Below are 72,089 nucleotides of genomic sequence, written 5' to 3' on the forward strand. Positions count from 1 at the left end.
ATCTACCGCAAGGGGTGTACTATAAAGACGCGTCCTAGGATGCCTCTGGCCCTATGTTACACTTGCTTGGAGCAGCTTAAATGTGTCTTAAATAATAGGATATGAGACGCGCCTTGATGGGAGGACACGTCAGTTATGGTTACAACGTAATGGAATCTTAATCGATTACAATCGATTTTGGGCAAAATTCTCTAAAAAAAACTAGAAACATGTGACTACAAGATTGAAGAAGCAAAGTATGATACAATTATAGATATATACGCATATACATACAAGGAGAATTAAGAACAGTGCATGGAAACTCGAAGCATATGAACAGGTTTTTGTTCATTAAACTCGATTTACTCAATCAAATAAGGAAGTAAAAGAAGATTTGTGTACCTTGTGAGTTGGCGGTTGGATTGAGCTAAAGAAATAGGGAAATGGTTGGATAGATCGCCGGATTTTGGACCTCGAAACTCCTGCTTAAAAGGGCGGCAATGGCAGTTGTGTGAGAGAGAAAGAAGGATGGTGATGGTGATATGGTGTGATTGGGCTATTTATAGAATGTTGATTACGTGGATGATAGCTGTGTGCCACGGGAATAAGGTAAAAGCAAGACGCGTCCTGCGGCCATGACGCGTCCAATTGTTTTGGATCTAATTTTGTTACTCGGATTCAAGGATAAAAATTCCAATTTTGTTGTTAACTGCAAATGGAATTTGGGGGGTAGTTGTTATACCCAAAATTTGGCATTGGAGTGACTCGGGTCAGAGGCGACTTGATTAGAGTCAAACTCGGCGCTACAAAAGAAGCGACGCGCCTAGTTACCTAGGACGCGTCCATTTTAGTGGAAGCGTTTACCAAAGTGGTCCTTTAAAAAGGGAGATAGAAGGCGCGCCCATGATTGTAGGACGCACCCACATTGTGGAATGTTTATTTGCGATAATTTTTTTATAAGAAGATTTGTAAGCACCTATCTAGTGTAGGACGCGTCCAGTAATGGTAGGCGCGTCCATTGTGATGGAAGTATCTAGCAATGATGGTTGGGGTACGCGTCCAGAGGTTTAGGACGCGTCTTGTCTCTATGGAATGTTGCGAGGAGTAGTTGAAAGAAATAATGCAGGCTTTATAAAGGTCAAGACGCGCCCAATAGCTTAGGACGCGTCCTTTATGTGGCAGATGCATTCTCAAGGATGAACTCAGGATAAAGCATGCGTGGAAGGAGCAATGGAGGATTATTTTCATCAACGTATTTGTTTGCAGGTACTCTTTGAAGAATTCCCTCCTCGAGACGGTCAAGGAGGGGGATATCCGTGAAAAGCTTGAAGGCCTCCAGGGGTATGCCTGATGATTGAAGGCCTCCTCCTGTATTCAACGGGTGTCCTCGTTGAGGATGCGGGGTTTAACTTTGGTGTGTGCTTTGGGAACTCTGTTCTTGTATTCAACGGGTGTCCTCGTTGGAGAACTTTGGAGTCATCCTGCACTTTGCACCCAAGAGCTTGGGATCACCTGTCCTGCTATCTGGTGGGTTATCCTCATTCGGGGGACAGGGATGCGTCTGGCACTTGGGGTGAACCGTGGCTATACATGCGTTTGTAAATCAAGGGAGATAGCTGTAGCGGAGTGTTATCCTTGCGCAGGGAGATGCACTATCCGTGAAGTCCTGTGATTACGGACGAGCCTTGGGCCTTCGCGGTTGGGCCTCATAGTTGGACATTCCTAAAGCTAGCGGAAGACGGATATTGGATGGGCTTCTACTGGACTTAGGAATAAGAAGTCAAAACCCATCAGACTTCTTGTTCTGTGAGAACTACGTCAGGCTTGATCCCTATATAAAGGGTACGTAGGCACATTGAGAGGGTAAGAAGTTGAGAGCTGATAAGAGAGCCACCACTTACTCTGATCAATCTCAGCCTAAAATAACCACAATCAACCACACACCGCTTAAGTTTCCAGCAAAGAACCACCGTCACAGATCTTAGTTCCGCCGAGAAACCTCAATCTTTGTTGTTACCAGATTCCTCCGTCAACACACCGAATGGCCACGGTTACCAAATTCTGCAACTTTGTTATTGATTTGAGATAATTTAGTGTTCTAGTTTTGCATTTGATTGTATTTTAGTATGTAGTTATATCTTACTGTGATTAGGTATATCCTGTGGCAATTATTTTTCAGGGGCTTTTTTGGCAATTTTAATAGTTAAGGGATTTTTATAAATAGAACAAATCATCCCACTTTCTTAAATTTTTTCATTTAAACAACTTGGATCAAGTGTAATATAAATATATATGAGATCATGTGTCATTTAAAGTAAAATGCATCCAAGGGCTGCTTTGACACTTTTTCTAAGGATTTGTTTACTAACAAATCAATATGTACCAAAATTTGTAAATCAAATCAGAGAATATATAATAAATCCAAAACATAACAACACACAATAGCAATTCCTTATAGAATACGTTTTGATGACTAATAAGAGTACTCTAAATTACTGAAAAATAGAAAGTAGCCTTGATAATCCAACATAACCTGAAATACTTGAATGAGGACTAAGATGCAGTTGAAGTTCCTTTTAAAGCTTGAAAATCCATCTAATTTCTGAATCTGATTGACTTTTTTCTGCCCTTTTTTTCTACAGATCCTTGTCATGAACAACCTTGGGAAAATCGATTTGTGATGGCCAACGATATGAACCTTTGGAAGGGATTGGTTCAAATTTACCAGCATATAACTTTGTTGTATTTTCTAACCCATACCTTTTTCCAACAAATGTTTCATGTCATAGGTTTTGGTGTGCACAACAAGCTAATAAATGAGAACATGGGATTCTATAAGCTTGTCATTTCCCACATGTACATGTAAACTCATTAATTCGAACTATATGATTGTTTCCTCTTTTCTGCCCAACCTTCTTAGTAACCACCTCGAATAATAATGTGTCACGATCAAAAACTATCAAATGATGTCCACTAGCACGAGTTATAGCTCGATTTAACATTTTTTTAGCGTATTTAGTGAACATTTCACCCCTGGCAGCTTGCGACTCTATCTCCACTCGTCTTTGATCAAAGTATGTAACCACCTTGTGAAACAATGCTTTCACCAAAGCAAAGATAGAAGGCCTTTGAGCATCTAATATAGCTTTATTCTAGCTTTCAGCGTGATTCATTGTCATAATCCCGAAACACTTTTATTCATCATAAGCCAAAGACCATTTCATTACAGGCTTATCGTCAAACCATACAGCCGCCTTTGGCTCCATTATCATTAGCTGATTCTATAACAATTCGAACTTCTTAGGTTGGACTTGAGATGCCAACTTAGCCACTCTATCTTTCATGCCTGACTTTTTATGTTTAGAAGAAAAATTAGCGGCAAAGTGCCTCATACAGAATCAGTGGTGGTTTTGTGGTTCACATCACCCTGGCTTCTGCATTTATAGATTAACAAGCTAAATTTAATGCAAGAACAATGGATACTTGTAAAATTAAAGAAATGAACATAATGAGTATGGTTATAATCGTAATACCTCTCATATCTCGTCCTCTTTAAATAGCTAATCGACTTTGGTACCAATATTGAAACATTGTAGTGCTTCCATCAAATATGGTAGATCACCGTATGATCCCTCCCAAGTTCCGTAAATATCATCTATGGCATGCTTCTTGGAAGCTCTTAATTTCTTTCTTTATGGCTCATAACCAAAAAATGATCTTTTACAGTAGCTAATAAAACCTTTTCTCTCACACTAGGATCTATAGAAATATGTGTTTTGAGTACTTGTGCAATATCTTAACAAGTCAAATTTGTATGGTCTTGTGAGGTTTTTGGATTCATACACGTGTGTGGTCCTGCAATCTCCATAATTTCAAAATAATCATGTCATTTTCTCTTCCTAGCCCTAAGCTTCCATTGGCATCCACTATCGTTCCATATATACCTCATATGCCAGTTTAACTTCTTCGATCTCGTGACTACAATTTCTTGATGGTTGCTAGTATACTATATGTGACAACTCCTTCTTTGAAGCAAACACACTATATTTTCTCAACTCCATGGGATTCAACACATCCTCCTATGTAATCAAAACAGGTTCATCAAGTGATACTATCATCTTAGAGCCATCTATAGAAGTGTAAAAGGGAATACAATCAACATTAACTTCTTTATTCTCAACTGAACTTCCATGTCTATCAATACGCACCATATAAGGATTTCTCACTTGATTCCCTGCTTTACGCAATCTCAGTAACCCCCAATCTGCTAACATCCCTTCTACTAACTCTTGTTTCCTCCGCTCTTGAACTTTCAACAATTTCAAAAAATTCAACAAAAAATGGGCTTCCTTTCGCAACTACAACTCTGAACATCAATTCAACATCATCATCGTCATCTATCAGCACAATTCCATATTTCAAATCATGAGGATTTTAACATCTATATTTCATATTTAAACAATATACTCTCTTATCAATCTTCAGTTTCGAAAGTAAAAGTTCACATAATTCATGATATTTCATACTCAAATTGACTTTAACTTACTTTGTAACATGCTTATCATAACTATAACCATCTAATTCAGTTTCTCGAATTTTACCATCAATATAGATCCATCCCCAAATGAAACCCGGTTGTGATCATGATGTCATACGATTCAATTCAGATGAATGTCATCAATCAATAATTGACAAAATCTAGGAACTCTGACTGTAATAAAATATTTTGAGATGACATAAATTTTTAATTTGAGATTTTGGTTTTTAAGCTAACTGCAAAGAGTAACGTAATTAAAAACATCGTTTAGGACAAACGTAAAGTTTTTATACATTTTAGGCAAAAACGCAATAAAGCTTTATGTTTCTTGTATAAGCCCAAAATCCTCAAACTGCACAAACGCTAATAAATATTGCTTTTAGGATAAAAATGAAATTAAAAATGCGTTTAGGATGTCCACGTAATATATAGATACATTTCTTATATAATAAAACTGACTTGACCAGCGACTTAAGCGTTAACGGATTTTGCGTTATCAGACAAGACGGGCATAAACTATGCATTTACAGCTCCAACGCAAGAGGTAAATTCATTTTTTGTTGAACTGCATCATCAGAGTTTAAAGCCCAAACAAAAGTTTAAAATGTGTTTAGGTCTCACACGCAATAGATACATATGTTTACAACCCCTGCTGGGAAAAATGTCCAAAACAAGGATGGGACATGCGTTTGAAAGGACAACGCTGGATGAAAGCTCGTTTTGAGGATATAAATCAGTCCAACGTGATTATACATTGTGTTTTGGCTGTAAACAACTTTTAAACATGCATTTTGGCTCCTCATGTATTACATACATGCGTTCTCTGTGTAAACCCAGCTGGACCAACAGGAACGCGGAGAAAACTTGCGTTTTGAAAGTAGAACGCAAGATGAAAGCTCATTTTGAGAATATAAATCAACCCAGCGTGATTATACATTGCGTTTTGGCTGTAAATAACTTTTAAACATGCGTTTTGGCTCCTGACGTAATACATACATACGTTTTCTATCCAAACCCAGTTGGACCAACAGGAACGCGAAGTAAACTTGCATTTTAAAAGGAGAAAGCAAGATGAAAGCTTGTTTTGAGGATATAAATCAGTCCAACATGATTATACATTGCATTTTGGATGTAAACAACTTTTAAACATGCGTTTTGGCTCCACACGTATTACATACATACGTTCTCTGTGTAAACCCAGCTGGACCGACATGTGATTTTAGTCCCCACACAATCTATTCATGCGATTCCGGTAGAAATATATATACATTTTAGCTTAGACGTATTATAGATTGCGTTTATAACGATTGTACAAAAAGAAAATGAGGTGACAACATGGAGGTGTTCGCGCTGCTAGACGTCATGTTGATGGTGGTGTTCCAGAGCTGGTTGTTCTGTTTCAAGGAGATGATTATTACATTGCAGAAAATCCTGCAAATTTTGGTAACACAATATTTATATGCATTAGCAGTGAAATACAAAGTATATAAAAGTTATGTATGTGCCATTGACGGGTCAGGTTTTTGTGCTGTGCTCTTATGGGTATTCCTTCTTTAAAATATGCTATTTTGGCCCATCACCCATACATGGACTTAAATAAAATGATATTTGAGCTAAATATTATAAATTTTCTAAATTATGGGGATTGCGATAAATGGAGAATGGGATGTGAATGCTCTTAGTAAGAAAAATATCAAATGTCAGTCACATATGAAGTCACCAGTTTCAAATAATGACAAACACAACACACTGTGAGATGTTCCAACATAGAGATGCACAAAAAGCCCGGGCCCGAAAATCTGGCCCGGCCCGATCCGGTCAAAACCCAGTCAAGCCCGGCCCGGTCCCGGCCCGGGTTTCGGGCATCGACGGGCCCTATATTTTTAGGCAAAGCCCGGTCCGGCCCGGTTAAAAGCCCGGGCTTCGGCCCGGCCCGGCCCGGTTAAAAGCCCGAAAAAGCCCAAAAAAGCCCGGTTATAATCTGATTATTCTAATATATTTTCTTATATATTTATAAATTCACATTTACCAATAAATATAAATAATACTTTAAACACATATATATACATATTTGTGATTAATAATATTATTTATATACTTCGTTGCATAAATAATGAAAGAAGATATAATAAGTACACTATATATATTTGGATATCATTTTTATCATAACAATGATAAAACATATTATTCTATAAACATGTTTATTTTTTGCCGAATTTAAATGTTTTCAACGAAGTAATGTTTTCATAAAATATTCCATGTAAACTAATATATTTTTACGATGATCTAGTTGCTAACATATGTATTCTTCGGAATCTCTAATAATACTCGATCCGATTTAAATTAGAAAAAAGCCCGGCCGATCCAATCCGGCCCGAAAAAAGCCCGATTAGGCCCACCTCGAGGGCCCAAACGGGCTCTGACATTTTCGGAAAGCCCGGCCCGGCCCGGTCAAAGTCAAAGCCCGAAAAGCCCGGCCCGGTCAAAGCCCGGGCTTTTTAAGGCCCGGTCAAAACCAGGCCCGGTGGGCCTTTTGTGCATCTCTATTCCAACATAGCAGACCTCTATCTCAAACATAGTTCCATTAAACCCGTACAACTAAAAATTAGAAATTGTCGAGACTAGAAATTATAGCAAAAGTAACACATAATGTACTAGGCAGCAGTCACTATGAAATATTTTGGAGTTAAAGAAGATGTAACCACATATTAACCAAACTTATCTCATGTTTTGTAGTACAAAACATCAATGATTTATCTTCCCCACCAGTTGAATTTTGAGCGGGCAATTGATCAAATGATGTACCAGTTGTTCTTTTAATAGCAGTGGCCCGTCTATTTACATGAGTTTTGCTTATACAATATTCCCCACCCCTATCACAACCAATTCTAACATAGCGGTCATGCTTTGATTTCTTACTATTGTAGACGATATTATACTAATAATGAGGAGTTAATGTCTGCTTATTGTTAGAAGTTGTTCTACACCATTTGTAAGAGTAGGTTAAACCTAGAGTTGATAATATCATACTGATGTGGAGTTATAGCTCGCTCGCGGTACAACAAGTGTTATCAGAGTTTAAGGTTATAATGGTCCATAACAATCTGAGTTGGGCTCTTAGAATGGACATAGGAAGCGGAAGAGGGGTTGTCCCGGGATGAGATTAAATGGGAGGTATATGGACTTTTCAGTATGGGCTTAGGGGAGTTAGAATATGAGATGAACTTTCAGTATGGGTCAAGGGGGAGCCAGATCAGACTGAAGGAGGCAGATTCGACATGTGTCGGGCCTAATATGTGAAGGGGGAGATTTTTAGGAGTTGTGCCCCATCGTTTGTGGGAGGGGCAGATTGCTAGTATATAAGAAACCAGTTAACTCCATTAATATTAGGCCTTTGGGAGTGACCCGGAAACAAATCCGTGCGGGCTCGACTCAGAGCTGACAATATCATATTAATGTGGAGTTAAGGTCTGCCTAGGAAAGCCCAACATAAATATGGGGAAGTCAAGCAATACATGACTCATCTTATTAGTATAAACAAGACTTGATCATCTATAAGCTATTCACGTGCTCAGTAATGCAAAACTCATAAGTCACAATAAAATGTATAAATTTGATAAGAAAATTGCCTCCATAAATATAATTACAAGATTCGAATGATTGTAAATATTCAGAAATTTCTTCAATATTAGATTGATAATTTTGTTCAATTCGTATAAATTCATGTATGTATTATTTTCTTGCAAGTTTTTGTCAATATTCTCTTTCATTTATAGAAGTTTTGTATAAACAAAAGTTAAGATTTATCTATGTAAGTTAACTTTGTATATAGCAGCACAAAAAAAACATAAAATACATTTGAGGGCATTTTGGATCATTTGACAAAGTTGGATGTGCATGTATAAATGTAGGATGTGTATAGATCAGCTCCATAATTTTTATACATGTATCATCTAAAATTATTTACTTTACTAATAAAATTTTACTACCCTTGGTTTTGATCAATGACTGGTTGTCTTTTTTTTCTAAAATTTATTTTAAGAGTTAGAATTTTTTTATGTTATCTACATTATCTATTTGATCCCGTATACCAAATTATTCGCTTGATTTATGAAATAGAAAATTTTGATTCATATTTAGCATCCTTTTTGTAGGTAGTATTGTAGCAACAATTAACCAAAAACACTATTTATATATATATACACACACCTTCTCACATAATAAATTTTGTAATTTTAAAAGTAGAAATTTTTAGTTACTTTTTTTTCTAAACCACTTATAATTTCACGTTAAAAAATCAATAACAAATAAGCATCAATCATCATAAGATTTAGAAAAAAGTGAATAATTATAAAAGACAAGTATCTAAAAAATATGTTAAATATATTTAACATATTCAAATCTAAATCCAAATTCTTACGGGTTTGAAAAATAATTTTAAACCCAAATTTAAAATTTGAAATTGGTAAAATTCAATCAGATCGAACAAGTTGGATACACGAATAAGATTATTTAATGTCTTTAATATATTATTATAGGGAGAATCGGTACAACATTATCTTGGAGGTTGATGGCCGGAATAAAGATCTAGGATGGTGTTTGGTGGCGGAGGAAGGTTGTTTGTGGTGGTGGCTGAACTTGTATGATGACTTCTCAAGAAAGAATATGGTTTTGTTTACTCTTTGTCGAGTGTCAACTTATGCCTCATACAAATGCCTACATACCCTATTAATAGGGATCAAAGCTCATGTAATTCTCGGGGAAAAGTTACATGGTTAGGTTAGAGTTTATCGGCTCATGCAGCCCAAGCCCATCTCCAAACCACGCCTTCAGCCAATTAGTCACGCAAATCCTGACCGACCCCACACGGCTCTTATAATCTCTTGGCATCTCCGTATTTCTTCTCGTGATTATATAAATATCCCATGTCGGTCCCAAGATTTACGAATAACCCATTCATCTATGGGTCATATCCATATCATAGTCAAAATTTGGTAATGCGAGCCGGTCTGGCCTCCTCGGCTCGAACCAACCCTCCTGGTAGGACCATTCTCACCTCTCAAAGAAATTCAAGAAGTGAGCCACCCTGGCATCGCCTCGTACGTTAAATCATCCTAATAAAAGTTATCCAGCACCCATCTTTGTTGATAATAAAAGTTAGGAGATTCCAAGTATGGTGGGCTCTCGATCCATCTTCAAATTCCTGCCCGTGATGAGAGTCGGAGCTCCTGCTAGCAAAATGAGGCCTGATATCCTCCTAACGTAATGGGGTCAGGCTCCAGCTAGAGAAGTGAACTCGAATATCGACTAAAGATGAGAGTCCAAATTTGTGCTAAAGAGGAGAGCTCAAATCTCAGCTAAAATCTCATCTAGAAAGGATAACCCGAATCTCGGCTAGAGATGACACGATAGTACGGACTCATGAGTAAGATGTGAGCCCGTATCTCTGAGAGGGAGGAGAGCCGAAACTCATGAGTGAGAGGTGAGCCCGAATCTCTGATAGAGAGGAGAGACTGAGTCCTTCAAAGAGCGGTGAGCCCGAATATCTGGTAGCGAAGATAGAGGAGAGCCTTTTTTCTAGCATAGAGAGCCCGATTCTTTGAGAGAGAGGAGAGCCCGAACTCATGAGTGATAGGTGAGCCCGAATCTCAGAGAAAGAGGAGAGCCCAAGTCCTTCAGAGTGAGGTAAGTCCGAATCTATATTAGCGAAGAGAGGATAGAGCCTCTCTGCTAGCGTATAGACCCGATCTCTGCTAACAAAAAGAGATGAGAGTGTTTCTGCTAGTGTCGAGAGCCCGAATTCTTTAAAGTGGTGGGAGCCCAAATCTATGCTAGCGGGGAGAGCCCGAACCCATGAGTGAGGGGAGATCCCGGACCCATGAGTGAGAGGTGATCCCGAATCTCTAAGAGAGAGGTGACCTCGAGTCCTTTAGAGTGGTGGTTGAAAATCCTTCTAGAATAATGGGTCGGAGTTCCTGCATCACTTGCCTTGATTTGATGATGTTGTTATGGTTCTCTTCCATCTTCAATGTATTCATTAGGCTAAACCTCAACATTTTATATTAAGTGAGGTGGGCCGGAGCCCCAGCTCTTTTCAACTCGACCGAATTGACCCAATGTTGACAAAATCTAATATAGCCGTGTTTAGAGCTCATGTCCAAATTTGGGCATAACATATATCTTCATGTAAAGAACAATGTGTGATTTTTTTAAGAACTTATAGTTTATTATTATGAAAGATTTTTTTTATTCACACATCTCGTATTTATAAAAAATTTATGAAAGTTTAATTTAAACTTTATATAAAATAAAACATAAGCCTAGACACCATATCATATACTTAATCATAAACTTTGGTTTATATGCTCTCATCTTACTATTAGCTGAATATATTTCATGATTGCTTACTGTTTTCTAAATTATACCATTTTAGAATATTAAAGTATTTTTTACAGATGACCAAAGTTTTAGGGCGTGTTTAGTATTTTTTTATTTTTCATAAGTTAGTATATATTTAATCCATTTATAATTACATATATATAAGGCTTAAGAATTCTAAAGTTAATTTTAGAGAATTATTTAAAGATAAGTCACTTTACAATACAAAATTAAGGTTATTTTTGTAAATTCAGTATGACGCCCTCCAAATCCGGGGTCTAGATTTTGGAGTCACTAACTGATACACAATACTATAATATGCATAATGGATAGACACACAGATTAGACAATTATATTGTCGGTGGAGTAAAATAGTATTTTTTTATTATAGACGCGCATAGTTCGAGGCATTCAAGACCAGACTGAAAGAGTAATAGTAAAGCTTGTTCATATGGGATACGGAGACGAGTAGACTTAGAGATGAGATGGTCTCAACAAAATATAGTGAATTGACGAGTAAAGGTCAGATGGTGTATGTTTAAAATATAGATGGACCAGAGCTGATCCGAGAAGGATTTATGTGGCAGATGGTTAAAGATCAACTGTACGATCAACTGAGGCAAGTATTTCTCCCATATTCTAAATTCAGAATAGTTAAATGTTTTATATTATGCTGCAATAAATTTGATTATGCAAGTATTGTTGAGCAAGATTGAAGCTATATATATAATTCAACAATACTGGTTTGGATAACTCAACATAGAACAAAGGACTTTGAAATAATCTATATTCCACTAGAATCAATACAGATTATTTATTGGACATATACATGATAGTTTTGATAGCTACAGTGAAGAAGACATCAACAGTGATCCGTATGAAGTTCATTAACATGTTCAGGCAACGGAGGATTAAATTTGGAGTCATTCGAAGCAGTTATCAAGACCAGTTTGAAGACCTCAAGGATTCTATGTGAATTTGGTTATATTTGGTAGAAGACTTAACAGTGGTTTGTACGGGTATAATATGCCACATGGTGATGGTGGAGCCCACAAGTGAATAAATCCTAAGTCAAGTGTACTACTAGTATGCATAGTCGCAACTTAGAAATAATTTGGAAATGAAAGGAGTACCCATGTGCTTGTAGGTCCCTTAAGAGTTTATTTAGCATTATATGGATTTTTCTAAGGCAAATAATCTCCGCAGCTACACTAGATGCTCTTGGTCGCAAGTTATATTGAGGAAGAGAGAGAAAAATCAGTCCATGTGCTACCATGGCCCACAAGTGACTCTACTAGGCTACATGGGATTACTAGGTCGTAAGATTAGTGCTTCAAGGGGAGTTTCAGTCGCCAGTTAGCTATCCTAGCTATCAAAACTCGCAACTAACTTCTTCCTTTCTAGTAGAAGTCAAAAGTAAGCTCCCAAGGAGAAAAAGCCATCGCAGGTTAGATAAAAACTAAGGCAAAATGTTCTTATCTCTTCCCAGTCGCAAGCTAAAGGTAAATTGCACAAAAACTAGGTCAAATAACATCTAGGAGTCGCCACTAAAGTTCTAACATGGAGATTAGGTCACAACTTAATTTCATGTAGCAAGAAAAATGCCAAGGAAAGCTTCACCTAGTTCTCTAGTCGCAAGTTGACAAGAAAGAAGCCTTTGGGACGCAAGTTGGCATTTATGCAAGATGTTTAATTCAACAGGCTTGGTTATAATGCAGCCACGTGTCCTTCTTCTCTCTCCATCCTACCAGTCTATATAAACAATTCAGATGCAATTGGAATTATATCTCTCCATTCATTAAATATAGCGAAGCTCTTGCAAACTGTATTCAGAATATTCAAAAGCTTGATTTGACAAGGAGAGGTCATGCCCATTTTAAATCCCTCCATATTAAGACTTACACAACAACACTCATCATTTATAGCTTCTTTGATTGTATTGTTCATCATTTGATAAGAGCTATGAGTTTTTAGAGTGATAGATACAAGCCATAGTTTGATAGCTTATATTTTGTATTGGTTTTATCTATTTGTAACTTTGAATATTTGTTTAAAGGTGTAAGCAACCCATTACAGTTTAATTTCTTAATACAAGAAATATTATGTGAATCTCCTTGTGTTTGTTTATTTTGTTTTGAATTTTTTATTTCGCTGCATTATTTATCAAAAAATGAAAAACATACATTCACCCCCCTCTGTATTTACCTTTTGGACCTAACAATTGGTATCAGAGCTTGTTAATCGATATACAGATCATGTCCGCAAGATTAGCAAGTTTTGTTGATTTTGATTGTACAGAGTCTGGGAGTTATTCTGGTGTGTAGATCTGGTTTTGGGATTGTTAGTTTTGACATGACGGTTTGGTATTGTTGATTGACTGGGTGTTTGTGTTTTGAGACGGTATATTGCTAATTTTTCTTAGATCTGAAAAGATGAGTACTCAGAAAGTTAGTAGCATTAAGGTTCCTCAGTTTGATAAATCGAGATACAATCTATGGAAGAAGAAAATGTTTTTATATATTGGGCGTCAAATCCAGATTATATGAAGGTATTAAGAGAAGGAAAACATGCGCCTATGAAGGAGCATCCATAGATCACTAACTCAAGAATGACATGTCCTAAATCAGATTGGACAGTTGTTGATAAGGAATTGATTGCTTTGGATAAAGGCCTACAGGTGATTTTGGTGGATTCAATGGATGATGATATGTGTAATATCCCATATTTTCAAATATTATTATTATTATTTGGAATTATTTATGTGATTTTATGTGAATTTTGGTGAATTATCTGATAAGTGGAATTGATGTTTGGGTGTTTAGATGTGATATTATTTGAGTATTTTAATTTTTATATATCCAGAATAAAATATAGATAATTGTGATATTTTTCTGGTAATTTTTGGACTGTCATATGATTTTATATTGATTTACGAATTATTAATTATTTTCTGAGTAATTACCAAAATTATTTTATAAAGTCGGGAATCGTCCAACCTCAACCGTTTTTGCATTTTTATAACCCGAAACTCTTCCGAAAAATCCTTCCTAACTTAATCTGGTAATTCTGGACATTTTCCGTGTTTTGACTTTTTCGATCCGGATTACGGTTTGAACCGTGCGTGGCCCGGCGTAATATTTTTGATACGATAATCATTTCGGTAATCGACAAAAACCAGTATTCTCGAGAGACGGGATATTTTTACGTTATTCTCGTATATAGTGTTTTATAAAAAGCCCGGTTTTGATAATTATCCAATTCTGGTATTGAATTGTATCGTTTTTATAGTTACTTAGCGGCTAAGCAACTAATTTAACGATCCAAAATGATCCAGAATGATCCAATATTCCATAAATATAAATAGTCTATTTCTTATTTCGTTTATTCCGTTTATTCATTTGCAACCAGTTAAAATATCGTAAATACAGAGAAAAATCCGAGAAACCGAAACGTTTTCGAGAATCAAACACACGAATGAAGGCGTTATTGAACTCCGATTCGGGCGTGCAGCATATCAAAACGAAGCTCTCGAAATCTTCTTTCTGAATCAATCATCAGTTTCTTTCCAGAAATCATGGTAATTTTCTTATTTAATTATTTATATTCGAATTATTTGATAATTAAATTATGAAAATTTGTTCTTGATGTTGTTGATGTGATTTGATGCTTCCATGTTGTAGAGCATGTTTTTCTGGTCGATTTGGTATATTATACTTCAAAAATAGAGTTCAATATCATATAGAAATTAAGGTTTGATTTTCCAGAAAATTTCTTGAATATGTGTTCTTGGTGTTCTTGGAGAATTCTGAAAATCAAAGTTAATTTTGAAGGTGTTATTGAACACCAAATCACAAGTATGAATATCCGTTGTGAAGCTCTCAATCTGTTCTATCTGATTTGAGCATCAAAATCAATTGAAGTTTGGTAATTTTCAAATTCGTAATTTTAGGGTTTATACCCGAATTTGGGGTTTTTATTTCTGCTAAACCTGGGTTGGATTGAATGATTTCAGTAGATTACTCGTGACCTGAGCTTTTTTTTGAGATATATTTCATTAAATTTGGTGTTGGTTTGTGTAAAATCGGTGTTTGGCCGGAAAATCGGGCTTCAACGGCGGCGAGTTTTCCGTTGGCTTTTCCAGTCGATTCGTCAATGGATTGAATGATTAGTTGTAGCAGATGAATTCCTGCATGGTTGTAGAAGATTTTCTCGTGTTTTTGACTGGGTTTTGGTTCACTGTTAGGCTTGCCGGAAAGCTTGGTGGCCGCCGTTAATGGCGGCCGGCCACCGGAGCAGAACTGGGGAAGACGATGGCAAACTTCAGTTTAGCCATCGTTCTTTCATCCTTTTTACAAACCAGCCCCTGGCTTTTTCAGAAGATTTAAAAATTGGATTTCTGTTTTTATTATTTACAAAAATTGTATTATCTTTTTATAATTACTTTCAGAAAATGTTTATATTTATTTTAAATTCCAAAAATCAATATTTTTAATTCTGAAAATCATTTTTTTTAAAATAAATCTTAATTATTTAGTTAATTAATTTTAGTTGATAATTAATTATTTAATTAGTCAATTAATTTAAATATTAATTGATTAATTAATTTAATTAGTTATGAATTAATTTTAATTGATTATTTAATTAGATTTAATTATTTAAAATTGATTTAAAAATTCCGAAAAATAGTTTGAGCTTTAAAATATTATTTTGAATTATTTTCCAGGCTCAATAATTCTTATAAAATTATTTTCGGGTGTTCGAGCCCTATTATTTAATTATTAAATGATTTGGAGATTGTTTTTATTCCGAAAAATGTTCAAAAATTCATAATAAATCAACCGTTCGTCCGTTTAATACGAAACGAACGCGTATAGACTCAGAAAAATATTCTGCTTTCAATAAAAATACTTTCGAGACCCAAATCATTTTGTTTCGAAAGGTTACTTGTTTTACAAGTTATTCTAAGTCGATTATTGATCAATAAATCATATTTTTGGACCCGATTTCAGTTTTAAACATACCGAGTCGACCCTTTTGACGAACTGAGTCATATGTGATATGAATTATGTGATACGTGGATTATGTGCTTACGTGCTATGTGAATTATGTGCATATGTGGGTCAAGATTCCTGTGTTTGGCTGATATATTTATATGTGGGCTATCGTATGGGTAGTCGATAGGCTTTTGACGCGCAGTTCGTCGAGTGATTATCGATTAGACAATTAAAGTTCTATATTTTAATTATAGATGCGGAACTCTTGAGTTAATCGGGACAAGTTGTTGGATAAAGAGTGAAATGGAATGGTATTGGGTGTCTGGCTTCTAGCAATCGCAGGAGCAGCATATCAGTCAAGTGTTGAAAAGAAGGACGGTGATGTCTTGAGGCAGAATGTCAGAATAGATGCGTGTTTGCGAGTGTGACTAACTGCTAAAAACTCAAAGGCAAGTATCCCTATCATCACTTTTTGTTCAAGTGATATTTATTTTGAATCCTGTTATGCAAGTATTGATTTCCCTATTCTCAGCTCAAAATAGATAAATATTTTATATATCGCTGAATTAAATAATTCTGTTTATGCAAATACTCATCTGCTATTCTACATTCAGAATAATTAGTGATTTTACTTATCCAATTATCGGATTTATAAATGTTTTGGATTTTTAGAAAGATGATTTGGTTGCGAGAATTTCTACCAAAGAATTGGGGGAAGTAAAATTATTTCGGGTGTCGATTATTATGACCCCATTTCAATAAAAGGTTTTAAGATTAGATCATAATTGCGTAAGTGACCGGGACGGACGGTCCAGCGGAGGGCTATTTTTAAGTGCCATATGGAATATTATGACACCATTTTGCCACAGGCTAGTTATGCCTTTTTGTTTGAGAACTACTGTATTTGGGGTCACGTTTCTACGAATCATGAACTTGTGCTATCACACGGGTTGATCAGCATGTGATAGTACGTCCGTCGGAGAATGATCCTAATCTAAATTATCATATCATTTTTGATATTCTTAGAATAAATGATTTATCAACTGATTCTGTTTTAGATTAAAAGTACTGATTCTGTTTTGGATTAAAAGTGAATTGTGGCTTTGATTCAGTTTCTGATTTTATGGATACTTAGGTTGTTGTTAAATATCAAAGGTGGTATTAGTATAGATGATTGATGTTGACTTCAGTATGGGATGTTGTGAGCATCAAAGTTCGTACTGATATCTAATTTAATATAATAACAAAATAAGTATTAATTTGAAGAATTCGGTTTTGAGTAAAGTTTATGATTCAATCCATAATCATTGTTTCTTGTTGTTGTTTACGATATTTCCGTAAACACTATTTTACGAGTTTTATTCTCATCAAGATTCAAAGTATTGCTGAAGCATTTTGCTCAAAAATATCAAAATGGTTTTGAATATAATTAAGGAATTAAATATGGGATTCCTCAACTAAAATTTTATAATTCAGCAACTATGATTTTAAAAATGTTCTGCTCTAATGCAGATGTCAATTTTATATCAAAACGACCATATATATGATATAATGAACTTGCTGAGCATTTCTTCCGCTCATACTTGGCTGTTTTTAAATTTAACATCCAGTGAGGATTAGCTTGCGCTAGTTAGCTGCGTAATTCGAGGAAGCAAAGAAGAAGCTTTTGGAAGGTGGTTGGTCCAGGGTTGCGGACTAGTGTAAGTTTTATTGTGAAAAGTTGTTTATATTATATTATATTATAATTGTGTATTGTATTTTGGCCTAGTATACTTCTTTTCGAAGTTATACTAGCGGGTTAAGTTTTAAGGTTGAGAACTATTGAAAAGAGTTTTAAAAGAAAGTGAAAAATTTATTTGTGGAATTTGGATACCTTGTTTCTAGAACTGTAACCTTAAAAGATCTTGGATTAGTTGGGGTCATTTATGATAAATATCTTCCACTGGCATTTATTTATTGATTAAACAGCTTAATTTGGATTGAGGTTTCATAGTGATGACCAAATCCTCTGACCCCGGATTTGGGGGCGTTACAATATGAGTCACCAAATTATGGTATGTGAAAGTGCCAACCACGTGTGGGAGACCATAGAACTGATTATGGAAGGAACTGCAGATGTCAAGCAAAATCGTCTGGATATTTTGACTTCACAATATGAGGCTTTTAAGTCCTTGCCTGGAGAGAGTATAACTCAAGTATTTATAAGACTGAACAAATTATTGAATGAATTAAGTATCCATGGCAAGACTTATCCTCAGAGAGTAGTCAATAGGAAATTTATGCTGGTCTTACCTAACCATCTAGAGAATAAAGCTTCATCTGTCCGTGAACGTGTGATTTTGAGACCATGACACTTGGGAAGCTGTATGGTAAGCTGAAGACTCATGAAATGGAGCAGGAACAAAGGAAGATCATCTATGGTGGTGGTACAGTTGATAGCAAGAATGTTGAACTACTCAAGACAACTGCTCTTTGAAACTGAAACGCTCTTTGAAGCTAAAATGGATGATGGAAGCCTCTCTGGTAATCCAAGTGACTACTATACCGTTGAGGATCTCCAAGGTATGGAAGACCCTACTATGGCTAACTTAGATGGGATGTTCAGTAACATCAGGTTTAGAAGGATGCAAGGCTTTAGGGGTTCTGGAAGCAGCAATCGTGGTCAGAGGTCAAGTTCATCTTCTGGATCAGGTTACAAGACATGGATGGTTGATAGAAACAAGTTCTGATGCTTTAACTGTGATGATATTGGTCACTTTGCCACTGAATATAGAAAGTCTCAGTAAGCAAAGGATAAAGGGAAATCTTATCAGAAGAAGGACTCGGGTAGCTCAAGAAAGTATATAGTGAAATCTTACATAGTTGAAGGGAAGAGCTAGGATGACACTGATGATGAAGAAGAGCAATATGGAAATCTTGCATTAACGGCAGAATTTCTTCACATGTAAAATTCCAATTTTTTGTGCTTTACCGTTTGATAATTTGTGTGAGAATGAACATTGTGTTGCTTTTAGACAGACTATCTTAGTGTATGGAAATGCAGTTTCTCATCACTATCTTACGGCTCAGTGCAAGACAAAGGAATGTGTTGAGCAACATGAGACCATAAAAGAAGTGTATAGAAATGTTAGTACTACACTAAGATGTACTCTGGTTCATATGGAAGACCTAGAAGCAGAACTAAAGAAGGTTAAAGATGAAAATTATAAGTTAGTTCTTGATAGGGTCAGTGTGGAAAATCTTAAGCAAACCAATAGATATTTAGAGCTTAAGTTTAGTTAGCACCTTGAGATAGAGGAAGAGCTTAAGAACAAGATTGCAGAATTAGACACTAAATTGCATGCTTTCACTGATTCTGCAAATCTTGCTAAGAAGCTCATAGTTGATCAAGTAGTAGGTGGAAAGGTTGGGATAGGTCTAGACTACGACGAACTTATAAAAGCTTCTAAGAAATGAGTAGTTGAAAATGACCCTATAGAGAAATTTGTTAATCCCCCGAGTACACCTCATATTCTTAAAGAAGCTAAGAAGCCTTTATTTAAGAAAGCTACTGTTGAGCCCTTTGATAAAGATAATCTTTATATTCATCATTAGATGCTTGTTGAGGATCTCGAGCTCTCAAAGAGACAAAAGGCAAAGAAACCTAAGTTTGTTGCTAGTGATTACGACTTATCTTTTGTCGGACTAGGTTTTACTTCCAAGACTAAAAGAATAGGAATAGAAATGGCAAGATAGGAACTAATGGCCCTAGGAAGTTATTTAATAAATGTGGTTCTACTGGTCACCTTACTCATGCTTGTAGAAAGGTTAAAGTAGACAATGCTAAGAATGCTTATGTGCATAACATGCCTAACATGCCTAAAGTTTCTAAGTATGATAAATCTGTTTGTATGTCATGTGTAGTTTCTTTCATGCACATTAATCTTGATTCCACACACTCACATAATACATCTCATAATCATAATAAGCGTGCTAGTAAGAAAACTGGTAGATCAAAGACTGTAACCCTCCTAAAGCTAGGAAAATGACACCTGTCACCAAGCACAAGAGCAAGTCTGTTGGTGCTTCTGAAAGTGACAAGGAAACAGTCAATGATAAAGTCTTAATTGTTAAGCCTATTAATTCTTTAAGGAACTTGTTAAATATTTAAATGCTTCTAAGTCTTCTGGACCTAACTTAGTTTGGGTACCAAAGAAAACTTAATCATCTTTATTTTCAGGGAATTAAGCAGAAGAAGGTCATGTGGATTCTGGACAGTGGATGTTCAAAGAATATGAATGGAGATAGAGCCCTGCTATTAAAGGTGGTTGAGAAAGTAGGCCGAATGGTTACTTTTGGAGGTGACAACAAAGGTTATACTATGGGATATGGTTGTTTAGAAATTGGCAATGTCATCACTGAAGAAATCTCTCTGGTTGAAGGTCTTATGCATAATCTCCTCAGTATCAGTCAATTATGTGACAAAGGATGTGAAGTATTGTTCAAGAAGGAGAAGTGTTTGATCTCTAATAAGAAGAATGAGAAGCTGACTCTAAATGGAGTTAGAAAGGGTGATTTGTTCGTAGCTGACTGGATGGTCAAGTAATGTATTTCTATAGTAAAGCCTCTCCAGATGAAAGTTGGTTATGGCATAAGAAGCTCTCCCACTTAAATTTTAAGACCATGAATTCTTTGGTTAAGAGGGAATTGGTGAGAGGTTTACTCAAGATGGAATTCAGTCTGGATGGACTTTGTGAAACATATGAGAAGGGAAAGTCAAAGAGGGCATCACACAAGAAGAAGACAATGACTGAAATCACTGAACCACTACAACTCCTTTATATGGACTTGTTTGGCCCTGTCAACGTCATGTCTATATCAAGAAAGAAATATGGCTTAGTGATTGTTGATGACTATTCCAGATACACGTGGATGTTATTCTTACATTCAAAGGATGAAGCAGTTGATATGATTATTGATCACATTAACAAGATTGAGTTAGAAGCTGGAGTGCATGTGCGAACAATCAGATCAGATAATGGAACATAATTCAGAAATTCAAAGTTAAATGATTTCTGTACCGAGAAGGGCATCTCAAAATAGTTTTCAGCATCAAGGAGACCACAACAGAATGAAGTGGTTGAGAGGAAAAATCGAATATTGATTGAAGCTGAAAGGACTATGCTTAATGAAACCAATCTTCCTACCTACTTCTGGGCTGAAGCAGTTAACACTGCATGCTACACTCAAAATGGAATCCTGGTCAATGAGATGTATGAGAAGACCCCTTATGAGTTAATGGCCAACAAGAAACCATCATTGAAATACTTTCACGTGTTTGGTGGAAAGTGCTTTGTGCTTAAGGACGATGAGCATCTTGGCAAGTTTGATGCTAAAGCTGAAGAAGGTATCTTTCTTGGCTATTCTCTAGAGTCAAAGGCTAACAAGGTGTTTGTGATTAGTGATCGAAAGGTTGTGGAAAGCCTAAATATAACATTTGATGATGTCAAGCTCCCAAATATTCAAAAGGAAGACAGTGATGACAATCTTGATGTTGAAGATCTTTCTGATAAAGAAGATGAACCTGAAGTTGTTCCAGATAACAATGACAGTGGTAATGATCCTGATGATCATAATTCTGATTCAGATTCTGATGGGAATGATCCTGGAATAAGTAATGATAGTCAAACTATCTCCAAGACTAGTCCTCAAGCTTCAGATTCTGGAGATCAAGCTGTCAACAACTCAGGGGGAGCAGAACAAGATGAAGAACAAGGATCCAATAGTCAGACTCAACACAATTTTGGTAATGCTGAGTCATCAAGAGCTAACCTACCAAGACAAAAAGTATGGAATAAATATCATCCTTGGTATTTGGTACTTAGTGATCCATACAGTGAGACTATAAAAGCTACAACAAATGAATGTTTCTATTCTGGTTTTCTATCTCAAATGGAACCAAAGAAAGTAGATGAAGCTCTTGGAGATCCGTATTGGGTGATTGCTATGCAAGAGGAACTCAATCAGTTCGAATAACAGAAAATGTGGGAACTTGTATCCAGACCTAAAGATAAATATATGATTGGCACAAAATGGGTTTTCAGAAACAAGCTTGATGAAGATGGAGAAGTAATAAAGAACAAGGCAAAACTGGTTGCTAAGAGATATTCTCAAGAAGAAGGGATTGACTACGATGAAACCTTTACAACAGTTGCTAGACTTGAAGCCATCAGGATATTTTAGCATTTGCAGCATATTCAAATTTTAAGGTATATCAGATGAATTTGAAAGGTACTTTCCTGAATGGTGAGCTTGAAGAAGAGGTCTATGTTGAGCAACCTCCTGCATTCATAGATTCTGAGTTTGAAGATTTTATCTATTTTCTCTTCAAGGCTCTTTATGGCCTAAAGCAAGCGTCGAGAACATGGTATGACCCTCTCTCAGAATTTCTTTTTGAAGATGGTTTTACTAGAGGTGTCACAGATAAGACTCTGTTTTAAAAGAACATAAAATTGATATCATACTTATGCAAGTCTATGTGACGACATTATATTTGGGTCTATATATGATGCACTTTATGCAATGTTTGTTAAGCTTATGCAGAGTAGGTATGAGATGAGTATGATGGGTGAGTTGAACTTTTTTCTTGGACTTCAAGTGAATCAGAAGCTATATGGTATCTTCATTTGTGAAACGAAGTACATCAGAGATCTTCTGAAGAAATATAAGTTTTTAGATTCAACACATGCAAAGACTCCAATGGCAACTGCCACAAAACTTGATCAAGATAAGTCTGGTAAAAAGGCGGACATCACTAATTATCGAGGCATGATTGAATCATTACTCTACCTGACTGCAAGTCATCCAGATATCATGTTTGCAACATGCTTGTGTGCACGGTTCCAGGCTGGTCCGAAGGAATCTCATCTGATAGCTGTCAAAAGAATATTTAGATATCTGAAGGGTACACCTAATCTAGGTATCTGGTATCCTAAAGATACGGACTTTGATCTCAGCAGCTACACAGATTCTGATTACGCAAGTTGTAAGATTGATCGGAAGAGTACTTCAGGAAACTGTCAGTTTCTTGGAAGAAGATTGGTTTCTTGGTTTAGTAAGAAGCACTATTCATTTTCCACTTTTACTGCTGAAGCTGAATACATTACCGCTGGAAGCTGTTGTTTTCAAATTCTTTGGATGAGAAACCAACTCTGAGACTATGAACTTGATTTGAAGAATATTCCTATCTACTGTGACAACACGAGCACCATAACAATCTCAAACAATCATGTTCAGCATTCGAGAACCAAACATATTGATATAATGTATCATTTCATTCCATAAGAGAGCACATAATGAATTATATTGTACAACTTCATTATGTTCCCACAATGGATCAAATTGCAGACATTTTCACGAAGCCACTTGATGAAGTTACCTTCAATAAGTTGGTGGGTGAACTTGGCATGTTGAATTTGTCCAATTAATTTGAAATCAACAATTGTAATTTGATGCGGGTAAACTTTACTACCCCTATGATGATGCTTTGAGGGAAAAGTAAGTTTACATATCTATTTGACTATATTTATCCATGTTTGTAAATGTGTTTGAAGCTATTGATTACCATGTGTTACATATTATATGCTAATGGTAAGTAAGTTAGAGTTTTTAAAGCAATATATGAGTTGTTTGAAGTTTACATGTTATAAGTTGTTCTCTGATGCAAATACTCATGATATTGATATTTATTTTAGCACAGACACATCTCAATCCTATTATACTCTGATCTAGATCATGTACTCTGATTTTAGATCCAGTTTTAACTCTGATTGATATGATAAGATCTTGTGTGATTAAATCTTGTTTTCTGAGTAGATTCTGTATGATTTTAGAGTTTCAGACCCTAGGTAACTCTGATAACAGATTCCTGGGTCACTTTGATTCTCTGTTTATACTAGAATTACTATGTTTATCTTGTGCTAGAATAAATATGTAGCATAACTAGTTCTAGTTATGACATGATTACGTCATGAGTTAAAGTTAATTGGTTCAGACTTGTTGTGTCTTATCAACATTGGCACAAACTTGTTGAATTCGCTCTTGATATAATTTTTTTTTTATGACTTATATGCTGATCATGTTTATCTCTGATGATTCTGCTATGCTTATACTTTGTTCTAGATATTAGACTCTAATATGTCTTTAAGGTAATACTCTGATTATCTTATACAAGTCTTATAGGTTTAAAACAACAACTTTCACCCCCTCTCTATAGTAATTATCTATATTGGACTAACATGATGAGTTTTGATTGAATAGTATTGTCAAAAGAATCAGAAAGCATGATCATCTGAGATATCCTTCATGAATCCATATGATGGTAAGTAAAGGTAAAATTCTCTGATTCTGAAATCACTCTATTATTGATCACTAAATTCTCTAATATTGTACTTCGATGTTTGTGATCTTCAACACCCTCAATGGTTTTAGGAACTGAATATGAACCTATCAAACCTCATAGTTTCTAACCCAAGTCATTAGAACCAAACACTTCTCAAACAACATCCTTACATGGCTCCGATATATTCACCATTTGGTACCACTTTTCCTCTGATACATCTAAAGTAATAGTTGGTATCAATACCTCTTGGTATTGGAGTTGTGATGACACTACCACATAAATGGTCTTTACCAACATTCAAAAATGGTGTTGCCACTAAAAATATTGCCTTAAGTGGAATAAAAATGAAAATGATGATGTATAACAACATCAAAACCAAATGTTGCTATAAATGTTGCATTAGATTTGTTATGCCAACACCTTCTTTGGTGTTGCCTTTGACAGGTGAAAATTTGTAAAAAAAGTGAGAGAATTATCCCGCTCTCAGCAAAATAATTTGCCCGCACAAATTAAAACAGAAATTAGAATAAGAAAACCTCACACAAACAAACATTTAGTCTCTCGACACCCAAACACTCACTCACTGCCGCTCACCTCTAATCTCACGACACATCCACTACAAACACTCACAAACACATACTCATCTCGCCGCCTCTCCCTGCCGCTCACTCAAATCTCTACATCAGTTATTTTTCTCTACTCCTCTCAGTCACTATCAGCTCTGCCAAATCTTTGTTTGAAAGCTCTATTTCAAAGCTCCGTTTTAAATCTTGGTTTTGATGCTCAATATTAACATTATACTAGGCTCCATTTAAAGGTACAAACTCTAATTTCCATTTAAAGGTACAAACTGTAATTATAATTTGTTAGTAGACCCTACTTTTTGGGGGGGTTTTTATAATTTCTTACAAACCTTAAATTTTAGGGGTTTTAATTTATTTTCTTGAATTTGCAGAGATTAATGGCTAAGTCCTCTTACAAAAAGGAGCAATCATTTGGTATATGTTTCTTATACACATTTTGGCCATGTTTCCCCTTTTTATATGTTTTATATATTCTAATGTATCTTATTCTGTGGAAAATATGGATTCAATTTATAATATCTGGTTGGATTATTTTTGCTCCTTTCTCTATCTTTCATGCAAGTTTAATTCATCAAAAATATCTACATTCATATACATGTATTTTTATTAATTACATGTTTGTTGAATGTTTACATATTCCCGCATTGTCACTTACAATTGGCATTGAGTATATAGTTGAAAGTAATACACAAATACACACCCGTGCACTGGTCTTATTGATTAAGGATGACAAATAATAGAGTTCCCATGCCTGTTTTGTGTGCAGGCAATCACACTAAAAGAATATCCTGCCGAGCTCTCGTTGACCGCTTTGATATGTGGATCCTTGTCGAACACAAATATCTGCATACATAATTGTAAGTACGAATTTTGGAAATATGAAAATTTACAAAATGTATGACCCCCTTGTGTATAAGAAATTGATATGCTTCTTGTATTTCCAGAGCTTTTTTATTGCAGTGATGGCTATGGTTATATCAACATTTTTAACTAGGACTGATTCAAAATGCTTTCAGGTAATGACACTAAACCTTTTTTCCATTCATTCAAAATGCTTCTTTGATTGTATTGTTCGCCATTTGATAAGAGCTATGAGTTTTTAGAGTGATAGATACAAGCCATAATTTGATAGCTTATATTTTTTATATTTGATTTATCTATTTATAACTTTGAATATTTGTTCAAAGGTGTAAGCAACCCATTGTAGTTTAATTTCTTAAAATAAGAATTATTCTGTGAATCTCCTTGTGTTTGTTTATTTCATTTTGAGTTTTATATTTCTCTGCATTATTTATCGAAAAACGAAAAACACACATTCACCCCCCTCTGTATGTACCTTTTGGACCTAACAAGTATTTTTTATTCTTATTCTTTCATTATTATTTATTGATCTCTTGAACAAATACATATTATTCTGGATTATTTGCGGATCCTAAATTATGGTATTTTAACCAAAATGGTTTATCATCAAATACTTTACAGACTGGATGGTTACGAAAAGGACCGGGGATGGACTGAACCCTGTATTTTATTAGGCCAAAATGGGCCTGGGTACCCGATATAATGGTGGGTCTATGCGGATGGGCATAGATTCGTATAATATTCCGACTGATCAGCGGGATATAACACATATGTTGGTTCTAGTGTATAGTCTAATTTAGTGTTGATCGTCATTACTAACATTCCTTCCTTAAAAGTTTTATAATTACAAAACCAAACAATTAATTGATTCAGGAGATGAATCAGTGCATTGTTGGTTGTTCTTTTTTAGAAAAATATGATATATTATCGGAGGCCGATAAGGGCCAATATTTTATTCGCTCAATTATTTAAATGAACAAAGATGTTTATAATATTATTCAAAAATGATTTCCAGTGGTTTCTTTTTGATATTGATACCTGGAAACCAAGTTATAGTACTTGCTGGGCTTTCTTTGCTCACTCTTACTTTGTCATTTTCTTATTTTTTCAGTGATATCGAGGATTACTATAAGTAGATCGCAGTAGGCAATGCTATGGACATGACCCAGTTTCAGATAGTTGGATATCTCACAGCATATAAGACGAGGAAGTTGGTCAAGAGGTAATAAAGTTTGAGTTAGACGTTTTAATAATTTAGATGTTTCATATTCTTGTTTCATACCATAACTTATTATCGATCCAGAGATGAAGGGTCATCTGTATATTTATATTAATATACAGGTTTATAATATTTAAAGTTGTTTAGTTACACTCAATCCTGACCCCGGAATTGGGAGCTGTCACACACATCCACCTACACCCATCACTATCTACAACAATCGTAACTTTGAAACTTTATTATGTCTCATCCACCTCAAAATTTAATCTACCACTAGTTGTGCTTATCACTTTGACAAAAAAATGTCAGATCTGAAATTAAAAATATGAAAGACATGTGTTGATGATGGATATAGATTTAACAAGAGATATTTAATGATAGATGTGGGGAGCGGAGATGTGGAGAGATGGGGGAGGGCGGATACGAGAGAGAGAGGGGGGGGAGACGTTATTGAATAAAAGCAATTTCAAGAGATGTCTTAAATGGTGTAAATCATAAAACCAATTCTTTGAATCACAACAATAGTTTAGGTATATAATAATAGTTTCTCTCTCATCAAACCAACTCTTTGAATAACTATAACAACTTTTATTAACTATCAATTTAAATCACCTAAACATACACCGTAAATCAATGCACATCATGATAACACTGTATTTTTACCGGGTTCCCCTCTTTTTCCAACTTGGATCCAAACTTGTGCTGCAAGAATGGGGTGGTTCAGCTATTGGTTGGGCTCCTATAAAATAGAGCCAGAGGGGGGTCGCGTCCTTACGACTCCTCTAGTGTGAGAATGAGAATATGTTTGGAGAAGAAGGATAAAATATGTATTATTTAAATATGCGGTGTGTGAATGTGTGTATAGTGTATTGTGTGTAAAAAGCATAACTCCGAAAGCAACTTTTTGGAAGTCTTTTATAGGTTTTCAATTAGGATTCAAGGGTTTGTACGAAGGTTCTGGAATCGGGGCACCTAAATGTCCAAGACGGGGGACACGTGTTTAGGAGCCATGCATATCCCCGTACTTACAAACAAATATTTGAAGGAAATATTTTGACATGACAAAATGTCATAAGGTCCACTAGTGTTCTGGAGTCATGACGCCCTTGTCTACTGACACCTGGAATCATGTGATCTTAATTGAATCTATACTCCCTGTTTTTAGGCTTTTGTAGCCATATTTGGACCTAAATTAATTATGCATATCACGTTTAATTAACAATTTTGATGATTTCAGTTATTCAAATTAGTGATTTATGTGTAGAATGGGTGGGATGCTCGAGAGTTCATCCATTTCGAAATTGTTTAAGCGAGCTCAACTAAGCTTGTTTAGATAAACGAGTCGAACTCAGATATAATTTTTGTTGCGTTTAATTAAACACAATGGCTCGACTGGACTCGATTCATGAAAAATGGGCTGAATATGGGTAAAGATTTTGACTCAGTTAATTATAAAATTAAACAAACCAGTCCTCGACTCATGCACGAATTATTTTTTGTATTCATAATTAAAAAATTATTGTACATTCTCTTCGATATAAATTTAAAGCACTTAAAAACAGAGGTCCACCCAAATCGGGGAAACGCACACGCAAGGAATGAACAACATGACCATTTAGAAGCATCTAGAACCCAAACACGCCTCTACCAAACAGAAAAAGAAATCCAATAATTACAGAATTTTATATTCAATTCGGGGGGAGAAGAACATTCCAGAACTCATAACACAACACTATATAAACAGGCCCGCTAGTCTCGCACTCTTCGCATATTTCTCATTATTTGTTTTAAATCACTCGCTTCCTTTAATTAATCTCCTCTCGCAACAAACAAACCCTAGGGGGCCGTACGATACGACAATGGCGGACACCGAGACGTTTGCTTTCCAGGCCGAGATCAACCAGCTTTTGAGTCTCATCATCAACACCTTTTATAGCAACAAAGAGATCTTTCTTCGTGAACTCATCAGCAACTCTTCTGATGTATGTACGCTTTTTTAATCATCCCTCGAATTTTAATTTTGTTTTGTTATGTGTTTTTGTGTGTTTATTATGATGTTATGTTTGTTGTTGATTTTGATTGGGGGTTAAATGTTGTAATTGGGATATGTTATCGATGTTTAATTATTGTTTGTACTGTTGTAGTGATTAAATGTAATTAGTTTCTTCGACACTGCTTGATTGTGATTAATGTTTGTCCCTGTGTTTTATATGCTCCGCATTTTAATTATGCTATGTAGACACGACCACGAGTTCTTTAACAGTGTACATAAGGCCTCGATTAGATCGTAGTCGAAACCAATGCGGTACTATTAAAAATTAGTTTTGTTATTTTTTTATAAAATCGTTTAGATTTATATGTTTCCGTATGCTGCTTTGTTGGCCTAATGTGTTATAAATTTTATTTGTGGGGATTTGGATGATATTCAGTGAACGTATTTTAATTTTTAAACCTATGGTATGTTCTTATGTGACAAATTTTGTGTTTATACTAGTATGTGTTGCTTTAATTTTATAATTTGCTGTAACTCGGTGATCACTGATATCCCTGTATTGCTTACTGTTTATGAATTGGGCATCTTTGAGTTCTTAACGCTATTATGATTCTCGTAACTAATGTTGGGCTTGTGCATCTTTGAGATCGTAAGGCAATTATGATTCTCATAACTAATGTTGGTCTTGTGCATCTTTGAGATCTTATGGCAGTTATGATTTTTGTAACTAATAGTTGGTCTTGGTATTGACATAGGCTCTAGACAAGATTCGTTTTGAGAGCTTGACTGACAAGACCAAGCTCGATGCTCAGCCTGAGCTATTCATCCACATTATTCCTGACAAGACAAACAACACTCTCACAATTGTTGACAGTGGAATTGGCATGACCAAAGCTGGTAAGTAATTGTTGTATTGAGTATCTTGGTGCCTTTATCAGTCTCTGTTTTTAATTTATTGAGTTGATGAAGTTTTTTTGTATGTTGTGTTTCAGATTTGGTGAACAATTTGGGTACCATTGCAAGGTCTGGGACTAAGGAGTTCATGGAAGCTCTTGCTGCTGGTGCTGATGTCAGCATGATTGGTCAATTTGGTGTTGGTTTCTATTCTGCCTACCTGGTCGCTGAGAAGGTTATTGTTACCACAAAGCACAATGATGACGAGCAGTATGTTTGGGAATCCCAAGCTGGTGGGTCTTTCACCGTCACCAGGGATACTTCTGGAGAGGTCCTTGGAAGGGGTACTAAGATGGTCCTTCACCTTAAAGAGGATCAGCTAGAGTACCTTGAGGAGCGCAGGCTCAAGGATCTTGTCAAGAAGCATTCTGAGTTCATCAGCTATCCAATCTCTTTGTGGATTGAGAAAACAACTGAGAAAGAGATCTCAGATGATGAGGACGAAGAAGAAAAGGACGAGGAAGGAAAGGTAGAGGAAATCGATGAAGAGAAAGAGAAGGCGGAAAAGAAAAAGAAGAAGATCAAGGAGGTCTCTCATGAGTGGTCTTTGGTTAACAAACAGAAGCCTATCTGGATGAGGAAGCCTGAGGAAATCACCAAGGAGGAATATGCTGCTTTCTACAAGAGTCTTACAAATGATTGGGAGGAGCATTTAGCTGTGAAGCACTTCTCAGTTGAAGGCCAGCTGGAGTTTAAGGCTGTTCTGTTTATCCCCAAGAGAGCACCTTTTGATCTCTTTGACAACAAGAAGAAGCCTAACAACATCAAGCTATATGTGCGTCGTGTCTTCATCATGGATAACTGTGAAGAGTTGATTCCTGATTATCTTGGCTTTGTCAAGGGTATTGTCGATTCCGAGGACCTTCCGCTGAACATTTCTAGGGAGATGTTGCAGCAGAACAAAATTCTGAAGGTCATTCGTAAGAATTTGGTGAAGAAATGCCTTGAGCTCTTTTTCGAGATTGCAGAGAACAAGGAAGACTACACCAAATTTTATGAGGCTTTCTCAAAGAATCTCAAGCTTGGGATCCATGAAGATTCTCAGAACAAGACAAAAATTGCTGAGTTGATGAGGTACCACTCCACAAAGAGCGGGGAAGAGATGACCAGCCTCAAGGACTATGTCACAAGGATGAAGGAGGGCCAGAACGATATATTCTATATCACAGGAGAGAGCAAGAAGGCTGTTGAGAACTCCCCCTTCCTCGAGAGGCTCAAGAAGAAAGGCTATGAAGTGTTGTACATGGTTGATGCCATTGATGAGTATGCTGTTGGTCAGTTGAAGGAATTTGAGGGTAAGAAGCTTGTTTCTGCTACAAAGGAAGGACTCAAGCTTGAGGAGAGTGAAGACGAGAAGAAGAAGAAAGAGGAACTGAAGGAGAAGTTTGAAGGACTCTGCAAGGTAGTGAAGGATGTTTTGGGAGACAGAGTTGAGAAGGTCATTGTGTCTGACCGTGTTGTGGATTCGCCATGCTGTTTGGTCACTGGTGAGTATGGCTGGACTGCTAACATGGAGAGGATCATGAAGGCACAGGCTTTGAGGGATTCTAGCATGGGTGGTTACATGTCTAGCAAGAAGACGATGGAAATCAACCCTGAGAATGCAATCATGGAGGAGCTCAGAAAGAGGGCTGATGCAGACAAGAATGACAAGTCTGTTAAGGACTTGGTTCTCTTGCTCTTTGAAACTGCCTTGCTGACCTCTGGTTTTAGTCTTGAAGAGCCTAGCACCTTTGGCAACAGGATTCACAGGATGTTAAAGCTTGGCCTTAGCATTGATGATGAAGCTGATGAAGCAGATGCAGAGATGCCACCACTGGAAGAAGCAGATACTGAAGAAAGCAAGATGGAAGAAGTTGATTAGAAAGTTTTTTCTGCTCTGGCTTTGGTTATTTCATTTTCATGCTCTTTTTTGCGTAGTTTACGGTTTAATTTTGAGATAATTGGACGAATGTACTTTTATAGTATGATGTGCTTGAATTGGCAAGACTGATGGTACTTTGTGCTGGTTTGGTTTATAACTTAAGTGGCTAAGCTTATTATTCTTATAATTTAAGCTTTATATTATTATAATTTGCAAAAGTTTTGTCACTTCCCTTATTTATAATAGCTTTATACTTTTAGGCGTGGCATGTTAATGGGTCTGATAGATATTAGTGTTTTTGAGATGATTGGTTATTTCAATTGTTTTGCGAGTCTGGCTTTGGTTGGTTGTAGATATGTGTTGGTCACTTCAGTTCTCTAAGTACTACAGAAAAATGGTTGGCTATATTATTAAGAATAGAAAATGATAGGTTGGTCACTGGTATTCCTCATGGTGCTTAATATGAAACATTGGTGTTGAAGTTGATATGAGATTAACAACAATGGGTTAAAATGGAGACACATTTAAAGCAAGACTCTGAGAGCAAGTGATAAAAGAGGTGATACAGTGGTGAAGTACTTTGACCCTATTTTTTGGCTTATTAAGACTTTGACCCTTAAAATATATTAAAATATACACATAAACCCTCTAACAAAAATATCATATAAACTGACCCTTTATGTACAGGCTATTTGTCTTCTAACCCTTTCTCCGTTACAAGCGCCGGAGTCGGTGTAAATATGTTAATTCAGCATGGGCATAAATGGAAGCAAAATTATACGATACTGATGAGCTTATAAATATCTTAACTCCTTTATCATTTTATTATTGTCCAAACACCTAAACCTTGATAATTGAGCGCTGAGAAAATCTGGAGAATGAAGATCAACAGTAAAGATTGAAACTTGATGAATATGATGGATAATCAAACATATACATTATAGCAATTTAAGACCATCATTGGTGGAACCTGTGTCAAATTTGCTTCCTTCTTGGTCATAATGTTATTACAAAGACTGCATTGACAAAAGCTCTTAAAAAATCTACTAGTAATCTGGGTAAGAATGCATCGAAAGAAAAAGATGATGCCAAGAAAAAGGATACCCAAGAATGATTAGACAGTGAAACTACTTTTGTTAGTTTTATTTCAATCCAAATTTTTTGTTATTTTATTTTGCTTCACTCTTTGCATTGGAAATGTGCTGTATATTTTAAGACATTAACGATGACCTAATTTTCTAGTGTGTGTCCAAGGTCACATGCTAAGAATCCGTGCTTTATGAGTTGTCAAAATTTTATTGGTGGGGAGTTTATTAATAATGATGGATCCCGTGCATGCACAAAAATCTCCACCAATATATTTTTGACAACTCATCGAATACAGATTTTTAGCATGTGCTCTTGGGCACGCACTAGAAAAACCGAACAATGATATATGTAATTTGATCATATGGTAGTTTGACAATGAATTTAGTGTTTATGGCCAACAACAATTTCAATGTTTTTATATTTTTGATTTTATAGCAACAGGTTATGTATTTTGATTTTATAGCAACTGGTTATGTATTCAGTACATAAGGGATCAAGGTTAATTTATGTTTGGTGGGAACAAAGATGATCATATAGGAGAGAATATATTTTTTTACCAGATTTACCCTCTCTGAATATATCACATGTCCAGATTCCGGTGTTTAAATCAGAGTAATGGTTAAAATATACATATGATCTACATGGAGGGCTGATATATATAATATATATATATATATGACAATTTATTTGGAGGGTTTATGTGTCCACTTTAACATAATTTAAGGGTCATATTCTTAATAAGCCCTATTTTTTAGTGAAAATTAAGCGAAAGTGTCTCAAAATTTCATTCATGACACCATCTTCGACTCAACTCTAAACATATATATTTTTATATTTTTCTAATCCAACCGATTTTGGTATTGCATCAAAGTTACACTAAAATTTATGACACTATTTTGGTGTTACACCAAAGTTACACTAAAATTTTAGAATTTTTTTATATTATGATATTGTCCTTGTACTCTTTTACCAAAACAAATTTATTGCATTTTTATCTTGTATTTCACCACTTTATTACATTTAACTTCACTTTTGTACTTTAATAATAAAATAATTTATGTAGTACAAGAATGGTTTAATATTTAGCAGTAATAGTTTGAAGTTTAATTTGAAAATAGTGAAATTTTTACACTATCTTAATGTAAAAATTACACCAAAATAGTGTGATGGGTCGAAGATAACCTGAGCACTTCCTTTTGTTTCCTTTAAAAATTTGAGAGAGCACAAATATAATGGCGTTTGTTTCATGGTTAATGAGTCCGGTTAACGGGAATCGGAATCCCAATTTCATGTATTAGTGTTTGAATTAACAATTTGGTGATTGAAAATTGAAATTTGGGAATGAGAACTTCATTCCTAATAAATGGGTAAATCATTTTTTAATTACCCCTTGGGATATCATATCATCCCTTTTTCATTAATCCTCATTTTCATATCTCTCATTTCCATTCCTGTATCCGATTTCAACTAACGATCTAAACGCCCCTACGAGTAAAAAGTTAAAAACGAAATTACTTTAATTATCCGCAACTTTGCTTTCCTTTCTTTGGAAAACTCAGGAGTAAGACTTCATCTGGTGCTGCTTGTTCTGCCGCAAATTGCTTGGTGTATTTGTAAATTTCAATTTTTAAAACTAGAACTTTAACTCTCCTCGTCCTAATCCAGATTCTTTCAATTTGTTTATCTTCGATTATACACATTGATTGATCAGTTTAGTGCCTTTCTTTGGGCAAATCATCGAAGTTAGGGGAGCTAAGGATATTTTGTGTCCGTTTGAGAAATCTTAAAATAAGAACTTAAAATAAATGCGTAACTTATAAATAATAAGTAAATAAATACTTATAAGTTATATAAGTGTGGATAATTTCACTTATAAGTCAGATTTTTTTAAAAATTTAATAAATCAAAATAAATAATTTTTAAATATAATCATATTATTTCATGAATTTTAGATTAAATTAACATTTAAAAATATATTTTTTTAAAACTAAAGTTAATAAAAACGCAAAAAATCAAAATAAGTTGAGAAAAAGTACGTTATTACTAACATTAAACTTATCAGCTTATAAGTTGAAAATCCGACTTATAAATTAGGTACACAAACAGTCCTCGATAAGTACTTACGGGCTTATAAGTCTATAAGTCTACGAGTGACTTATAAGCTGTGGCCAAACAGACCCTTTGTATATATACTGAATGTTTTGATTTCTCAGAAGTAGGAATATTACAATCTTCAGTTCGACATGATAAGTGCATCAAAGAATAACAAATAATTTCTATAAATGACAATCTAATTTGTATCACATAGGCTACTGACATTTCTATGCAGCAGAAGAGTTAAATCTAAAATTTTCAAAACTGAAACCACAATTTACTATTTTCACAAAAGGATCATTTATCATTTTTATGGGCTGATTACAGGGAGATTGGTCGCAGTTGAAACAAAAACCCAAACATAACTACATGAAACTTCAGCACATGTTTTGAGCTAGGTATCCTCAACTCTCGAATGAAATACAAAGCTTGGGAATGTAGTTGTGATGTCCCTGTTAAAGAAAAAAAAATACATTTTAGCAATGAGCATATTAAGTCAAGTATATTATCATTGATGCTTCAGCTAGAAAGGTAAACTAAGACAACGATGCGTAGCATCAGTAATTCCATATTAAGTAGCATTAACTGTTAAAAAAGGTTTTAGTAACTCATAAAAGTAACTTGCTATTCACCTATAATCTGCATATTCATAGTACTTAAGGAGTATATATAAGTAATCGATCAGTTCAACGGTGGACTGTGGTCATACTTCACCCCCTCGCTTTAAACAGGGGAAATAATCATCAACAAAAAATGTCATTGCATCTATGACTCGTAAAACGGGTGAGAAGACCCTCTTCTTAAAAGACCAACCACAGACCACAAACTCACAATTTTATTTTGGGTCAGTCTTCTTAAAGACCGTGCATGTTGCTACAAATTCTCCGGAGGTTCTTAAATTTTAAAGTCTGAAGCAGGAAACTTACTGGTACCATCATCAACCACTGGACATTTCCAATTACTTATTATACATGATAAGATGGTTTCAGTTAAACTTCTACATCAAATATCACACTTGTTAAACTTACTTGAGGTATTGCAGGGTCATATTCTTCAGAAGGGATGGATGGCGCATAACTAGATTTCTCCATTCTTCCTTGTCAATCTTGCCATCATGTTTTGTGTCAGCTTCTTCGAAAGTCTAAGATAACGAAAATCAGTCAAGTTTATCGCACTTGCAAAAGATCAATATAAAGCATATAGAAGAAAAAAAATGGGTGAGAATGAGGAATCTTGCACAAATTTATTTATAATGTAAAGGTGCCAAATGACAGAAGAAAATGAAACTTAAGAGTAATATGTGACTCTACCAACAAGTTCTTACAGAATTTTCCTCTTCTTGAGTTAAATGTATAAAGTCTTAGTACACTTGTACTGGTGGGTTATTACAATTATATGGCGAAAATAGTCCTTGTACCCCCAAATACCAAGTTTAGTATATTTTTTAGTCTTCACGACTTCTCTATATACAAGTGTCTCCATTGCCATGTATAACATGGCTAATTACAAACAGAAACATATAACATATTTACAAAACGTGAGAAAATGGAAGTAGAGTCTAAGAATAAAACAGTACTTGATGAAAAATCAAGCAACTGCAGATTGGACAGGTTTAGATATTGTTTTGGAGAATATGACCCAAATAACATATATATTTTAAAACACTCACATTTTCGCTGTAAATAAGTCAAGAAATGAAATAGCCCAATTCTTAGTAATGAGAGCCAAGATACATTTAGGAAATACCTTATCAATGATGCTCTCTATAACATCGTCCGAAAGATTCATACCAGATTCAGCAAGCGTAGCCACGACCATTTGCTTTACCTACGCAACCAGAATTTATTAAATGCTCAACATATATATTTAAAATGAAATTTAGAGTCATTCTTTCAACACGGAATGTCAAACTGTTATTCCAAATTTAAGTTGAAAAAAAGAACTATCTGCTGGGAAATATTCAGTGTGCAAATGATTATCTTTAGATTTAAAACCATATTTCCATGCAAAAATAGATATTTTCCAGTAAAATTGTCACACACATGCCATTTGTCCGAAGTGAATACATCATTCACAAAAAATCTTTACTCAAAATAAAGTTTATAAAGATAAAATCGTTTATATGTCCGACTGTTACTAATAATATTAATGACAAACATAATAAGATACAAGACCAATAAAGAAGAAGAATTAAGCTGCAAAAATCTCCATAGAATTCAGAACAATATTCTAGGATGAGTGCACGTGATAATAATATAGTTCAGTAAAACCAAAAATATTTGAAACCAAATCATGTTTACTACAAAACTATTGAGTATATCACTTAAGCTTAGGTCTTTCATCTGGTTGCTAAAAGTCAAAACCTTACCTCTTGCCTCTCGATAAAACCTTGCTGCTTGAGATCATATAGTTGGAATGAAACTGCAACACAATGAGAATGTCCGGATCATAAGCACATGTAAAAATATAATTTTACAACAAAATGCAGAATATGTTGATACAGGTTTTGACATACACTCAATTTTATCTTCGATAGGAGCATTTGGATGAAATACAGAGAGTGCACGAGCAAACTCTTCAAAACCCAGAATACCATTGTGTTTGGTGTCAAACAAGTCGAACACCTGCAGTAAATGAGCGTGAAAAGATGGCAGCATTAATAGCTATTTGTATCAAAGATAATTAGAATCATTCTTCCAGTCTTTTACTTAGTTGTACAATAATAGCTCTTGAGCCATTAAATATTTGTGTATTTTTTTCCATTTCATTTTCAATGTTTTGGAAGATAAATTATACGCTTATCAGAATATTCAAGTTTAAAAAATGTCTAGATGCTGTCGAATAGTAAATTCAAAATGTGTATCAAGTAAAAATCAGATTACCCGATCAGCGAACAAGCTCTCTTTTTTGTTTGTCTTGAACAATGCCAACTGAAATTCTTCCTGCAATAAAAAATTAGAATAAAATATATCTTTAGCTTATATTAAAGTGTTAACTGCCAATTAAATTTTATATGAAACCAAAGAGCCACTGGAAGAATATTTAAGGATTAGTGAATGGTATTGGCATCTCAGTATCTAAGGACAACGCAAACATAAACTACATAAACATAAGATGAAGTAAGAACCTTATTAATTAATCCGTCATCAATCACAGCGCTGCTAATCTTCTTAAATAGCTCATAAAGTGCTTCTATTTCACTTACGCTAACTGCAAGTGAGAAAGATAATACTTTTTATATAAACAGCAAGGCTGCTAATTTCACAATAATGTGGATAAATAATAAATTATTAGCAAATGCAAGTAAAGCAAACACCTAAAGGTGGATGGTGTGAAAGAGATACTATATATAACCAAAAGCAGCCATCTGGGTTTACGAAGACAAACATGGACAATATTTTTATAAAATAAAAATCAGAACATCTTATTTGAGACAAACAGGTAAAAGGGGCCAGCGGATCAATTGGATAAGGAACCTTAATCGTACACTTTCACATTGTGGACACAAGGAATAAAATATGCTTTGGTCTACTACATGCAACTAATTTTCTAATTGTTTCCGAACATCAATATGTACCACCAGATATAAGTAAAATATCAACTCATGATAAGAAATAAATCCATACACACTGTCTCCCTTGCAAGGATTTCAGGATCTTCAAGGCCCCGTGATTGTTTCTGCAAATCAAGATCACAGCACTGCAGCAGGCAGGAACATATATACTTGATCCCTTCTAAGCACTGCGACATGGTATCTTTCAGCTTAGAACACTATAATACTAGATACCTGTTGAAAAAAATGATGAAACAGTTATAACTTTATGTAGGCCTAAAATATTGTAGCCAAAAAGGGTGAAAGAGAATAAACCTGTTGTCCATTTGGTGATTTTTACCCCAAAATCAGTAATTAATATTACTGCAGAAATTTGAAATATATCTGTATGGTAACAAACAAGTGCTCCATCAGGATACTTTACTAGTGAGATGCTCCACAGTCATTAACAAGTCAAGACAAATTGAATTCATGAAAAACAAAACCTAGATTTAGTATTTTACAATTTCAATTCTACTTTCGGGGTAAAATTTGATTTTTGTTACTGTATGTAATTAGGAATACAGGGTAACCAATAATATGCGAGCACGATAATCAGAGTTTCACAATCCATGAAGTTTGTAAACTTGTTTTTTCTATACTAGGATCATTTTTCTATTAAAATAGTAAATCGACTTCCACAAAGTAAGTCCTGTGGATATCAACAGGGTTTGAAATGCAAACTAGCAGAGTAGCAACGGTTTATATAAACATATAAGTGGTATCTAACAAGCAACTTATATCCAGTATCCTACTAAGTATTGACTAGTCAATTTCCCAACAGTCTTGACTATTTTATAATTGACATAGAAATTTCAGTCGGAGTAAAGGAACAGTAACTACAAGCATATTTTTTCCCTTTTCCAATCTTGACCACTAAAACGAATAACAATAGCAGAACCAGGTTTACCAATAATAAGAAAAATCACATATAACGGATGTATATACACACTTCTATATGTATCGATTAAATATGCTCTAGCTTTAAGGAGATGCGACAAAGACTATTATAATAAGTTACCCGGACACGGGTGCAAATCCAAGTGTCAGACCTTAAATTTCTTAAAAACTAGGATTCGTAAATATGGATCCGAAATTGGACACGGATGCGGGGATTCGGCATATTACCTTTACATATGTGATTTTATACCTACATTTTATATATTATATATTTTGTAAACTAGTGTTTTCCACCAATATAAGGCATATACTAATTGTTTATATCAAACTTGTAGCATAAATCAAAAGAATGTCATGGAAATAGTAATTTATAGACATCCCTCGCTAAAAAAAGTTGTGAGGTTTGGTAAATCATTTTGAACTATATTGCTGGAAATAGAAGTGTCCAGTTTTCAATTGAAGGATCCGACTCAGATCCCATACCCACACCCATGTCATGTCCGATCAAAACGGGTATGAGGGCAAAATTGAAGAGTTCGGATAACATAGTTATTTATACAATCTATCCTGTTTCGTGCTAGAAAAAGACTAAATCTTGATTTAATTGTATTAAAATTACACACGGTTATTACCAGAAACTCTTTAATCCTATCAGCATTCGGTAAAATAAAAAAAAAGTTTACATATGGTCACATTCCACATAAGCCTAACCAAATCATTTAGTCAAAAATTTGGCAACATAGCTTCCTAAAATGTGTCATCTACCAAACCTGACATAACATAAACCTAGTGCCGTGAAAGGAATCTGAAGACTACTTTTGCATTGGTGAAAGCTGTAGAGACGACTGTGTGAGATCTCTCTCTTCGCTCCCTGACAGTAGTAAGAGAAAAGACAGAGATGCTCATTTTGTCTTTATTGCGAATCTGTCATCTTACATCACACTCGTGTCGTGTGCATACTGCCATCTATAAATAGAAGTCAGCGTATAAATTTATGGAAAAACTTTAGAACTTTATGTTTCAAATTCACCACGACAAATTCATTTATTAATGTGATCTACAGTTAAATCTAAGGCTACGAGTAATTGGAGCGAGGATGCTGAGATTTATAATTGCTTACACCAAATTCAATGCAGACGAATGGGACATAGTAAGGATGATCAGCGCAAACAGTTGGTATGAAATTGCAGATCAAACTCTCCAAATGAACATTTTTCCTTGTACCCTTGCATCGCCACCGATGGCAATTTAGTTCTATTGACCACCTATTTATAGCCTAGAATTTTCAAGTTTCTATCTTTCAAAGAAAAAGAACAGAATTTCCATATATCTAGATCAACCCATTTGAAACTACCATAAAAAAATCATACAGCTTCAAAAATCTCAGCAAAGAGACCAAACTTTTAACTTTGCAAATAAAAAAGTAAAATTGGCATATTACATCTTGCATTCTTCATGAATAAAAATGTGATTTTTACATAAATATCTCAATTACAATGCCACAACTTTCTCAATCATCCAAAACAACAAATCCAGTAACATAAGAAAAAGATTCACAGATCTATATAAAAATCACCTAGTTATAGATACAAACAAAGATCACAACTCCGAATCAACAAAAAAATCATCAAAAACTAAAATTACACACAGTTGTAATCAAGAGTGTTTGATGCAATAGTACTCAACTTGATTGATAAACAACATATAGATCTAACACATACCCATAAACAAAAACCAATAATATAATCCAGCATAAGTATTTATGAAGATAGACACAACATACAGATATACATGTAAGAGCTTATCACCTGCAGAGAGGGAGTGAAAAACAGGGGGGGTGAGCAGTTGGGGACTTAAATCTTGATGGTTACAGCAGTGAGAGACAGAGACACACCAACGTAAAATACAAACAAACGAAGCTTCCTCCTTTTATTTGCCCTCCTTAATTCCTCTTCTTTATTGACTGTAATAACATCAGAATTCTATTGTGTATATATGTCGTCTGTGTGTGTGTGTATGGGTATGGGCCTAGGTAGATAGTCTTATGATTGATGTTTTGTTGGGGGTCACACGAATCAAAACTGTATTCCGTATTTTACCCATTTACTAACCTACTAGAATATTTTTTAATTCATTTACAGCACGGAGACAGTAAAATGCTATCGATTTTATTCAACCTCTTCCCTATTTGTTTTTTTGGCTGAATCCCTCTCTATTATATTAAGTTTCCTTATATGGATATTCTAACTCAATTTTTATAAGCCTAAATAAAATAAATAATTTATAAGTTTATAAGTTTGTGTTTTTAAAAGATATATAATAGTATCAGTTAAATTTAAATTTTAAACTATATCGTGCTCCTGATCTTCAAATCATTGTTCATTCGAATAGGGTTTGATCAGTTTTTAACGATCAAATTGAATCGCATCATATATAACAGTTTTATAGTGTATCAAATCGGACCGGATCAAACCGTTTGAAATTTATGACCGAACCAGACCATACCGCAATTTAATGCTGCAGTTCAGTTGGTAATGATTTGAAACCTAATTAAACACATAAATGTTAAAAATTACTATTTTAAAAATTTTAGATACAACTATTATACATAAAATACTAATTTTAAGATATTAAATTATAAAATAAACATGTAAGCTGTAAAATAAACTTATGCTATATAATTATTATAGATATATTAATATATATTGAAACAATCAGGTTTGAGTTTAACGATCCGATTTGGAAATGAAAACTGAGTTGAATCACAAAATAACGGTTTTTATTTATACCAACCTACAGTTAAACCTCGATAAATTACTAATCTCGTTAAATAAATAATTTTTTGTAACCCCGAGCTGGGCCCTTTATGCTAAATTAATAATTCGCTAAATTTATAAGATAATATTTTTTTTATTAATACATATAAGTCTCATATAATATATAAATTAATAAATACATATTATATCAAAATTATAGATTTCTAGGATGCACTTTTATAGTAAGTCTCAATTGTAACATGCTTCCTTTTAAAATTCATCTTGAATATATTTCTTAATGCATTATGGAGCTCTAGCGTACTATATTTATGAGAGGAAATTACGTAATGTAATTGTTGTTTTAAGAACATCTTTTTGTGTGAGCCTGGTGTTAGAAAATTAGGATTTTAGAGCTTAATTTAATTATGTTCTTGATGTTAATCCTAAAATCTAATGATTGGAAATTGTTCAATGATATTTGAACTTAAATTTTCATGTATGGTTTTAAGAATTTTCTTAAATGAAATCCATATGAAATGAGAGTTGAAAGTAGCTTGGAAAAACTTGGAAAAATTTGAGAATGTTTGTCCCACATTGAAATAAATAAAGGGGGTTGTGTGCTTTATATGGTATTACCCACATGAGTAGTATACAACTACTAAGGTGTGTGATGGTCCATTGTGTTGTTGTGTGCTTCACGCGCACACACACACGCGCGCCCCGCCCCGCACCGGACCGGGTCGAAGGGCGATTTGGGCGAATGTCTCGGCGTCTCGCGTACGCGAGGCGACCTGGGCGAGGATTTTATTTATTTGAGAATTATTTTAATTCGAATTTATTTATCGGTGATTGGATTATTGGGTTGGGTTCTGAAATAGGCTAAGTAGTCTAAATATATTGAACCTGCAAATAATCTGATCTGTAACAAGTTCTGATATAAGAATCAGAACTTAAGAACTGATGAATAAAATCAGAACTTAACAAGTTCTGATATCAGAATCAGAACTTAAGTACTGATGAGTCGAATCAGAACTTAAGTACTGATGAGTCCAATCAGAACTTAACTTAAGTTCTGATAATAATGTGGGTGTTAATGTGAAAAGCTGTTACAAATAATTTAAATTCAAAAGCTGTTCAGTTTTGATTTTTTCATTTATGAATTCAAAATCTGATCAGTTTTGATTTTTTCATTAATGGAGCAGTTTAATTCAGACATTAAGTGTGTGGACAGTTTCATTTTTCCTCTCCTATAAATAGAGGCTAAACTGAATGAATACTATACACTACATTCTCATCTCTTCTCTTCAACCTCTCTGCATTTCTCTCCCATAAGTCCTGAAGTGCTGATATTTTCCGGCGACTGAGGTGCTGGTCGAAGTGGAGGTTTTGTTGCTGCTGTTAACATAAACTCCGAGCTGTTTTATCCTGGTGGAGATATTGCGTACATCCCAAACGCAGCAGGTAGGGGGCAATAATCTCTTCAAGAGCAGCCAGGACTTCGAGCAAGGCCTGGTGACTCAGCTGTGATTATTTTCTTGGCATTTTGTATCTGTAAACCTTTATTTCAGTCACTGTTGAAAGCTATGGTTTCGGGTACATCTTTCTTTCTCTCTACGTTATTTCAGTTACTGATTTTGTTTACCTGCATGTTTTGTTTTGTTAACTGTGGTCTTGGCCTAAACTTGTTAAATTCTTTATACACTTGCCTCTATGTTGCTATACTTGTTAGTGAGTTTCTCAACATTCTTGAAGAGATTATTGGTTATTTAGAATTTAGCATAATGGTTAACGAAAGTGAGGTTATCATTGGTGGTGGTAGCAGTTCGGGTGTAACTGCTGGGGCCATTGATTGGACCACCTATAGTTTCCCACAGGCTGTTGAACTAACCGGTTTACCGGAGAAATTCAACGGTGGCATTGGCTTTTCTCGCTGGCAGAAAAGGATGAAGCTGTGGTTGACTATAAAGGGTCTGTGGCCGGTTGTGGAATATGAGAAACCAGTAGTGGATCAAGAGAAGGCTGACACAGTTAAGGCTTTTGCGAAGTGGGCTGAGAAGGATGGAGTGGCTAGAGCGGCCATTCTTGCGGCACTAACAAACACTTTGTTTGATGTCTATTCTTCTGATGCCTACTCTGCAAAACTCTTATGGGAGAAGCTGGACCAGACACATAATACTGACTCACAAGGTCTAGAAAAGTATTCTGTGGCAAGGTTCCTCGAGTTCAAGCTGGTGGACAATAAGTCCATGACTGAGCAGGTGCATGAGTTCGAGATGATAGTGCATGCTTTGAAGGAGTCTGGAATGAATCTCCCGGAGAAGTTCAAGGTGATGAGTGTGATTGAAAAACTCCCGAAGTCTTGGGAAGAGTTCTCTCTCTCCCTGAAAAGACAGAAAGGAGAGATCACCTGGACCAACCTTATGCTGGACATCTCGGTACAAGAACAACACAAGTCCAAACAGGGACATGTGATGCCAACTGAACACGGTACCTCGAAGGTAAACATAGCAACTGTAGGACAAAAGAGAAAGGCTTTTGCTAAGAAAGCTAATAGTAATAAACCTAAGAGTGACAAGGACAAGGCCAAGAAACCCAAGGCAAACAAACCATGCTGGTCTTGTGGGCAGGTTGGGCACTGGAGTAAGGACTGCCCTACGAAGAAAGCGAAGAAAACCGAGGTAGCACAAGCAAATGTTGTGCTTGGAACCGCAAGCGGGCCTGTAGTGAACATGGTTGTTGGTGAGGCTACGGCTTCTGAAACCAACGTTGACCGGTATGTATCCTACAACCCTGTGATATTTTCTACCTATCTGTCAAATGAATGGTTGATAGATACTGGAGCTAATGTACATATTTGTGCTGATATTAGTTTATTTATATCTTATCAACAGAGTCATAGCCTGACTGTGAAGATGGGGAATGCTAGTGTTGCTCAAGTACATGGAGTTGGAAACGTGGATCTGAAGTTCCCTTCAGGACGTATTCTATCTCTGACGAGAGTGCATCATGTTCCCAACATGCGTAGAAATATAATAAGTGGAAGCTGTTTAGTTTCTAGTGGTTTTGAAATTTCGTTTAAGTGTAATAAAGTAGTTCTTATTCACACTGGTACATTCTTTGGCAAGGGTTACTTGTCAAATGGTTTATTTGTTATTAATGCGGATCCCGTTTTGGGAAGTTTGAATAATAATGTTATTCCTACTGTTAATTGTATTGAATCCTCAAATATATGGCATGCTAGACTAGGTCATTTAAACTTTGGTGCTCTTAAGAACATGATGAACTTAGAGTTGATTCCAAAATATACCATAGAAAAGAATTCTAAATGTCAAGTATGTGTGTCTGCTAAACAGATAAGGAAACCTTTTCATAACGTTGTTAGGGATTCAGACTTGTTAGATTTAGTACACACTGATATTTGTGAATTTGGTGGTGTGTTGACCAAGGACCAGTTTAGATACTTCATTACTTTTATAGATGATAGTAGTAGATATTGTTATGTTTATTTACTTAGACATAAGGATGAAGCACTTAGTAAATTCATTATATATAAAACTGAAGTAGAAAAACAAACTAGTAAGTTACTTAAAAGATTGAGATCTGATAGAGGTGGTGAGTATACGAGTAATGCTTTTAATGAATTTTGTGCAAACAATGGTATAGTTCATGAAGTTACTCCACCATACACACCTGAGTCTAATGGGGTTGCTGAGCGAAAGAACAGAACATTTAAAGATATGATTAATAGTATGCTTATTAACTCTGGGTTGCCTAAATACATGTGGGGAGAGGCTCTAAATACGGCTTGCCATATTTTGAATAGAGTCCCTCTGAAACACATGGATAAAACACCCTTGGAGTTATGGAAAGGCAGGATGACTATTCTTAAGTATCTTCGTGTGTGGGGGTGCCTTGCTAAGGTGCTTGTTCCTGAACACAAGAGAAAGAAACTAGGTCCAAAGACTGTTGACTGTATCTTTCTGGGCTATCTTGAAACCACTACAGCTATGAGATTTTTAGTGTTAAAATCTGACATAGATGGTATAGTGGCAAACACGATAGTTGAATTTCGAGATGCGACATTCTTTGAGGATGTCTACCCTATGAAGACTGGAATACCTGAAACGACTTCTGAGGAAGATCCTACTCACACATCAAGTTCTATTCCTGATCATGTGGAAAAGATGACAAATGTGGGGGCGGAACCTAGTAGTAGCTCTATTCCTAAGGAATTAGAGGAACCAAGGAGAAGTAAGCGTGCAAAAATAGTCAAGGATTTTGGAGGTGATTTCATCACTTACAATATCGAGGACAAACCTTTAACTTTCCGGCAAGCTATGGATTCTTCTGAGTCAAGGCACTGGAAGGGCGCTGTCAAGAGTGAAATTGACTCTATTATTTCCAATGGAACATGGGAGTTGGTTGATCTCCCTCCTGGGTGTTCTACTATTGGGTGCAAATGGGTCTTTAAAAGGAAGTTGAACCCTGACGGCTCAATAGATAAGTACAAAGCTAGACTGGTAGCTAAGGGTTTTAAGCAAAAGGAAGGAATTGATTATTTTGATACATACTCACCAGTTGCAAGAATGGTAACAATCCGAATGCTTATAGCATTGGCTTCAGTCCATGGTCTTATCATCCATCAGATGGATGTAAAGACGGCTTTTCTTCATGGTGAACTTGAGGAAGAGATTTATATGGATCAGCCTGATGGATTTGTTGCATCAGGCAATGAAAGGAAAGTATGTAAGTTGATCAAGTCCATCTATGGCTTGAAACAAGCTCCCATAGATTGGCATAAAAAGTTTGATGAAACTATATTGCCTTTCAGTTATAAGATTAATGAAAGTGATAAGTGTGTCTACACTAAAGTTAAAGGTAATGAGTGTGTTATTTTGTGCCTATATGTGGATGACATTTTACTGTTTGGAACCAATATTGAGATTATTAACGAGACTAAAGAATTCTTGAAAAAGCATTTTGAAATGAAGGATATGGGTGAGGCAAGTGTGATTCTTGGAATCAAATTGATTCAGTCCACTGAAGGAATAACCTTGACTCAATCTCATTATATAGAGAAATATATACTTGAGAAATATGGTTATTCACAGTATAGAATCGCTAGTACACCTTATGATTCGAAAGTTGCCCTTGTCAAGAATACTTCAGGAGTGCCTGTGTCTCAGTTAAGGTATTCTCAGATTATTGGGAGCTTGCAGTATCTTGCTAACTATACTAGACCAGATATTTCATATTCTGTGTCTAAATTGGCGAGATATACAAGCTGTCCAAACAGAACTCATTGGGATGCTCTTGATAGAGTACTTAGATATCTAAAAGGCACAATGTACCTTAGTTTACACTACAGGAGATTTCCTGGTGTGCTTGAAGGGTACAGTGATGCAAGTTGGATAGCTAAGAAGTCTGGTTCCAATGGAGTGACTGGATACGTGTTCACCTTGGCTGGTGGAGCAATATCCTGGAAGTCAAGCAGACAGACTATTGTTACTCGGTCTACTTTTGAGGCTGAGTTGTGTGCACTTGATGCCACAGGGACGGAGGCTGAATGGTTACACGGACTTATGTCTGCAATACCTGTAGTAAGCAGACCGCTCCCTGCTATTGCTATTCACTGTGATAGTCGAACAACTATCGACAAGATTAGCAGTAAAAAGCATAATGCTAAAACTAAGAGACACATCCAAGTTAGACTCAAGTCTATAAGGGGTTTAGTGACTGATAGGATCATAGCTATAGAGTTCATAGGAACTCAGAATAATATAGCTGATCCTCTTACTAAAGGACTGGAACCTGCAGTGGTCCTTAAGTCAAGGTTGGGGATGGGATTGTCAACCCATCATAATTCATCAACAGTGGGAACCCAATACACATGAGAGGAGATCCCTTGAAGTGTATTCAATAGGTAATAACAAGCTGTAAGGATGAGTTGGTAGTACCTTTGCTACATAGATGATACTACAGTATCTGAATCTATCCCCTGTAAACCTAGAAGGTACTGACACTGCCAGAAAAGCAAGAGTGTTGAAACTCTAAATGTGATCAAGTCATTTGACGAGATAGAGGCAGTATATCTCTGGAGATGCCCAGCTAAGCGAATGTAATTGTGTGGTCGCAATTAGAGGATAGGGTTAATCCTTGAAGTATTCGACGAACAGGATCGAGACATGACCATTAATGTCTCAAAGCCGTAGATTGGCACCATAACCTTTGACTTGTCGTCGTCTATGGAATATGGTTATACTAAACGGATTAAGATTCAAGGTGAAACATTCCATCTGAGTCCGATAGCCATTGAAGTAGAGGAATTAGGAGGGTTCAAACCCGGAAGGGTACCGACTCTGAAAAACAAGTCATGATGGGAAATTGATCACATTTCTGTATGGATTTGTGGGGGATTGTTAGAAAATTAGGATTTTAGAGCTTAATTTAATTATGTTCTTGATGTTAATCCAAAAATCTAATGATTGGAAATTGTTCAATGATATTTGAACTTAAATTTTCATGTATGGTTTTAAGAATTTTCTTAAATGAAATCCATATGAAATGAGAGTTGAAAGTAGCTTGGAAAAGCTTGGAAAAATTTGAGAATGTTTGTCCCACATTGAAATAAATAAAGGGGGTTGTGTGCTTTATATGGTATTACCCACATGAGTAGTATACAACTACTAAGGTGTGTGATGGTCCATTGTGTTGTTGTGTGCTTCACGCGCACACACACACGCGCGCCCCGCCCCGCCACGCACCGCACCGCACCGGACCGGACCGGGTCGGGTCGGGTCGAAGGGCGATTTGGGCGAATGTCTCGGCGTCTCGCGTACGCGAGGCGACCTGGGCGAGGATTTTATTTATTTGAGAATTATTTTAATTCGAATTTATTTATCGGTGATTGGATTATTGGGTTGGGTTCTGAAATAGGCTAAGTAGTCTAAATATATTGAACCTGCAAATAATCTGATCTGTAACAAGTTATGATATAAGAATCAGAACTTAAGAACTGATGAATAAAATCAGAACTTAACAAGTTCTGATATCAGAATCAGAACTTAAGTACTGATGAGTCGAATCAGAACTTAAGTACTGATGAGTCCAATCAGAACTTAACTTAAGTTCTGATAATAATGTGGGTGTTAATGTGAAAAGCTGTTACAAATAATTTAAATTCAAAAGCTGTTCAGTTTTGATTTTTTCATTTATGAATTCAAAATCTGATCAGTTTTGATTTTTTCATTAATGGAGCAGTTTAATTCAGACATTAAGTGTGTGGACAGTTTCATTTTTCCTCTCCTATAAATAGAGGCTAAACTGAATGAATACTATACACTACATTCTCATCTCTTCTCTTCAACCTCTCTGCATTTCTCTCCCATAAGTCCTGAAGTGCTGATATTTTCCGGCGACTGAGGTGCTGGTCGAAGTGGAGGTTTTGTTGCTGCTGTTAACATAAACTCCGAGCTGTTTTATCCTGGTGGAGATATTGCGTACATCCCAAACGCAGCAGGTAGGGGGCAATAATCTCTTCAAGAGCAGCCAGGACTTCGAGCAAGGCCTGGTGACTTAGCTGTGATTATTTTCTTGGCATTTTATATCTGTAAACCTTTATTTCAGTCACTGTTGAAAGCTATGGTTTCGGGTACATCTTTCTTTCTCTCTACGTTATTTCAGTTACTGATTTTGTTTACCTGCATGTTTTGTTTTGTTAACTGTGGTCTTGGCCTAAACTTGTTAAATTCTTTATACACTTGCCTCTATGTTGCTATACTTGTTAGTGAGTTTCTCAACACCTGGCTCCAGCTGTACTTAGTTAAATAAGGTCCTTTTATTGTTGTGGTAAATAGAACCAAGCGTGGTATAGAAAAGATAGGGCCCTGCTTTGAACCATTTTGAAAACTTTAGGTCATTACGTAATCTAATTAAATAAGTGAATCTTTTCAATCTACTTAAATTCATAAATATTTTTTAATGTTATTTTAAGTATTCAATAAATGAAAATAAATTATTATTTTGAGAATTGTATACATTATAAAATTTTAAATAATATATCTCGATAAATTAATAAATTATTAATATATCGATAAATTAATAAATTATTAATTTATCTATATATTAATATTTTGATTAATTAATAATTTTTCATGGTCCCAAAGGTATTAATTTATCGAGGTTTTACTGTATGTCAAGTTGAACTGTCAAAAACCCAAAAAAATGGCGTGGTTCGGCTCGATTCGTTTGATTTTATTTTATTTTCTCAACCTTAGTAAAATGTGTGATATATGGTTTTTAAAAATATTTTATAAATACTCGAAAGTTTTTTCTTAAGTTAAAATCTATTGCAACAATTTATTTAATTATGTAAAAATAAATATACGTGGAAACAAGATGCAAATTATATTGTACTATTTGATGTTAACTTAAAATTATACACAATTGAATTATAATTATACATTTATTAATTTTAATATTTAAATATTTATATTAGAATTATAATAAAATTATATAAAATATAAATAAAAATATTAAATATTAAAGGAAATCGTGTATCATACGGATTTTAAGTTATTATTAATAAAAATAATAATACCAAATATGCTCGAGCAATACAATCTCGATTTTATTCAAGAAAATCGACAAATTCAATTTAAAAATACAAATAGAATATTGAACATAAGTAGTAAAATAAAGATTAAATATTAGAAGTGATAACTCCGGTGAGCAGGCGGCTCCTTCCAACGCCGTGCTTGGACCTTCCTTCGTTTGGTGAGTTGTAGCTGCTGTTGGGTGCCTACAAAACAACACTGAAGGGGGGTTTTGACCCCGCGGCGCCTCCTGATAAGTGGCATTTTATACCACTTAGAACGTCTTAAAATGACTTAAATTGGTGTCTTGAAATCAAGTATTTTGTGTATTTGATGCGTTTTTCTAGTGTTTATGCATTTCAGGGTATTAGTTGCATTTCAGAGGAGGAATCATCAAGAATAAGCCTTGGCATGTGTTCACCATTGCGAGAGGAAAAGAACGGGCAGATTACGGCGAAGAAACGGAGCAAACCTGGAAATTTTCCAGTAGGGTCCTGCGCGCCCGCGCAGCAATGCTGAGCGGCCGCGCAGCAGCCTTGCGCGCCCGCGCAGAAATGCTGAGCGGCCGCGCAGGGTCGGGGAAAATAATATATTGTTTTAGACTTCTACTTCTGTTTGGCTTCCAACTTCTATGTAATCTGAGTTTTATGGGACTATTATATAAGTAGATTTGAGACGTTTTTCACAGAGTATTAAGAGGGGATTATGTTTTAGATTGTGTTTTGCAAGAAGCGAAGGAGATAAGGAAGAAGACCGATTTAGCACACAGCAACGAAGAGGAAGCATATATTCTTGTGATTCTTGTTTCGTTGTAACGTTGGATGCTAGTTTTCTTGCTTTGACTTATTTACTCTTGTGACGTACTCTGTTTTAATATAATTAGTTTAGTTGTTATTTTCTTGTGTTCGTTTATCATGATTTCATATGAACCCATGATGGCGATAAGTTCTATTATGGGCTAATCGTGATCGTGGGGTTGCAACGGATTTATTATGGAATTCTTTAGTTAATTGTTTAATACTTTAGTGTGTGATGATTGCATGATATCTAGTATTGGTTGTGCGTATTCGTCTTATGTGCGTCCTGAACATATAAGATAGGGTGTTAATCTCTTGTGAAGCGACAGTGGATCTTGAGATTTAGAACTTGCCATGCTAGCATAGGTTCATGTACGTTGTGCATGATTAGTGGGTAACTCTAACAGTTTTATTTGCCCTATGTAATCAAAAGGAATAACTTGTGCTTAAATCGTTGTGTTGTCAATTTCTGTAGACATATAGGAACTCAACATAATTGATGACTATTCAATTTCTATCTTAATCGTGGATGTTTGGTAGAATGGTATTAGTACAATGAAAGTTGGCTTTTATCAGTTTTGTGTTATTCGATTAATATCATCACTGTCACATGCTAAAGGTAATAACTATGGCTATAGAAGGAAGTAATAATGAAGTTGTGATCTCATGAGTGTTTTATTATTGATAAATTGCAGTGTTAGTTAAGTGGTTAATTAAGTAGTTAATTATAGTTAATATTTAATCAACAATTTTAAGTGTTATTATCTTAACATTGAGAAGTAATCATACATTGGTGAGTGAGTTAAATTAGACAATAACTTAGTCTGAGTCTCTGAGGGAACGAATTAGAAAGTATTCTATATTACTTGCGAACGCGTATACTTGCGTGAATATTAGTGCGTGATTTCGCCCTAACAAGTTTTTGGCGCCGCTGCCGGGGACTCGGCGTAGTTGTTTAGTTTATGTACTTACCATCATTGGTCATTAGGACTCAGTGATTAGGACGTAGTAGTTAATTACTCTTTTCGGGTGTGTTTCAGGTACTTTAGTGCGTTTATGCAAACTCGTTCTCGTGCTCGCAAGAGGACCTTAGATACAGCTGAGGAGAAAGACGAAGTTCTTGATACACCGGAGAAGTTAGATTTTGAGGATTCGGATTCAGGAACTGAGCAGAAAGAACCAGTAAACATGGGAGATCATATTGTTCAAGCTGATCCAGCTCTTATGGATTTTTCTCGGCCTAAAATTGATGACATTCAGTCAAGCATCCTTCATCCGGCTATTCAAGCTAACACCTTTGAAATCAAGCCGGGCACTATTCAGATGGTGCAGAATTCTGTTTCTTTTGGAGGAGCGGCAACTGAAGACCCCAACATGCACATAAGGAATTTTGTCGAGATCTGCAGCACTTTTAAGTATAATGGCGTGACTGATGAGGCTATCAAGTTGAGGCTTTTCCCATTCTCACTGAGGGATAAGGCTAAAGACTGGTTACATTCTGAACCAGCTGGGTCAATCACTACGTGGCAAGATCTTGCGCAAAAGTTTCTGGTGAAGTTTTATCCAATGGCAAAGACTGCTGCTATGAGGAGTGCTCTTACTCAGTTTGCGCAGCAACCTACAGAATCTATGTGCGAGGCTTGGGAACGTCAAGGAAATGTTGAGAAAATGTCCACATCATGGAATGCCGGATTGGATGGTAATCACTGGTTTTTATAATGGTTTGGGGGCTCAATCTCGGCCCATGCTCGATGCAGCAGCTGGAGGCGCCTTATGGGCTAAAAGCTATACTGAGGCGTACAATCTTATTGAGACGATGGCTGGTAATGAGCATCAAAACCCAACTCAGAGGATGACATCAGGCAAGGTAGCAGGTATTCTGGAAGTTGATGCAGCCACCGCTATTGCAGCCCAGCTCCAAGCGCTATCAATGAAGGTTGATTCTTTGGCTACGTATGGAGTTAATCAAATAGCTATGGTTTGTGAGCTTTGTGCAGGTTCTCATGCTACGGATCAGTGTTGTAAGTCATATGTCATAGCCTATTTGTATATTCGAGGATTCAACTCAACTCAAATAAGAATGTAATAAGTAAATAGTGGATCGACCGTCAGAGAGATCTCGCAAAGTAATATCTGTCAAAGGATTCAGAAACAAGGTTCATCTACAGACTTGAGGAGTTAATTCACTGGAAGAAGTTCAAGAAGTTGATCATGCCTCAGTGATATAAATCAAGATCGTGGATTTAATCAAGTGACAGAGATCTCGTCAGAGTATCAATTAATTACAAGGATTTAATCTGAAGAAAATCAAAGTGTCAAAGTTAAGACATGAAGAAACGTCACGGAAGTTAGTCACTCATGAACCAGACAGTACATCGAGTGTCAGCGTTGAAGTGGTGGAATTGATTCATAATTTTCAGTGATTTTCAGAAGATTTGCAGAAGAATGGTTGCTGCTCAAGACTAGAATTAATTCTCTATTAATTAATTAAGTCATCTAATTTAATTAAGAAAATAAATTATATCTGCGAAGAATAATTTATTTATTAATTGAATTAATTGATTAATTAATTCTGAATTAATTCTAGGAATTTTAGGAATTTTCAGAAGTTTAATTGGATTAAATTCAAGCATTAAATCAGCAAGACAATTGAAAATGAACTAGCATGACAATCAGGATTGTCATACCGATTGTCATGCTAGGCCATTGTCAATTGTCTCACCGAAAGTTACTCTAGGAGGATGATTGTCTTGCTAGTTCATTCTGATTGTCATGCTAGTTCATTCAGATTGTCTTGCTAGTTCAATCAATTGTCCTACCGAAAGTCTTGCCAGCTATAGGATTGTCATGCCAATTAAATTCTATTCAGCTGATTGATTAAATAGAAGCAGAGAAGCAGCATCTCAAAAATCAATCATTCAAACAGAAGAACAAAGAACAAGAAAAGCAGCCGCCTTGAAATATTACATTTTTCATCTGTTTAATTCAAGATCAATTTCTAGATTGTAAAGTTAAATCCAATCAACTAGAAATCTTTATCTTGTTCTTGTGTAACAATCTAGCGGATCAAAATCCCTAGAACTTAATCTCAAATTGCGTTTAGCATTTGAATCTTTTTATTACAAAAATAGAAAAAGTTCATGTCGAATTTATTCTAGATTTGTGATAATTAATTTGAGATTAATTCCTTGTAATCGATACAGTTGTTGTAACACCTTTCAAGTTTAATAATATTTTTATTTAACTTGAATTTTGTTTCACATTTTTTATTCCGCATTTAATTCGATTATTCGGTACTGTTTGTATTCAACCCCCCCCCTTCTACAAACACATTGGGACCTAACAATTGGTATCAGAGCCTTCTGATTAACGAACAAATCAAGATCCTAGACTTTTGTGATTTTTCAACTCCTTGAATTTTTATTTATTCAAAAATTCATAATGACTTCACATAAAGTTGGAACCGTTAAAATTCCACAATTTGATAAAGAGAATTATATCATGTGGAAGAAGAAGATGCTATTATTTTTACAAGTTGCAAATCCCAAATATTCAAACTTGTTAAAGAAGGGTATAAAAACTCTGATGGTTATTGAACCGGAGGTAATAATAGATGGTGTGGTGACTACTGAAGCTAGAACCTATCCAAAAGAGCCTGAAGATTTTACTCCTGCTGAGAAGGAAGAAGCCTCCTTGGATGCCAGCCTTCAATTAATATTAATTGATTCCCTTGATCCCTTGATGAACAGACATGTGATGAACTGTAAAAATTCCAAACACATGTGGGAAACTATTGAGGTGATTAATGAAGGCACAGAAGAAGTTAGGGAGAACAAGTTGGAAATCCTAACCTCTGAATATGAACATTTCAAATCAAATCCAGGAGAAGGAATTACTGAAGTGTTTGAGAGGTACAATGCGTTGATCAACAACCTGAACATCAATGGAAAGTATTATTCAATCAGGGAGGTCAACAAAAAGTTCCTTTTAACACTGCCAGCTCATCTTGAACATAGAATCACTGCCATTAGAGAAGCTAGAGATCTGAGTGAGATTTCTTTGGACAGGCTCTATGGAGTGTTAAAAACCTATGAGTTGGAGCAGATTCAACAGAAGGAAGTCTACGGGAAGGATAGAATGGTCAGCACATCTACTGTACTTGTAGCTGAAGGTCAACAACAACAACAATCTCAACAGTTAGAAAGAATGGTACAGTTTTCCAAGGGTGAGGAAAATGAGTTAGTAGCAGAATATGATCCTCCTACTACAAATCAATCAAGTGATGATTTTTATTCCTTGGAAGAGCTGGAGCAATTGGAAGACGAGTCAATGGCCCAAATTGTCAAGAGATTCTCCCATGTCAGATTCAAGAGGAATCCCAAGCTTAAGTACAAGTCCAACTACAACAAATTCCAGAAAGGTGGATCTTCATCCTCTAACACCAGCAGTGGTGGATACAAAACAGGGATGGTTGATCGGAGCACCATTAGATGCTATAACTGCAATGAGTTGGGACATTTTGCCACAGAATGTAGGAAGCCAAAGCAAGTAAGAAAGAACTCTAAAAGGGCTTATCTGGCAAAGGGAAGAAGCTGGGATGATACTGACAGTGAAGATGAAGATGAAGGAAATCTTGCTCTTATGGCTATTGATGGAAAAGCTTCATCGTCAAGAATAGAGGTAAAACTTTCTGATGCTGAAATGGTTTATCATCTAAGAGGTAACTTAGATTGTGCACGTCGTGATAATGAACTGTTAAGTTTACAGATCACAGACCTTGAGAAAGAGGTCAATGAATTAAGACTTGTGCACATTAATCAAGACAAATTAAAAGAACAGGTATCTTTTCTAGAGAATAGAGTTGACTGTTATAGAAAACTCGAAACTATTCTCAAAGACAAGATCACCGGTCTTGAGACTAAGGTTAGAGCCTACTTCAATTCTTGTTCGAAGGCTAAAGAGTTCTACAGTAAGCAAGCTGTTAATCAAACATCTGGAATAGGTTATGATTACAATGCTGCTATTGGAGAATTAGGCATAAACTCCCCTCCTCATGTCTGTGCTAAAGGGAGGGAAGTACCACATGTGCTTAAGGGTGTTGATGAACCCCTCTATAAAGCATCAATTGCTGAACCATTTGATGCGACCTCTTCTGTTATTCAAGAAGAAATACGTGCTGAGGATCATGCTAATGAGAAGATTGTTTCCAAGTCAAGTGAGTCTAAAGTTCCAGTCAAAGTTGTGAAAGCAACTGAGACTAACTCAGACACACATGAGTTCGATAACAATAATGCCATGTCTACCATGCATAAATTGCCTGCTGTTAATCACTCTCATAAAGCATGTGGTGTTGCTAATTGTATGTCTTGTGCTTTTAATATGATGTATGCTTATTTTAATGGTAAGCATGTGTCTAATGATAAGACTACTCCTCGTCAGCATGTGAATAACAAGAAACATGATAGGTCTAAGACTGCTAGTCCTTCTAAGGCTAGAAAGGAGACATTTGTGCCTAAGCTTAAACAGAAATTTGTTAAGGCTGTTTACAAGGTCAAATGTTCAGTCATTGAGAAAGTTGAGACCATTAAGATTAAAAATGTTGTTTTGCCTGACAAAGGACAGTTCTACAAGTATGCCGGGCCCAACCAAGTTTGGGTTCCGAAGAAGGTCTAATCCATTTGTAGTGCAGGGCATTAAACAAGTATAACCGGTAGTGTGGATTCTTGACAGTGGATCATCAAGACATATGACCGGAGATAGAGCCCTGCTATCAAATGTGGTTGAGAAAGCTGGCCCCCTGGTTACCTTTGGAGATAACAGCAAAGGTTTATCTGAGGGATATGGCTGTTTGCAAGCTGGGAATGTTATCATTGTAATTTTGTATATTGTGCTAGGTTATTATCAGGAAGCAGTATCTAACATATAGCACCAGTGACAAGACTTGAGAATATTACGACATATCAGACACCTGCTGCACATTACACTTGGAATTGTACTCTAGTAAGATGTGTACAAGTGTACTCCTGATTGGTGAGTCAAAAGAAGAAGTCAATGCACCACAGTTCATGGACTTTGCATTTGCAGATCTATTGGACTATGCAATCTCTTCTTCACAATCTCACTTCAGGTTGGTATGAACTAGTACACTGCTCAAGCAATCGTCAAGGACATGGTATGGCACTCTAACAGAAGTTATAATTTTATATGAATAAGTAGAGTCGTCATATTAATAACTATTTTATCACTAGGCACAATCATATTGTTTTATATGTGCAGTGGTATATTGATTATGCAACATAACAATTAGTATCTAAAGTACTTGACAAGTATCGGTCAATGATATCTTGTTAACATTATGTTGCAGATATTTGTAAGTTTTTGACATGAATGAGAATTACTTAGACTTTACCCTAAGTGATCAATGTTTTATCAAAAACCCATTCATATTGAAAAACAAAATCAAACTTCTTTCTACATTAGTGATTTCTTATGTCATGTAAAATCTTTTGAAATCACTATTGTAAATCATTTTCTCTCTATTACCATATATTCTGTGTTACAGGTTCAGTCTCCAATGACTTTCTTTCATTGACAGTCATGAGGTTGAAAACCCACAACATCTATCCCAGACTGTAAAGACAAACACAAAAACAGAACCAACCAACACTCTCTTACCACTAAATATAGTATGAATGAGCGTGAGGGAGATAGTGCCTAGTGCACCACATAAGGAAGGTTCTGTAGTCAACCCAGTGGCTCTATCTCATACATAGATGAGTAGTATTTAAACCGAGACAACTGCTAGCCCCCATACATCTTCTCAAAAAGATGTAATGGCTGAAAAGGCACAAAAACAGTTACTAGATTCATTCTCTCAACAGGGTGAGTCTATTGAATTTTGCCTGTCGGCCAAGGTATCCGATGTAGTGTCACCACTTCAAACATAATCAATTCTTGATGCACAAGGAGAGGTTACACACACAAAGGATGAGTTGACAGAAACAAGAGTTTCGACCATTTTAAGGTCAGATTCGATTGTTCAAGGTTCGTTAGTGGACCAATTGCCTTTACAGGTGTTAGGAGAGGATACTGATCCAAAAGCCATATGTCAGTGGTCAGTGTCTACCTCCCCAGGCTTAAATCCCCTGGATGCATCTGCGGATAGTGGATCTGACATAGGTGCAGATCGGCAACTTGTTGACAATGATTCAGATATTACCTGATGAGTCACAAGGAAGTGTCTTCACAGACATTAGAAGGGAACCTTGATCTTTATGCTAAAATCTTTGGATCATTGTTTACCTTCCCAGAATTCAAATCTGGAACCCTAAAAGGGAAACTAGCAACTTGTAGATTATGACTCAGATTTATCTGACGAGTTTAACAAGGATGGGGATTTGTGAACTCCCATTGCACCACCTGTGACCTCCTTTAAGGATGGCTAAGGTGATTTTCCTTGCAGGTACAGCTGGATTATGGAGCTATGAGAGAAGAGTGATACACTTGTGAGAAAGAGTGTAAACACGAGTGGAGAGAAGAGTGAAACACATGTGAGGTACACTAAACAGAATCATACACTCACAGTGAGGAAGAAAGAGAAACTACTTGTTATTTCTTTTCCAACCAAGTGAAATATGAGAACTCCTTCAGACGACGGCATACATTCCTTCTTTAAGAGGGAGATAAAAGCTTAAGTAATAGTTTGGAGGATTCCTCAACTAAGGGGGAGAAATAGCAGGGAGGAAGAAAAAGATCATATGTACACTACACCACACCATTGTTGTTTGTAACTACGGATCCTATTGTACGGGAGAGGTGGTAAACACAAGGTGATTTCCTAGTAAGGGAAGAAGCTGTTGGGGGAGTACCATTGGTTTTTATCTGCGGATCCTATTGTACGGGAGAGGTGGTAAAACGAAGGTGATCTTCTTTAATCAGTTGATTCTCATAGGGGGAGAAGCAAGAGAGATATGTGCTTCTCAACAGGAAATGTGGTTGTACAAATGAAGATGGAACTACTTGAAGATATGTTCAGTCTAGAGGAACATCTACTTGGAATCTGGAAAAGGTTAAATGTCATCCAGAACTTTTCTACTATTTACTCTGCATGTATGTTTATATCTTTTTCTTATTTGTTAGTTGAGTTATCCTCTAGGTATTTGTGTGTTATTGTCTAACAAACAAATAGGGGGAGATTGTAAGTCATATGTCATAGCCTATTTGTATATTCGAGGATTCAACTCAACTCAAATAAGAATGTAATAAGTAAATAGTGGATCGACCGTCAGAGAGATCTCGCAAAGTAATATCTGTCAAAGGATTCAGAAACAAGGTTCATCTACAGACTTGAGGAGTTAATTCACTGGAAGAAGTTCAAGAAGTTGATCATGCCTCAGTGATATAAATCAAGATCGTGGATTTAATCAAGTGACAGAGATCTCGTCAGAGTATCAATTAATTACAAGGATTTAATCTGAAGAAAATCAAAGTGTCAAAGTCAAGACATGAAGAAACGTCACGGAAGTTAGTCACTCATGAACCAGACAGTACATCGAGTGTCAGCGTTGAAGTGGTGGAATTGATTCATAATTTTCAGTGATTTTCAGAAGATTTGCAGAAGAATGGTTGCTGCTCAAGACTAGAATTAATTCTCTATTAATTAATTAAGTCATCTAATTTAATTAAGAAAATAAATTATATCTGCGAAGAATAATTTATTTATTAATTGAATTAATTGATTAATTAATTCTGAATTAATTCTAGGAATTTTAGGAATTTTCAGAAGTTTAATTGGATTAAATTCAAGCATTAAATCAGCAAGACAATTGAAAATGAACTAGCATGACAATCAGGATTGTCATACCGATTGTCATGCTAGGCCATTGTCAATTGTCTCACCGAAAGTTACTCTAGGAGGATGATTGTCTTGCTAGTTCATTCTGATTGTCATGCTAGTTCATTCAGATTGTCTTGCTAGTTCAATCAATTGTCCTACCGAAAGTCTTGCCAGCTATAGGATTGTCATGCCAATTAAATTCTATTCAGCTAATTGATTAAATAGAAGCAGAGAAGCAGCATCTCAAAAATCAATCATTCAAACAGAAGAACAAAGAACAAGAAAAGCAGCCGCCTTGAAATATTACATTTTTCATCTGTTTAATTCAAGATCAATTTCTAGATTGTAAAGTTAAATCCAATCAACTAGAAATCTTTATCTTGTTCTTGTGTAACAATCTAGCGGATCAAAATCCCTAGAACTTAATCTCAAATTGCGTTTAGCATTTGAATCTTTTTATTACAAAAATAGAAAAAGTTCATGTCGAATTTATTCTAGATTTGTGATAATTAATTTGAGATTAATTCCTTGTAATCGATACAGTTGTTGTAACACCTTTCAAGTTTAATAATATTTTTATTTAACTTGAATTTTGTTTCACATTTTTTATTCCGCATTTAATTCGATTATTCGGTACTGTTTGTATTCAACCCCCCCCTTCTACAAACACATTGGGACCTAACAAGTGTTTTCTTGTCAACGAATCTGTTCAGTATGTGAATAATTATCAGCGACAACAGCAGCCTGTGCCAGCAACCTATCATCCTAACAACAGAAATCATCCAAATTTCAGCTGGGGAAATAATCAGAATGCTATTCAGCCACCATATCAGCAAGGAGTGAGTAAACAGTTTAACCCACCTGGATTCCAGCAACCACAGCAGTATGCTACAAGACAATCATATCCTCAACAGGGAAGTACAGCTGCACCTACTAGTGCTGATTTTGAGGAACTTAAGCTGTTGTGCAAGAGTCAGGCGGTTTCTATCAAAACCTTGGAAAATCAAATCGGTCAATTAGCCAATGCAGTGCTCAATCGTCAACCTGGCACTCTTCCCAGTGACACGGAAGTACCAGGCAGGAAGGAAGCTAAAGAGCAAGTCAAGGCTATTACCTTAAGGTCTGGAAAAGTAGCTGATGCTGAAAAGGCAAAAGAAGTCGAAGCTGAAGTTCGAGATGAAGAATCTAAGCAAAGGGAGAAAGCGGCGGAACCAAGGAAGACTACTGTTGAACACACTCTGCCTGAGGCTAATACAGGGGAGAAACGGCTCTATCCTCCACCACCTTTTCCTAAAAGATTACAGCAACAAAAGCTGGATAAACAGTTCGGGAAGTTTCTGGAGGTGTTCAAGAAACTTCACATCAATATACCTTTCGCTGAGGCTCTGGAACAAATGCCTAGTTAATTGAAGTTTATGAAGACTATTCTTTCAAGGAAGGTGAAACTGGATGACCTTGAAACCGTTGCTCTCACGGAAGAATGCAGCGCGGTTCTGCAACAAAAGTTACCACCAAAACTGAAAGATCCAGGAAGCTTCACCATTCCTTGCACCATTGGCAATCTAACTTTTGACAAGTGCCTTTGTGATTTGGGAGCAAGCATTAATCTGATGCCGTTGTCGATCTTTAAAAAGCTGGATCTACCTGATCCAAAACCCACATACATGTCGCTATAATTGGCGGACCGTTCCATTACTTACCCAAGGGGCATAGTTGAGGATGTGCTCGTCAAGGTGGATAAGCTCTTCTTTCCTGCTGATTTTGTTATTCTGGATTTTGAGGAAGATAAAAAGATTCCCATAATCTTGGGGAGGCCTTTCTTGGCAACTGGCCGTACCTTGATAGATGTGCAAAAAGGAGAACTTACTATGCAGGTTCAAGATCAGGATGTGACCTTCAACGTATTCAAGGCAATGAAATTCCCTACAGAAGATGAGGAGTGCTTAAAAGTGGATGTGATTGATTCTGCGGTTACTTCGGAACTCGATCACATGCTAATGTCTGATGCATTGGAAAAGGCCTTAGTAGGGGAATTTGACAGTGATGATGAAGATAGCAACGAGTAATTACAATATCTGAACGCTTCTCCCTGGAAGCGAAAGCTAGATATACCATTTGAATCTCTTGGTACTTCTGACCTCAAGAACGCTGAAGGGAAGCTCAAACCATCAATAGAGGAAGCGCCTACCTTAGAGCTCAAACCATTACCTGAACACTTGAGGTATGCCTTTTTAGGTGATTCATCTACGTTACCTGTTATTATTTCAGCTGACCTTTCAGGTAGTGAGGAAGACAAGCTCTTAAGGATTTTGAGAGAATTCAAATCGGCTATAGGATGGACTATAGCAGACATCAAGGGGATAAGTCCCTCATATTGTATGCATAAAATTCTGTTAGAGGAAGGTAGTAAGCCAACTGTGGAACAGCAGCGAAGACTGAACCCAATCATGAAGGAGGTGGTGAAGAAAGAAATTCTGAAATGGCTAGATGCAGGCATCATTTATCCTATTTCTGACAGCTCGTGGGTGAGCCCTGTACAATGTGTTCCTAAGAAGGGAGGTATCACTGTGGTCGCAAATGAAAAGAATGAGCTCATCCCTACTCGAACAGTTACAGGATGGAGAGTATGCATGGATTATAGAAAATTGAACAAAGCCACAAGAAAGGATCACTTCCCTCTCCCATTCATTGATCAAATGCTGGACAGATTGGCGGGACATGAGTATTTTTGTCTTCTGGATGGGTATTCCGGGTATAATCAGATTTGTATTGCACCAGAGGATCAGGAAAAGACTACCTTCACTTGTCCATTTGGCACATTTGCTTTTCGTAGAGTTTCGTTTGGGTTATGTGGCGCCCCGGCCACCTTTCAGAGATGTATGATGGCTATATTATCTGACATGATTGGAAATAACGTCGAAGTGTTCATGGATGACTTCTCCGTCTTTGGACACTCATATGATGAATGCTTGAATAATCTGCGCGCCGTACTCAAAAGATGCGTGGAAACTAATTTGGTGCTTAATTGGGAGAAATGTCATTTTATGGTGCGTGAAGGCATTATCCTTGGGCATAAGGTCTCTAGCAAAGGTCTGGAGGTGGACAAGGCCAAGGTGGGAGTCATTGAAAATCTTCCCCCACCTAATTCAGTGAAAGGAATCCGTAGTTTTCTCGGTCATGCGGGTTTTTATCGGCGATTCATCAAGGACTTTTCAAAGATATCTAAGCCGTTGTGCAATTTACTTGAGAAAGATGTGCCTTTCAAATTTGATGATGAATGTTTGGCAGCATTCGAGACTCTCAAGGAGAGTTTGATCACGGCACCAGTTATTACAGCACCAGATTGGACAGAACCGTTTGAGATGATGTGTGATGCGAGTGACTATGCGGTAGGTGCAGTTCTGGGACAGCGCAAGAAAAATCTCTTCCATGTGGTCTACTATGCGAGTAAGACTTTAAATGGGGCCCAATTGAACTACACCACTACTGAGAAGGAGCTTTTGGCTATAGTCTTTGGCTTTGAGAAATTTCGATCTTATCTGCTTGGTACGAAAGTGACAGTATTCACTGATCATGCAGCTATTCGCTATCTGGTTTCTAAGAAGGATTCGAAGCTGAGACTCATTCGTTGGGTGCTTTTACTTCAGGAATTTGAGTTAGAGATCAAAGATAGAAAAGGTACCGAGAATCAAGTAGCTGACCATCTCTCTAGGTTGGAGAATCCCGATTCTACTTCACAAGATAGGACGTTAATCAATGAATCTTTTCCGGATGAGCAGTTGTTTGCAATTCAGGAGGAAGAACCATGGTTTGCAGATATTGTAAACTATCTTGTCAGCAATATAATGCCTCCCAATTTGACATCCGCGCAAAAGAAGAAGTTTCTGCATGAGGTGAAGTGGTATATGTGGGATGAACCATATTTGTTTAGACAGGGAGCTGACCAGATCATCAGGAGATGTATCCCGTTCTGTGAGACGGAGGGGATATTACGAGACTGCCATGCCACGGTTTATGGTGGACACTATGGAGGTGAGAAAACGGCAGCTCGTATTCTGCAAGCAGGTTTTTTCTGGCCCACCTTGTTCAAGGATGCTCATCAGTTTGTTTTAAGGTGTGATCGTTGCCAAAGAGTGGGAAATTTGTCAAGGAAGGATGAGATACCATTAAATGTGATGCTTGAAGTCGAGGTCTTTGATGTATGGGGAATCGATTTTATGGGGCCTTTTATCTCGTCTTGCAATAATCAGTACATTTTGCTGGCAGTCGATTATGTCTCCAAATGGGTCGAAGTTAAAGCTTTACCAACAAATGATGCAAAGGCAGTGCTAAATTTTCTTCATAAGCAAATTTTCACAAGGTTTGGAACACCTCGGGTAATCATAAGTGATGAAGGATCGCATTTTTGCAACCGTAAGTTCACTTCTATGATGCAGCGTTATAATGTGAATCATCGAGTAGCTACTGCCTATCATCCGCAAACAAATGGTCAAGCGGAAGTGTCTAACAGAGAGATAAAGCGCATTCTAGAGAAGGTTGTTTGTCCATCAAGGAAGGATTGGTCTTTAAAGCTCGATGAAGCTGTTTGGGCTTACAGAACAGCATACAAAACTCCACTTGGGATGTCACCGTTTTAGTTGGTGTACGGTAAGGGATGTCATCTACCGGCGGAGCTTGAGCATAAGGCCTACTGGGCATTGAAGAAATTGAACCTGGATTTAGATGCAGCTGGTAAGAAAAGAATGCTTCAGCTTAATGAACTTGATGAATTTTGACTTCAAGCGTACGAGAATAACAAAATGTATAAGGAAAAGGTGAAAAGGTGGCACGATAGGAAGCTACATCCTAAGTTGTTTGTGCCAGGGCAACAAGTTCTGTTATTCAACTCTCGGCTCCGACTTTTTCCTGGGAAGTTGAAATCAAGGTGGTCTGGACCTTTTATTGTCAAAACTGTGTTTCCACATGGAGCGGTGGAAATTTTTGAGAATGATTCGGACCAAGCATTCAAGGTTAACGGTCAGCGGTTGAAGCACTACTATGGGGACATGGCAAACCGAGAGGTGGTTAGTGCCATTTTGTTGACTACGTGAGAAAGGAACGGAACGTCAAGCTAATGACGAAAAAGAAGCGCTGCGTGGGAGGCAACCCATGAATTGTTGTTACAGGAACCCTTAGAAGTTAATAACCTATCCAAAAACACAAAAAAATCAGAAAACAGGGGCTGAAAAAAAAAATTCCAGAGACCCTCTGCGCGCCCGCGCAGGGGTCGAGTTCCAGAAATTCTTTTCCCATTACAGCCCATAAACCCACGAATTCTTTTCCCATTACCCCATGATTTTATACCTCAACCCCACTCCTAATCTAATTTAACCTACTCCACACCCTATATATATATACACCTATCCTACATATCTCCCACAACTTCCTACACTTAAACCCTCTCATAAACATCAAAAATCAGTTCTTACACACTTTTATTCACAAATCAATGGCACTTAAGAGAGCACGCACTATTGACAGCAGCAGCACAGTTCCTACTGCTGATTCATCAAGGGGTACTGCTGCGAGGCCTCGGTTAACTGACAGAGCCGCGGAGGAGGAGTACACTAGGCTGTTGGGGAAGCCGATTCTGAAGGAGAGGGGGTTTTTACCATCAGGGAGGGATGGTGAGTTGTTGCCCATGATTGCAGAGAAGGGGTGGATAGCTTTTTGTGAGTCACCTGAAGCAGTACCGATGAGTGTTGTTCGCGAGTTCTACGCGAATGTGAAAGCTGAAAAGAATGGGTTTTCTGTAGTTCAGGGGCTGACGGTTGATTATCATCCTGCGGCGATTCGCCGAGTGATTGGACAGCGAGAGAGGAAGCCCGAGGAGGAGAACTGGAATGAAAAGACTGCTGAGGATTTTGACTTGGATTTGATTTGTGCGACTCTCTGTCGACCGGGCACAGTTTGGAACCACAGTCCAGCCAATAATGAGTATCGTCACTTTCCGACGATCGCCATGAACAGGTATGCCCGTGCATGGAACGCATTTATATGTGCTAATATTTTGCCTTCTTCACATGCACACGAGGTCACAGTTGAGAGAGCACAGTTGTTGTGGGGAATTCTGAATGAGGAATACTATGTGGACCTTGGTGAGTTTATCTAACAAGGAATTCTGAAGTTTTTGAGGGGAGCAAAGCATATGAACATCCCTTATGCATCCACGGTTACAAAGCTATGCCGTGCAGTAGGAGTGAACTGGCCGGCTCATGAGCAGTTGCAGTTGCCAGCAGCTCCTATAGATTCTGGCACTCTGAATGGGATGCAGGAGTGGACCGGTGGTGAGCCTGAGGAGCATGGGCTGGGTTATTGTCTTCCAGGAGGGCGTCCAGCACGAGGTGCTACTATGGCCAGGCCAGGGCATGGTGAGGCTAGTTCTTCGAGAGCTCAGGAGGGTGCTGGGATGGGTGATGCCCAGTATAGGAGGCTTTCACGGCGGATGGATGCCATGTATGAGACGCAGAGCAGGTTTGCTCAGGAGCTCACCCTTGCGTTAGGGACTGCTTTTCGAGGCCTTGGAGCTGATATCCAGTGGCCAGTTTTTGGTGAGGACTCTGCATACCCGCCGCCTGATACTCCACCCACTGAGGGTGATGATGATGATGACTCCGAGTAGGTATACCCTGTGTTTCTTTCTACTACCTTCACTGGGGACAGTGAAGATTTTAAGTTTGGGGGTGGTAGTTAAGGAATATTTTGTGTGTGTCATATAGTTGCATATTCATGATAGTTAGTTCATATAGTTGCATAATTTTTGCCATATAGTTTTTTTTATATATAGCTTTATTTGTTGTCATATCATATAGCTCATGCATATACCATGATCCCTTTTGCAATGATTTATCGACTGAATTGTGATATTGATGCGAGTGTAGTGATAGCATTAAAGTGATATTAAGTTGTGTAGGTTGATATGCATGCTAGAAGCACTTGTATTGTCACTAAGTCTTAGAGAATGCTGAAGGACTAGATTGTTGTTATGATCTGATTATTTTCGAGGATAATCTATTTATTATGCTTAGAATTTGATAATAGGTTCTTAGTGGTAAAGGCATGAAAAAGAAAAAAAAAGGGAGTAAAAAATGGAATTTGTTGCTAGTTGTGGCTAGGCGTCAAATGGCTAGTAGCCGGCTCGCATGTTATGCGAGTAGTCTAGGGTTGAGCAAGATGGAGCGAAACGCACTTGCTCAGAGTTAAAAAAAAAAAAATTGCGTAATTGATCAAGAGTGGGCTCTTTGGTATTCGAGTTATTAAGTTCTTAGGGGACTTTGTGCCTAGTGACCTAAGGCTCTTAGAGTCTGGGATCCGCTAACCTAACGCTCGTTACATGGATACCATTGTATAAGTCTTTTGTGGACCTCACTCACTGCACGGTCAAATAAGCATTTGCGTTGTAAATAAAAAGCACGATTCCGTAGTAAGCTCTAAAGTTCTTGTAGTGTTGTATATCACTTTGTGCCTAGAATTTTTATTCTTTGTATAATCGTAGGATTGCCTTGAGGGAAGTCTAGTCATAGTAATTGGTCTAGTTCCGAAGCATATCTGTTAAGCATTTGCACACACCACGTTTCTGGCGGTATGTCTGTTTGCATGAGTTTCTTGATCTTTAGTGTCTAACTGCATTCGTTGAGACGTGACAATTTGGTTGGTTAATTGTAGTAAGGGGGATCGTTGCATTTTCATATAGATTGTATTCATGCATATTTTTATTTGTTTTTGAGTCTGTGACGCTTGAGGACAAGCATCGATTTAAGTTTGGGGGTGTGATAAGTGGCATTTTATACCACTTAGAACGTCTTAAAATGGCTTAAATTGGTGTCTTGAAATCAAGTATTTTGTGTATTTGATGCGTTTTTCTAGTGTTTATGCATTTCAGGGTATTAGTTGCATTTCGGAGGAGGAATCATCAAGAATAAGCCTTGGCATGTGTTCACCATTGCGAGAGGAAAAGAACGGGCAGATTACGGCGAAGAAACGGAGCAAACCTGGAAATTTTCCAGTAGGGTCCTGCGCGCCCGCGCAGCAATGCTGAGCGGCCGCGCAGCAGCCTTGCGCGCCCGCGCAGAAATGCTGAGCGGCCGCGCAGGGTCGGGGAAAATAATATATTGTTTTAGACTTCTACTTCTGTTTGGCTTCCAACTTCTATGTAATCTGAGTTTTATGGGACTATTATATAAGTAGATTTGAGACGTTTTTCACAGAGTATTAAGAGGGGATTATGTTTTAGATTGTGTTTTGCAAGAAGCGAAGGAGATAAGGAAGAAGACCGATTTAGCACACAGCAACGAAGAGGAAGCATATATTCTTGTGATTCTTGTTTCGTTGTAACGTTGGATGCTAGTTTTCTTGCTTTGACTTATTTACTCTTGTGACATACTCTGTTTTAATATAATTAGTTTAGTTGTTATTTTCTTGTGTTCGTTTATCATGATTTCATATGAACCCATGATGGCGATAAGTTCTATTATGGGCTAATCGTGATCGTGGGGTTGCAACGGATTTATTATGGAATTCTTTAGTTAATTGTTTAATACTTTAGTGTGTGATGATTGCATGATATCTAGTATTGGTTGTGCGTATTCGTCTTATGTGCGTCGCGAACATATAAGATAGGGTGTTAATCTCTTGTGAAGCGACAATGGATCTTGAGATTTAGAACTTGCCATGCTAGCATAGGTTCATGTACGTTGTGCATGATTAGTGGGTAACTCTAACAGTTTTATTTGCCCTATGTAATCAAAAGGAATAACTTGTGCTTAAATCGTTGTGTTGTTAATTTCTGTAGACATATAGGAACTCAACATAATTGATGACTATTCAATTTCTATCTTAATTGTGGATGTTTGGTAGAATGGTATTAGTACAATGAAAGTTGGCTTTTATCAGTTTTGTGTTATTCGATTAATATCATCACTGTCACATGCTAAAGGTAATAACTATGGCTATAGAAGGAAGTAATAATGAAGTTGTGATCTCATGAGTGTTTTATTATTGATAAATTACAGTGTTAGTTAAGTGGTTAATTAAGTAGTTAATTATAGTTAATATTTAATCAACAATTTTAAGTGTTATTATCTTAACATTGAGAAGTAATCATACATTGGTGAGTGAGTTAAATTAGACAATAACTTAGTATGAGTCTCTGAGGGAACGAATTAGAAAGTATTCTATATTACTTGCGAACGCGTATACTTGCGTGAATATTAGTGCGTGATTTCGCCCTAACACCTCCGGTGTAAGAATGAGAGCTTGATCGGAAAAGGTGAATAGATACAGAGTAAGGGGTGGCTGCGTGTGTGTATATAAGCTGGTGTGTATGAGAGTGTGTAAGAAGTGAGTAACCCCTAAACCCTTCACCTTTGGGGGTATATATAGCCCAAAGGTAGGGTTTAGGGGTAGATACCTTTAGATCATGACTGTTCTTTGTTAGAGGCGGAGGACGCCTGGCTTGGGTAGATCGCTTACACGTGTCCAGGTGAGGGCCACTCCGAGGGTGCACCATAGGGAGGTTGGCACGCGTCCTGCTTGTCTGAGATGTTAGTTGTGGGTAGATGTCACTGTCACGTGCCCTCGTGCCCCTCCTTGGCGGGTTGCGGGGTGTGTATGTGCTTGTAGGGACCCCCCTCTGGTTTGTCTCTCCTGGAATGGATCCTGGTAGGAGGGTGATCCAGGTCTTGGGCTGGCCTTGAGCCTGGGTCTCTCCACCTGAAAGCTATAGGTGAGGGGGGTCTTGGTTCTCCAGCTGACCCTGTCTCACCATGGATCAGGGTTGGGCCCTAGCCAGGTTGCTTAAAAAAAATTTGCTCCTTATTGCCCCCCAATCCGGATCTGGTGAATCCGGATTAAGGTAGTAAGATATGGCTGTCTTTGAAAAATTTCTGCTCCTTGTTGCCCCCAAATCCGGATCTAGTGTAATGTAGGATAATCCGGATTAAGGTAGTAAGATATGGCTGACAGAGAAATTTTTGCTCCTTGTTGCCTCCCAATCCGGATCTGGTATAATGTAGGATAATCCAGATTAAGGTAGTAAGATATGGCTGACTTAGAAAAATTTATGATCTTTTGTCGCCCCCTATCCTGGTCTGGTGTAGCAGATAGTGATCCGGGATTCGAGTGGGAGAGATTTACTGATTTTGTAGTTCGTCTTTCCGGATTGATCATAACCTGGGTTGTTGTTCTTTATCCGGGTAGGGTGTCTTGGATTCTGAAAAACGGGGGGAATTTGTAACGTTTTTTCAGTCCCCCCCATGATTTTGAATAATGGGCAGTTAATTGCCCATGAAACTCGCCCTATAATCATTATGGGGTTTAAATGTGCTTTTTGTATGTATCTGTATACATATATGTTTATTTTGTAACTGCATTTGCTGTCAATCCCGGCCTGCCACGTGGCAGGGACTCTCTCTCTCCGCCCCTCTATAAAAAGGCCGGGATCCATTTTCTCTTCTTTTTTATTCTTATAAAAAAACCAACAGTCACTTGTCACTTTCTTTATTTTCTCTCAATTTTTTGCGAAGTACCGTGCCTGTGGCCGATTTCTGGCGCTGTGTCTCGCTAGTCTTGCAATTCGTCTCCCATTAACTTGTAATATCTTCACTTGTTTTTCTCGATTTGTTCTTCGGTTTTTCTTTTCAAGTTTGTTTTTATTTTCTCCAAGTTCTTGCATGCCTCGATTTGGTAATTGGTTTTGATGTACTTGGCTTGATTTCGTGTTTAGTTGTGTTTGGATTCGTATCTCGCACAGATATGTGGTTTTTGGTTAATATAGGCTTGTTTGTAGTTCGAAATTTGTGTTTTTGGATTTAAATTTCTGGGTTTTTTGGTGTTGTTCTTCGTGTCCTGACGAGGATAAGTGCATGTATATGTAAAAGTTCTATGCTTTGCTTTTTGATTCTCAAACTGACTATTTGTGGGTGAGGGTTTTATTATGATCGGGGTAGGAGGTGCAAGACCCGGATCTAGTGGTTTAACTGGGTAGAATAACATACCTTAGGATTGTTAGTGTTTGTACCCTAGAGATAACACTCTGATGTTTTAGTTTAAGAAATTAGGATTATTAATGTTTATGTTCAATCGATTATTCTCTTTATAATTTATTAATTCTTAATTTACTGCGATATAAATGTTAGATTAATAAATGTCCTTGGAATATGATATGCAATTCTATATCTCTAAGTACGTGACTTAGAAATGAGATTATGAGAATAGTATCAATATTCCTAAAGGTCCCTAGTCGAGTATTATTATTAAGGGACAATAATAATGCATTAAGACTGGTGTGTTTGTTGACTGATGATCACATCTCATTGATCATTGGTATAGTGATACTAAAGTAAAAAAACACAGGCAGATGTATATGTACATGGTGTTGGACAGGCTCAATGTGAGATTCTACATGTCTGTTGTGTCATAACTTATTCTCACAGTGATAATGATGTAATGGACCGTAGACCTGAAGTCATTATATTTCTATACGAGAATTAATATATATTGATTCCATTAAAAGTTATCCTTGACTGGGTAATGATAAAAGTGGACATTGGGTATATTATGAATCGTATGAGAAATATGAATGATCTAGATGGGATTTAACCCTCCTATTTTAGGAGTGATATTATTGGCCTCTTGTGTGAGTTAGAGTAT

General features: G+C 36.5%; 2 protein-coding genes and 1 non-coding gene across 6 annotated transcripts; 1 reads left to right on the plus strand and 2 right to left on the minus strand.

Moving 5' to 3' along the window:
• The first annotated feature begins 28,661 nt into the window (after positions 1–28,661).
• Positions 28,662–31,961, plus strand: LOC141700651 (heat shock protein 90-2-like). The gene is made up of 3 exons (XM_074504364.1): positions 28,662–28,914; positions 29,681–29,822; positions 29,918–31,961. Exons 1-3 carry the CDS (start codon positions 28,792–28,794, stop codon positions 31,741–31,743), a joined length of 2,091 nt encoding a protein of 696 aa, XP_074360465.1. The 5' UTR covers positions 28,662–28,791; the 3' UTR covers positions 31,744–31,961.
• A 3,059-nt stretch (positions 31,962–35,020) lies between these two features.
• Positions 35,021–41,434, minus strand: LOC141700648 (calcineurin B-like protein 3). Of its 4 annotated transcripts, none has more exons than XM_074504356.1 (10): positions 41,227–41,434; positions 38,795–38,863; positions 38,553–38,713; positions 38,054–38,136; positions 37,809–37,868; positions 37,442–37,550; positions 37,295–37,347; positions 36,673–36,753; positions 35,955–36,067; positions 35,021–35,378 (listed from the first exon to the last, which is right to left on the minus strand). In XM_074504356.1, exons 3-10 carry the CDS (start codon positions 38,674–38,676, stop codon positions 35,321–35,323), a joined length of 681 nt encoding a protein of 226 aa, XP_074360457.1. In that variant the 5' UTR covers positions 38,677–38,713; positions 38,795–38,863; positions 41,227–41,434; the 3' UTR covers positions 35,021–35,320. The 4 variants fall into 4 exon arrangements, with proteins under 4 accessions (XP_074360457.1, XP_074360458.1, XP_074360459.1 ...); XM_074504357.1 differs by having other exon boundaries at positions 41,202–41,434; XM_074504358.1 differs by lacking the exon at positions 41,227–41,434 and adding an exon at positions 41,140–41,185.
• Positions 41,435–53,146: 11,712 nt separating this feature from the next.
• Positions 53,147–53,251, minus strand: LOC141700653 (small nucleolar RNA R71). The gene has a single exon (XR_012566446.1). It is a non-coding gene; the product is annotated as a small nucleolar RNA R71 (small nucleolar RNA).
• Between the last annotated feature and the right edge of the window lie 18,838 nt (positions 53,252–72,089).

Source organism: Apium graveolens, unplaced genomic scaffold (assembly GCF_009905375.1).
Source record: "Apium graveolens cultivar Ventura unplaced genomic scaffold, ASM990537v1 ctg2654, whole genome shotgun sequence".
Classification (NCBI taxonomy): Eukaryota; Viridiplantae; Streptophyta; class Magnoliopsida; order Apiales; family Apiaceae; genus Apium; species Apium graveolens.

Excerpts from the sequence above, each read along its gene's own strand:
- LOC141700648 (XM_074504359.1), bottom strand. The coding sequence starts at position 38,676 with ATGTCGCAGTGCTTAGAAGGGATCAAGTATATATGTTCCTGCCTGCTG. Across the intron at positions 37,869-38,053 it reads ATGACGGATTAATTAATAAG|GAAGAATTTCAGTTGGCATT; the intron begins GTTCTTACTTCA and ends TTTTTATTGCAG. Across the intron at positions 37,551-37,808 it reads AGAGCTTGTTCGCTGATCGG|GTGTTCGACTTGTTTGACAC; the intron begins GTAATCTGATTT and ends CATTTACTGCAG.
- LOC141700651 (XM_074504364.1), top strand. The coding sequence starts at position 28,792 with ATGGCGGACACCGAGACGTTTGCTTTCCAGGCCGAGATCAACCAGCTT. Across the intron at positions 28,915-29,680 it reads TCATCAGCAACTCTTCTGAT|GCTCTAGACAAGATTCGTTT; the intron begins GTATGTACGCTT and ends GTATTGACATAG. Across the intron at positions 29,823-29,917 it reads AATTGGCATGACCAAAGCTG|ATTTGGTGAACAATTTGGGT; the intron begins GTAAGTAATTGT and ends GTTGTGTTTCAG.